The following is a 72,089-nucleotide window of genomic DNA, read 5'->3' as shown; positions in this document are numbered from 1 at the left end:
CAGGTATGTAATAGCACGTTTAAACTTTCTAATATCGAAAGAACATGTCATAACATGCTAGTTAACAAATACGTCAAGGTATTCTCCCATTTGGTAAAGTTATGTGTTATTTTTGTGTTAAACCGAGTGAGTGAAAGAACGTGATAAAAACTATTTTACAAGTCACATAGCTAGAGATTTGCGATTTGTCTGAGTGAATGTACATAATTTCGTCAATGTAATTTAATAAAGAATCAATTTGAGATTTCTGTGTTCGTTTTACATGTTATTGGTTTTGTGTAAAAATGTATAATCTTAGGAGCTGTTAAAATGGCGTCGTCCATTCTGATGTTCGTTTAACCCCGCTCCTCCGCACACTCCACTGGCTTCCAGTTGAAGTTCGCATCTGCTACAAGACCATGGTGCTCGCCTACGGAGCTGTGAGGGGAACCGCACCTCCTTACCTTCAGGCTCTGATCAGTCCCTACACCCAAACGAGGGCATTGCGTTCTTCCACCTCTGGCCTGCTGGTCCCCCTACCTCTGCGGAAGCACAGTTCCCGCTCAGCCCAGTCAAAACTGTTCGCTGTTCTGGCACCCCAATGGTGGAGCAAGCTCCCTCACGATGCCAGGACAGCGGAGTCACTGACCACTTTCTGGAGACACTTGAAACCCTACCTCTTTAAGGAATACCTAGGATAGTATAAAAGTAATCCTTCTCCCCCCTCCCCCACATTAAAAATAACAATAACAATAAAATAATAATAATTTAAAAAAATATATATATATAGAAGATACGGCCAGATCTGTCATAACAGCCCGGAAGTAAAGCTGCACTGGGAGACACATTTGATATGGAACATTGAATACATGCAGCAGGGTGGGAAAAATCACAGGAAAACACTATTTAAATGTATTGTTGGAAGGGCTGTGGTCACCATTCATGTAATACATTAAATATATACATCAGACGGTATTGGGGAGCTATTTCATAGGGTTTTCACAGGTACATTATTTTCCCATTTCAATCTTATACCAACCAGATTGAATTTACAATATAGGGGGGTTGGCAACTATGTTTACTTTTGAAACTTAAGTATATTTAAAACCAAACTACTTGAAGACTTTTGCTCAAGTAGAATTTGACTGGGTGACTTTCACTTTTACTTGAGTCATTTTCTATTAAGGTATCTTTACTTTTACTCAAGTATGACAATTGGGTAGTTTTTCCACCACTGCTACCTGTTCTATTAAAATATATTCATCCTATTTCTCCAATGCCAAACCAGTGTGTCTTGTTTGTATCGAAACTGTGGCTGTGTATGAATCTAAGCATGGTACTTTCAGAAGTAGATTTTCCACCCAAGACCTGAGGCAGAAGTCTGACACAGAAAGGAAGGTAGGCCTAAGGAGTGAACACCCTGTGTGTTTTACAGTGGCCATTTTATTATGTACATATTTTATTATTATTGAACCTTTATTTAACTAGGCGGTTCTTATCGAATTACACAAATCCACAAGGAGTCATTAGAAACCATATTTGTTTAAGCAAGTCAGCCATATCAGCTAAGTTTTTTTAAGGCAGTAAATGAGGCTGAATAAACGTTTTCGCTGCCAGACTAAGCTCCGGTGGCTGATAGCCAGGTGTAGCAGTGGTAAGGATTCACTCCATGGTGTTGAAAGGAAAGCTCAAACTTTATGCTGGGCTAACAATAATTATGTTACAAATGGTTTAAGCGTTCTGATATTGTCACTAATCTGTATTTAGACTGTCTGCTACTTCAGGTCTAAATAGGGGTATAATCTATACCTTGTGACAGTGTAGGACTACTGAAACCATTGTAAGACAGACTTTTTGTTAGCCTTTAAGGCGTCAGCATGTTTCCCAGCCGAAACAGTTCGGAAGAGTTTGTGCATATATTATGACAACATTTTGTGAGGTTTTCGTTTTGGACTTTCGGTAAGGGTTTTTTAAAGCTTTTCGGGCAAACAACATTTTTTCCTCGAGGCAAGCCGGTAGCCGAAGTCTACGCCCGTTCGTTGGTGATTGGTCAACAGTAGGGATTCTTCATTAAAGTATTTGTTGTCATTAAACTTGAAGACTCGTTTTCATGCAGGTTTTTTCATTGAGAAATACTGAACCAAACATCTTAGTTAGATGTAAAATTGCACGACTAAGCTTTCCTCTGCAAAAATATCAACATTTAAAGACGGATTTCTTGAGTTTTCTGACTATTTTGAGCAAGTGGCTATAGACCCTTTTCCAGTACATGACACACTGACGTCACAAACAGATACGTGGGGCTCTTTACATTTACATGTTAGTCATTTAGACTCTTAACCAGAGCGACTTACAGTTAGTGAGTGCATACATTTTCATACTGTCCCCCCGTGGGAATCGAACCCACAACCCTGGCGTTGCAAGCGCCATGCTCTACCAACTGAGCTACACTGGGCTAGTAACTAGCAACTCTTGGCGGCAGTAGTCTAGATTTTTCATTTTTATTACTTCTAAACAAAATAACTTTTTTGGGGCTCTCATAGGCTTAGAATTATGTTTTGATTCTTGGTTGAACAATCGCTAAGATTATATTTGGTTGTGATCTTTGCAAAATAATTTTGGGGGATGCAGTAGTTGTTAGCTACAATGCTAATGCTCATTGATATAGCCTATAGCAAAAGCTAGCCAAAGAGCCATTTTACTGGTTGAAGTTGAAGTGTTTTTTAGTATAATGCAGTTGATTTGTGATGATGACACAAACATTATATTAAGCAGGGCATTCATATGAACCTTAAAATCCAATTATAATCCAAAGTAGTGTGAAATGCACTCATAAGCAACATGTAAATAGAGGCTTTTTTTGCTGGCGTTCTATAAGAACTCCCCCTTGTTCTGCCACCAACTCGCGCCCATCCCCCTCTTGCAGCAATGTTTGTAAACACAGAAAGGGGTCTATGGCGTCTCAAAATGGACAAACCGTACTACTGCCACTTTTTTCTCGTTTTTCAAGCAAAGGTCTTTAAGGGAGTATGTGAGCACACTCGTTCAGTTGGCCTATCCTTCTTAAGAGATGACAAAATACGTTTTCTTTATAAAACAAGTGAATGTTTATTTATAGCACATGCTTAGAGCAAATGCACCTCTGACCAAATGTAACTCCAAAGGAACTCTAATTAAACGGATAGTTAAATTACAAATTTACATTTGTCATTTAGCAGACGCTCTTATCCAGAGCGACTTACAGTTAGTGAGTGCATACATTTTTTATACAAATGTACACATTGGTTTCCTCACCCTGTATACAATCCCAAAAATGTGCGCATCAGCAGTGAAGTTCTCAAGATGGAGGACTTTCAGTACAGCAGTGTTCCCCAATCCTGGTCCCAAAGGGGTGGACATGTTTGTTTTTGCCCTAGCCCTCACATACCTTATTCCATTCAAAGGCTGGAGTTGCTTAGTTGAGTCCACTGTGTGAGTGTTAGGGCAAAAACTAAAAAGCGCACCCCTTTGTGTCCCCTGGACCAGGATTGGGAAACACTGTAGTACATTGCAACAAGTGTGATGATGCAAATTGTATGCAATTATCATTTTCCTCATTTGCATCATCACACTTGTTTCTCTGTACTGAAAGTGCTCTATCTTGAAAACTTGACTGCTAACATGCAACATTTTTGGCGTTGTATTAACAGTGGACCAATGAACAAAATACAACATTAACGTTTTTTTTTTTTAAACATCCCTTTCATAGCACCTACCACTCCATTAAAGGAGTAGTTGACTATTTTACAACTTGAAGTCCTATATGTAAGGTTTATATACAGGGGACGTCGGTGTGTACTCAAGATTTGAAGGTATGTACTCAGGAGAAGAATCTCTGATTTTAGCAGCGCCATTTTTACACCTTCGCGGCATTGAACTGTGGTTCTTCAATGTTTTCCTGCCCCTGTTGAAAAGATAAAACATTTGTGGATCTTTAGAAAATGTCTCCTGTATCTGCCGTTTCCCATCATGTTGCAATGATTTCTTTGCTAAATGTTTTTTTGTCAAATAAACCTAGGCCAATGGAAACCTGTCTACTGATGCCATCTCTAGATCCTGCAATGCAAACTAGGCTCCACTGTCACAATCAGGACTAGGTGACTGTAGGTTTAGAATCAGTGTGGAAGGAGAGAGGCAGGCTGGGTTTGTAATCTGTCAACTCTGGATAGGATCCCAGTCCTAAATAGAAGTCTGAGATCAACTTCCTGGTCCCCTGTGAATGCCACACCCCCTCCCATTGTACTGTATGTATGAACACATTTAGAACAATGGCTGCCTAATATGTTGTGGTCCTTACTAACACAATAGGAAGGTTGTGGTTGATGTGGGCCATCACATGTGAGTACTCAGGTCTTTCACTCTGAGCATTCATATCAATGACTCACTCTCAAATGGACCATCAATACCAGAGTTCTACAATACTATTTACATAATCAACTGGACATTACAACAGCCTGAACCTCAATATAGTCCTGGGCATATATTGAACTCTAACAATGGGAGATGGAAAGGGTCTGTTGAAATGAATACTGTAGTGGTGTGGTCCTCTGTAGCTCAGCTGGTAGAGCATGGCGCTTGTAACGCCAAGGTAGTGGGTTCGATCCCCGGGACCACCCATACACAAAAATGTATGCACGCTTGACTGTAAGTCGCTTTGGATAAAAGCGTCTGCTAAATGGCATATTATTATAATTAGAAAGGTAACACAAGCTTCCTCTCTGGTTCCATTCCCCAATAGTAAGTGGGTCATTATTGAATTGTGGTGGTAATGCTGTCCCTGGACTTTGGCACCATAAAAAAAATGACAAATACATTTATTTAACAAGAAACCTATGTAAATCCTTTATACTGCATACATATATTTGTACGCATTGTAGAAAATACTGGTGCCTAGCTAATTGGCTTGTCCCAATGGTGATGTGTAGAGGTATAGTGACATGTTTTGACTAGATAAATAGAAACATGATTTTGAGTTAAAGAAAAACATTGTATTTTCTGTATAGATAACCGAAAAAATGAAGGTTTCTTTTTTATTAGCAGATCAATTAAGTTCATTGCAGTTATCCAAATACATTAATCAATGGCTAAAATAATGAATCTAGTTTTAAAATACAATTTAATAAACACATGTAGTCATTTCATAGCCTGTGTATCATTAAACAAAAGTCATTTAGTAGTAAAAAATAATCACCCAGGACCGAGTTTGGGAAACCCTGATTTAGCAGACGCTCCCATCCAGAGCCACCCACAGCTTGGCCATCAGCCGCTCCCATCCAGAGCGACCCACAGCTTGGGCATCAGACGCTCCCATCCAGAGCGACCCACAGCTTGGGCATTCATCTTAAGATAGCCAGGAGAGCCAACCACACATCAGTCGTATCCAAACCACGTATCACAATACAATACATAATACAATATAAAATACCATATACAGGCACTTGGAAAGAATTCAGACTCCTTGACTTTTTCCACATTTTGTTACGTCACAGCCCTATCCTAAAAATGGATTAAATTGTTCCCCCCTCACCAATATACACACAATACCCCATAATAACAACTCAAAAACAGTTCAGAAATTGTAGCAAATGTATTCAAAATAAAAAAATTTAATATGACATTTACATGAGCATTAAGACCCTTTATCAGTACTTTGTTGAAGCACCTTTGGCAGCGATTACAGCCTCGCGTCTTCTTGGGTATGACCCTACAAGCTTGGCACACCTGTATTTGGGGAGTTTCTCCCATTCTTCTCTGCAGATCCTCTCAACCTCTGTCAGGTTGGATGGGGAGCGTCGCTGCACAGCTATTTTCAGGTCCCTCCAGAGATGTTCAATCGGGTTCAAGTCCGGGCTCTGGCTGGGCCACTCAAGGACATTCAGAGATTTGTCCCGAAGCCACTCCTGCGTTGTCTTGGCTGTGTGCTTAGGGTTGTTGTCTTGTTGGAAGGTGAACCTTCGCCCCAGTCTGAGGTCCTGTGTGCTTTGGAGCAGGTTCTCATCAAGGATCTCCCTGTACTTTGCTCCGTTCACGGTGAAGCATGGTGGTGGCAGGGACTGGGAAACCTGACTAGTTTCCCAGTCCCTGCAACTGAAAAACATCCCCACAGCATGATGCTGCCACCACCATGCTTCATTACATTTACATTACATTTTAGTCATTTAGCAGACGCTCTTATCCAGAGCGACTTACAGGAGCAATTGGGGTTAAGTGCCTTGCTCAAGGGCACATTAACGTCATTTAGCAGACGCTCTTAGCCAGAGCGACTCACAAATTGGTGCGTTTACCCTATAGCCAGTGGGATAACCACTTTACAATTTGGGGGGGGGGGTAGAAGGATTACTTTATCCTATCCCAGGTATTCCTTAAAGAGGTGGGGTTTCAAATGTCTCCGGAAGGTGGTGAGTGACTCCGCTGTGGGGTGGGGGGGTAGAAGGATTACTTTATCCTATCCCAGGTATTCCTTAAAGAGGTGGGGTTTCAAATGTCTCCGGAAGGTGGTGAGCGACTCCGCTGTGTGGGGGGGGGGGGGGGGGGTAGAAGGATTACTTTATCCTATCCCAGGTATTCCTTAAAGAGGTGGGGTTTCAAATGTCTCCGGAAGGGGGTGAGTGACTCCGCTGTGTGTGGGGTGGGGGGTAGAAGGATTACTTTATCCTATCCCAGGTATTCCTTAAAGAGGTGGGGTTTCAGATGTCTCCGGAAGGTGGTGAGCGACTCCCGCTGTGTGTGTGTGTGGGGGGGTAGAAGGATTGCTTTATCCTATCCCAGGTATTCCTTAAAGAGGTGGGGTTTCAAATGTCTCCGGAAGGTGGTGAGTGACTCCGCTGTCCTGGCGTCGTGAGGGAGCTTGTTCCACCATTGGGGTGCCAGAGCAGCGAACAGTTTTGCCTGGGCTGAGCGGGAACTATGCTTCCGCAGAGGAAGGGAGCCAGCAGGCCAGAGGTGGATGAACGCAATGCCCTCGTTTGGGTGTAGGGACTGATCAGAGCCTGAAGGTACAGAGGTGTCGTTCCCCTCACTGCTCCATAGGCAAGCACCATGGTCTTGTAGCGGATGCGAGCTTCAACTGGAAGCCAGTGGAGTGTGCGGAGGAGGGGGTGACGTGAGAGGTCACTTCATCGTAGGGATGATGCCAGATTTCCTCCAGACGTGACACTTAGCATTCAGGCCAAAGAGTTCAACTTTGGTTTTATCAGACCACAGAATCTTGTTTCTCATGGTCAGAGTCCTTTAGGTGCCTTTTGGCAAACTCCAAGCGGGCTGTCATGTGCCTTTTACTGAGGACTCGCTTCCATCTGGCCACTCTACCATAAAGGCCTGATTGGTGGAGTGCTGCAGAAATGATTGTTCTTCTGGAAGGTTCTCCCATCTTCACAGAGAAACTCTGGAGCTCTGTCAGAGTGACCATCGAGTTCTTGGTCACCTCCCTGACCAAGGCCCTTTTCCCCCGATTGCTCAGTTTGTCCGGGCGGAAAGAGTCTTGGTGCTTCCAAACTTCTTCCATTTAAGAATAATGGAGGCCATTGTGTTCTTGGGGACCTGCAATGCTGCAGACATTTTTTGGTACCCTTCCCTAGATCTGTGCCTCGACACAATCCTGTCTCAGAGCTCTATGGAAAATACCTTTGACCTCATGGCTTGGTTTTTGCTCTGACATGCACTGTCAACTGTGGGACCTTATATAGACAGGTGTGTGTCTTTCCAAATAATTTCCAATCAATTGAATTTATCACAGGTGGACTCCAATCAAGTTGTAGAAACATCAAGGGTGATCAATGGAAAAAGGATGCACCAGAGCTTAAATTTCGAGTTTCATAGCAAAGGGTCTGAATACTTATGTACATAAGGATAAAATATAAATATATGAAAATAATTCTAAAAAATTGTTTTTGCTTTGACATTCTGGGGTATTGTGTGTAGATTGATGAGGGAAAAAAGCAATTTAATCAATTTTAGAATAAGGCTGTAACGTAACAAAATGTGGAAAAAAGGAAGGGGTCTGAATACTTTCCCAATGCACAGTATGTTTATTTATCAACGTTCCTATTATTTAAACAGAGTTTTCACAGGCCACTATTTAAAAGAAGATCCCAGCTTTCTCTTGCTGCTATATTTATTGCTAAATTCTTTAAATGAAGCACATGAATCCGCTTTAAAACTGGTGTAGCCTACCTGGAATATAGGTGGTGCGTGAGTTTTAAGTTTGGGGAAGCTAATTTTCACCATAAAAATGCACCTTTATATTAAAGCATTCCATGCATCATCACATTTGCAGACTTATGTAAAATAGCCTATTATTCGTAATGTTAGGAGTAGATTGGATAGTCATAATTTAGGCTAATAATATAACTCAATCACAGTTGGCAAAATGACCATTCAATGCATGGCTGAGCGCATAGTGGGTAGAGTAGGCCAAGGTTATATCAGGAACATTTCTTTCTTTCTTTGCATGGGCAAAATGAGGCCTTTTATAAACACATTTCATGCAATTCAGCTACACTTTATATGACTGGAGACATTAGCAGAATATTTTTTAATACGACAAATTACAGGGTAGCCTACTCTGCTGACAGATTAATAAAAACAACTTTGTCCATATAATAGGCCTATGAGAAGGGGAGACACAAATAGAATAAGACTTCCAGCTAAACTGGAGGAGGAAATTATTGTCCAACAATATTTTAAAGCAGCACTGACCCAACAATGATAAATAGTGAATATGTGCAGTGCGCGCTCACAGGGGTTATTGCCGATGCTCTCCTCTGGTGCCAATAAGATCGGCTATGCAGTTGTTTGCTCAAGTTGAGCATGTTGATAACTACAATAAAAGCCAGATGAGTCTCTTCATAGTCTTCTCTTCACAGCAATAACCACTTGCTTTCCGAACTACACTATATAGACACACAAAAATATGTGGACACCCCTTCAAATGAGTGATTTGGCTCTTTCAGAACCACCTGATGCTGACAGGTGTATAAAATCAAGCACACTGCCATGCAATCTCCATAGACAAACATTGGCAGTAGAATGGCCTTACTGAAGAGCTCAGTGACTTTCAACGTGGCACCGTTATAGGATGCAATCTTTCCAAATAGTAAGTTCATCAAATTTATGCCCTGCTAGAGCTGCCCCCGGTCAACTAAGTGCTGTTATTGTGAAGTGGAAATGTCTAGGAGCAGCAACGGCCCAGCTGCGAAGTGGTAGGCCACACAAGCTCACAGAACAGGACCGCCGAGTGCTGAAGCGCGTAAAAATTGACTGTCCTGCACAGAGCCCTGACCTCAACCCCATCGAACACCTTTGGGATGAATTGGAACACCGACTGCGAGCCAGGCCTAATCACCCAACATCAGTGCCCAACCTCACTAATGCTTGTGGCTGAATGGAAGCAAGTCCCCGCAGCAATGTTCCAACATCTAGTGGAAAGCCTTCCCAGAAGATTGGAGGCGGTTATAGCAGCAAAGGGGGACCAACTCCATATTAATGCCCATGATTTTGGAATGAGATGTTCGACGAGCACTTTGGTCATGTAGTGTATGTTTTCCCACGATTGTATTTAGAAATATTGTGATATACCTGGCTTGGCCTCTACTTGTCACAGACAGGCTCAACTCAACAATAATCTGCCCAAACACACGCTGCCTTTCCTTCCGACTGTAGACAATCCACAACTTATTAATTTTTCAAGAAGCTAATGACCCTGTGGCCAAATCATGCTTTAGTAGCCTATTTTGAATGTTTATATTTATTTATTTATAGACAGGAGTAGGCTAATTAGGCTATATAATTTTGGCAATTTAATTCAATTTACTCACGTAACCTCCATTCACTATTCGACTGCATGCTACGGATGACATGCTTTTTTGTTGGGCCGTTCTAAATACAAAAAAATTGTTAGTAGGCTGTATGTAAAGACCAGATTAAATTGAGAATAGTCTGATGGTTGAGAATATTATCAAGGGCTTGTCAAATTGTGAATGAGAGACTGATGAAGTGTGTGCAGCCTGTGAAAGAAACAGAGCAGAGCTCATGCCTTTAGTCCCATCATGCATCGCATCAGAGTTCATGCCTTTCATGATACTTTTTTCAAATCATCTTTAGAGTCGCATCATGCAGCCTTAGAAAGTATAAAAAATCTAAACATATAGCCCAACGTTTGTATCACAACTAAAGTCGCACAAATAACTCTAAATGATGCATATAGGGAGGACCTGTTTCTTAACGCTGAACACAGAATAGTGCACACTTCCTCTGAAATTATTTTATTTCAGTTATGTTCAATTGTCTTCTTACTATAAAAAAAAATAATGCCACAGAATTCTAAGCAAATCTTGTCTGCTAAATGAACTAGTGTAGCCCACAGCCAAATGGCATAGCCAGATCAGGAACTAACATAAGGACACTCAGAATATGCTATTCTGTTCTTCTGAAATAGGTAACGTGGAAGCCAGGAGATGCTAAGCATGTTTAGGTTAATTACCGGCCAATTACCATGAGACCGGTAGTTATTTGTATGACAATCACTGGCTGACACAGCCCAGAGTAGTAGTAAGGCTTCTCTGTTGTTTGTATACGTTCATGTGTTTTTAAGTGTCCCAGTCGAGAGAAACTCGCCCCCAGAGTGAAGAGCAGGTTTAAGGCTTCTCTCTTGTATGTATTCGTTCATGTTGTTTTAAGTTGCATGATTGAGAGAAACTCGCCCCACAGTCAGAGCAGGAGTAAGGTTTCTCTCCTGTATGTATACGTTCATGTGTTTTTAAGTGGCCCAGTTGCGAGAAACTTGCCCTGCAGTCAGAGCAGAAGTAAGGCTTCTCTCCTGTGTGTATCCGTTGGTGTGATTTTAAGCTTTCCTGATGAGAGAAATTCTTCCCACAGTCAGAGCAGGAGTAAGGCTTCTCTCCTGTGTGTGTTCTCTGATGACTTTTTAGCTCAGCTGATGTTGAGAAGCATTTTACACAGTCAAAGCAGGAGTAAGGCTTCTCTCCTGTATGTATACGTTCATGTGTTTTTAAGGGGCCCAGTCGCGAAACTTCGCCCACAGTCAGAGCAAGAGTAAGGCTTCTCTCCTGTATGTATACGTTCATGTTGTTTTAAGTCGCCCAGTCGAGAGAAACTCTTCCCACAGTCAGAGCAGTAGTAAGGCTTCTCCCCTGTGTGTGTTCTCTGATGACTTTTTAGCTCAGCTGACGTTGAGAAGCATTTTACACAGTCAGAGCAGGAGTAAGGCTTCTCTCCTGTGTGTGTTCTCTGATGACTTTTTAGCTCAGCTGATGTTTTAAAACATTTTACACAGTCAGAGCAGGAGAAAGGCTTCTCTCCTGTATGTATACGTTCATGTGTTTTTAAGTGGTCCAGTCGAGAGAAACTCGCCCCACAGTCAGAGCAAGAGTAAGGCTTCTCTCCTGTATGTATACGTTCATGTTGTTTTAAGTGGCACAGTCGAGAGAATCTCTTCCCACAGTCAGAGCAGTAGTAAGGCTTCTCCCCTGTGTGTGTTCTCTGATGAACTTTTAGCTCAGCTGATGTTTTAAAACTCTTCCCACAGTCAGAGCAGTAGTAAGGCTTCTCCCCTGTGTGTGTTCTCTGATGAACTTTTAGCTCAGCTGATGTTTTAAAACTCTTCCCACAGTCAGAGCAGTAGTAAGGCTTCTCTCCTGTGTGTTTACGTTGGTGTGTTTTTAAGTTGCACAGTAGAGAGAAACTTGCCCCGCAGTCAGAGCATGAGTATGGCTTCTCTCCTGTGTGTTTACGTTGGTGTGTTTTTAAGTGGCCCAGTTGAGAGAAACTTGCCCTACAGTCAGAGCAGGAGTAAGGCTTCTCTCCTGTGTGTGTTCTCTGATGAACCTTTAGCTGAGATGATGTTGTGAAGCATTTTACACAATTAGAGCAGGAGTAAGGCTTCTCTCCTGTATGTATACGTTCATGCTTTTTTAAGTTGCCCAGTAGAGAAAAACTTGCCCCGCATTCAGAGCAAGAGTAAGGCTTCTCTCCTGTGTGTTTACGTTGGTGTGTTTTTAAGTTGCTTGGTTGAGAGAAACTCTCCCCACAGTCAGAGCAGAAGTAAGGCTTCTCTCCTGTATGTATACGTTCATGTGTTTTTAAGTGTCCCAGTCGAGAGAAACTTGCCCCGCAGTCAGAGCAGAAGTAAGGCTTCTCTCCTGTGTGTGTTCTCTGATGAACTTTTAGATCAGCTGAGGTTTTGAAGCTCTTCCCACAATCAGTGCAGGAATACAGATCCTCTCCTGTGTGTAATTTTAGGTGTATTTTTAGCTTTGATAGAATTGGGAAAATCTCCACACAATGTGGGCAGTGGTGAGACCTCTTAGCTCTGTGATCTTCCTGCTGTTGCTCTCTGGATGTAGAGAATGTCTCAACATGGTCTCCTGTGTGAACAACATCAGAAGAACCAGTCAATTGGTGTGATATTCATGTCGGATATACATGTATTTTTACATCAGCAGTTTCCAGAAACCCAGCCAAAAACCCCAAAGAGCAGCAATGCAAATGGAGAAGCACAGTAGCTAGGAAAAACTCCCTAAAAGGGAAACTAGGAAGGAACCTAGAGAGGAACTAGACTCAGAGGGGCAGGAAACTAGGAAGGAACCTAGAGAGGAACTAGACTCAGAGGGGCAGGAAACTAGGAAGGAACCTAGAGAGGAACTAGACTCAGAGGGGCAGGAAACTAGGAAGGAACCTAGAGAGGAACTAGACTCAGAGGGGCAGGAAACTAGGAAGGAACCTAGAGAGGAACTAGACTCAGAGGGGCAGGAAACTAGGAAGGAACCTAGAGAGGAACTAGACTCAGAGGGGCAGGAAACTAGGAAGGAACCTAGAGAGGAACTAGACTCAGAGGGGCAGGAAACTAGGAAGGAACCTAGAGAGGAACTAGACTCAGAGGGGCAGGAAACTAGGAAGGAACCTAGAGAGGAACTAGACTCAGAGGGGCAGGAAACTAGGAAGGAACCTAGAGAGGAACTAGACTCAGAGGGGCAGGAAACTAGGAAGGAACCTAGAGAGGAACTAGACTCAGAGGGGCAGGAAACTAGGAAGGAACCTAGAGAGGAACTAGACTCAGAGGGGCAGGAAACTAGGAAGGAACCTAGAGAGGAACTAGACTCAGAGGGGCAGGAAACTAGGAAGGAACCTAGAGAGGAACTAGACTCAGAGGGGCAGGAAACTAGGAAGGAACCTAGAGAGGAACTAGACTCAGAGGGGCAGGAAACTAGGAAGGAACCTAGAGAGGAACTAGACTCAGAGGGGCAGGAAACTAGGAAGGAACCTAGAGAGGAACTAGACTCAGAGGGGCAGGAAACTAGGAAGAAACCTAGAGAGGAACTAGACTCAGAGGGGCAGGAAACTAGGAAGGAACCTAGAGAGGAACTAGACTCAGAGGGGCAGGAAACTAGGAAGAAACCTAGAGAGGAACTAGACTCAGAGGGGCAGGAAACTAGGAAGGAACCTAGAGAGGAACTAGACTCAGAGGGGCAGGAAACTAGGAAGGAACCTAGAGAGGAACTAGACTCAGAGGGGCAGGAAACTAGGAAGGAACCTAGAGAGGAACTAGACTCAGAGGGGCAGGAAACTAGGAAGGAACCTAGAGAGGAACTAGACTCAGAGGGGCAGGAAACTAGGAAGGAACCTAGAGAGGAACTAGACTCAGAGGGGCAGGAAACTAGGAAGGAACCTAGAGAGGAACTAGACTCAGAGGGGCAGGAAACTAGGAAGGAACCTAGAGAGGAACTAGACTCAGAGGGGCAGGAAACTAGGAAGGAACCTAGAGAGGAACTAGACTCAGAGGGGCAGGAAACTAGGAAGGAACCTAGAGAGGAACTAGACTCAGAGGGGCAGGAAACTAGGAAGGAACCTAGAGAGGAACTAGACTCAGAGGGGCAGGAAACTAGGAAGGAACCTAGAGAGGAACTAGACTCAGAGGGGCAGGAAACTAGGAAGGAACCTAGAGAGGAACTAGACTCAGAGGGGCAGGAAACTAGGAAGGAACCTAGAGAGGAACTAGACTCAGAGGGGCAGGAAACTAGGAAGGAACCTAGAGAGGAACTAGACTCAGAGGGGCAGGAAACTAGGAAGGAACCTAGAGAGGAACTAGACTCAGAGGGGCAGGAAACTAGGAAGGAACCTAGAGAGGAACTAGACTCAGAGGGGCAGGAAACTAGGAAGGAACCTAGAGAGGAACTAGACTCAGAGGGGCAGGAAACTAGGAAGGAACCTAGAGAGGAACTAGACTCAGAGGGGCAGGAAACTAGGAAGGAACCTAGAGAGGAACTAGACTCAGAGGGGCAGGAAACTAGGAAGGAACCTAGAGAGGAACTAGACTCAGAGGGGCAGGAAACTAGGAAGAAACCTAGAGAGGAACTAGACTCAGAGGGGCAGGAAACTAGGAAGGAACCTAGAGAGGAACTAGACTCAGAGGGGCAGGAAACTAGGAAGGAACCTAGAGAGGAACTAGACTCAGAGGGGCAGGAAACTAGGAAGGAACCTAGAGAGGAACTAGACTCAGAGGGGCAGGAAACTAGGAAGGAACCTAGAGAGGAACTAGACTCAGAGGGGCAGGAAACTAGGAAGGAACCTAGAGAGGAACTAGACTCAGAGGGGCAGGAAACTAGGAAGGAACCTAGAGAGGAACTAGACTCAGAGGGGCAGGAAACTAGGAAGGAACCTAGAGAGGAACTAGACTCAGAGGGGCAGGAAACTAGGAAGGAACCTAGAGAGGAACTAGACTCAGAGGGGCAGGAAACTAGGAAGGAACCTAGAGAGGAACTAGACTCAGAGGGGCAGGAAACTAGGAAGGAACCTAGAGAGGAACTAGACTCAGAGGGGCAGGAAACTAGGAAGAAACCTAGAGAGGAACTAGACTCAGAGGGGCAGGAAACTAGGAAGAAACCTAGAGAGGAACTAGACTCAGAGGGGCAGGAAACTAGGAAGGAACCTAGAGAGGAACTAGACTCAGAGGGGCAGGAAACTAGGAAGAAACCTAGAGAGGAACTAGACTCAGAGGGGCAGGAAACTAGGAAGGAACCTAGAGAGGAACTAGACTCAGAGGGGCAGGAAACTAGGAAGGAACCTAGAGAGGAACTAGACTCAGAGGGGCAGGAAACTAGGAAGGAACCTAGAGAGGAACTAGACTCAGAGGGGCAGGAAACTAGGAAGGAACCTAGAGAGGAACTAGACTCAGAGGGGCAGGAAACTAGGAAGGAACCTAGAGAGGAACTAGACTCAGAGGGGCAGGAAACTAGGAAGGAACCTAGAGAGGAACTAGACTCAGAGGGGCAGGAAACTAGGAAGAAACCTAGAGAGGAACTAGACTCAGAGGGGCAGGAAACTAGGAAGGAACCTAGAGAGGAACTAGACTCAGAGGGGCAGGAAACTAGGAAGAAACCTAGAGAGGAACTAGACTCAGAGGGGCAGGAAACTAGGAAGGAACCTAGAGAGGAACTAGACTCAGAGGGGCAGGAAACTAGGAAGGAACCTAGAGAGGAACTAGACTCAGAGGGGTGGCCAGTCCTCTTCTGGCTGGACCAGGTGACATATGGATTCATATCAGTAGGCTGTACAATATAAAAGGGGGAATAAAACCATTATAAAAGTGGGTAAGTGTCAAAAGTTAAAAAGGGGCAAAAGGGGTGAAAATTATGAGCCATATCATCCTTCACTCACTATCACAAGGGTTAGTAACTACACAGACTCAGTTCATAGAACTTTAAAACACTGGCAGTTTGTCTACATCACTTGTTTAGTCTACTCTGAGCATGCCAGATAGCCCAGTGAATAAAACAAATGCTGACAGTACTGGTGTCAAACCATGCAGATCTCAGTAGCATTAAATAACATTACCTTCTCATACAAACAGTTAATCATGAAACAGTTCTACTGCAACTTTTCACGTACAGTGAGATGTTGGACGAACAACACAAACTTTGTCAGCTAGAACCTGTGCTTACCATGAGAAACAGATTTCCCAATCTTCTTCATCGTTAATGTTGACGTTCAGCTCCAGTGTTTGACTGCAGTCTCCCAGCTTCACTGATGCGATCTCTGGATCCTGCAGTAAACTGGGCTCCACTGTCACAATCAGGACCCAGTGACTGTAGGTTTTGGACTCAGTGTGGAAGGAGAGAGGCAGGCTGGGTTTGTCCTCACTGTTGATGTTTCCGGCCTCAGACTTAATCTGAGTCGTCCTGTAGTAATAAAGAGAAACGGACACAAACTCTAGCGTTTTCTATATTCTCAACATATATATAAAAAAAGTATTGTTCAATTATCTCATTCAGTGCTTGACTTGGACTGAAATAGGTGCCGTACTGTTTATATTTAACCTAGTAGCAGGAGCTACACAATACTGTTGAGCTAATATTCTATAAGAGGAACAGGAGCTCAAGCAATAGAACAGTTGAGGTGCCTGTCCTCAGCTCCTGTCCAAGTCAAGCACTGATCTAATTTCAATAGTATCAGGTAGCTAAGCACTGACAACAAAACATTCATTTATTCACATTAGACAAAGTACACACTTTAACCACACTTGTACTTAACCTATAGTAGATTTCCTAAATTTACATAAATGCATAAATGACTCAAAACATTTAGTACAAGGCTGCAGTTTGTTTTAGGCAGTCCTATGTACTATTTTATTGAATAACCTTGTCTTCACTGTATTATTTTACGCTAAAAACCAATTGTATTTCCCATTGACGCCATTTTTATACACATATACAGTTGAAGTCGGAAGTTTAAATACACCTTAGCCAAATACATTTAAACTCAGTTTTTCACAATTCCTGACATTTAATCCTAGTAATAAAATTCCCTGTCTTAGGTCAGCTAGGATCACCACTTTATTTTAAGAATGTGAAATGCCAGAATAATAGTAGAGAGAATGATTTATTTCAGTTTTATTTATTTCATCACATTCCCAGTGGGTCAGAAGTTTACATACACTCAATGAGTATTTGGTAGCTTTTCCGATAGCCTTCCACAAGCTTCCCACAATAAGTTGGGTGAATTTTGGCCCATTCCTCCTGACAGAGCTGGTGTAACTGAGTCAGGTTTGTAGGCCTCCTTGCACGCACACACTTTTTCAGTTCTGCCCACAAATGTTCTATAGGATTGAGATCAGGGCTTTGTGATGGCCACTCCAATACCTTGACTTTGTTGTCCTTAATCCATTTTGCCACAACTTTGGAAGTACGCTTGGGGTTTTGTCCATTTGGAAGATCCATTTGTGACCAAGCTATTTTCAGGTCTCACCAGAGATGTTTGAACGGGTTCAAGTCCGGGCTCTGGCTGAGCCACTCAAGGACACTCAGAGACTTGTCCCGAAACCACTCCTGCATTGTCTTGGCTGTGTGCTTAGGGTTGTTGTCCTGTTGGAAGGTGAAGCTTCGCCCCAGTCTGAGGTCCTGAGCGCTCTGGAGCTGGTTTTCATCAAGGATCTTTCTGTACTTTGCTCCATTCATCTTTCCCTCAATCCTGACTAGTCTCCCAGTCCCTGCCGCTGAAAAACATCCCCACAGCATGATGCTGCCACCACCATGCTTCACCGTAGGGATGGTGCCAGGTTTCCCTCCAGATGTGACGCTTGGCATTCAGGCCAAAGAGTTCAATCTTGGTTTCATCAGACCAGAGAATCTTGTTTCTCATGGTCTGAGAGTCCGTTAGGTGCCTTTTAATGAGGAGTGGCTTCTGTCTGGCCACTCTACCATAAAGCCTGATTGGTGGAGTTCTAAACTTCTTCCATTTGAGAATGATGGAGGCCACCATGTTCTTGGGAACCTGGTAAAATGTAACATTTTTTGGTACCCTTTCCCAGATCTGTGCCTCGACAAAATCTTGTTTTGTAGCTCGAAGGATAATTCCTTCAACCTCATGGCTTGGTTTTGACATGCAATGTCAACTGTGGGACCTTATATAGACCGGTGTGTGCCTTTCCAAATCATGTCCAATCAATTGAATTTACCACAGGTGGACTCCAATCAAGTTGTAGAAACATCTCAAGGATGATCAATGGAAACCTGAGCACAATTTCGAGTCTCTCAGCAAAGGGTCTGAATACTTATGTAAATAAGATGTTTTTAAAAAAATAAATTAGCAAAAATGTGTCATTATGGGATATTGTGTAGATTGACGATTTGTATTTATTTAATCAATTTAAGAATAAGGCTGTAACGTAGCAGAAAAGGGGTCAATACTTTGAATGCACTGTATACACACACACACTTATAGATAAATATGGAAACAATCGAATGTGTCTGAACATTACTATACATGTAGAAAACTGATAATTACGTTCAGCTTCAAAACAGTAGTGCGACCGTAAAATTGTCTCTATCTGATGCACCCGCACTGTCCTCACTGAAGTCCGTTGACGCTGACCGAGAGTAGCCGCCATTTTACCAGCTTGGGAATTTTACACAAAACCAATAATATGCTAAACGAACACAGAAATCTCAAATAAATTGATTATTTATGAAATTACCTTGAGGAAATTATGTACATTCACTCAGACAAACCCCAAGTCTCTAGCTATGTGACTTGTAAAATAGTTTTATCACGTTCTTCACTTGGTTTGACACAACAAGAACACATAAACCCTTTACCAAACGTGATAATACCTTGACGGACTTGTAGCCTAGCATGTTATGACATGTTCTTATGATATTAGACAGTTTAAGCGTGCTATTACATACCTGTAGTAATACATTTGAAACGGACAAAACATTGATTGTCTTGACAGCACAGTTGTGGCGTTTTCTTTCAGGAACTTCCGCGTCTACCCGGAACTTCCTGTTCCCCCTCTTCCACAGTGCAATGGTCCGTGCTATCCTGGATCCTTAGGACAGCGCTACCCCCACTGGAGATTAAATGAAAAATGTTTAGGGTAGGGATAGCACTGATCCCGGATAGCACTGGCCACTGTACAATATGGATTTTTCTTCTTCTTCTTCTTTGGTATTGTAATGACCTGGCTAGATCATAAATTAACAATTGTTCAGACAGAGGTTTGAGTTTACGATTCCCTGTTTGGGCGGCCGTAGCCCACGCCAAATAAATGAAGGAAACCCGTATAAAACAACCGTGAATCTTGTTAAGACCAGACATAAGAGAGAGAACAATGCCTAAGCATGGTCTTAAACTTGAGGTGCTCCATCTACTACACGGTTTAGTGCTCCAACCACTCCAGAAATCTTCCGCTTAAGATGATGAACCTCAATGTCCGAGGAAACTCCAGATATAACACCTTTTATACCACATTGGTATAAATGACTTTGGTGTTTTTATTTAACCTTTATTTAACCAGGTAAGCCAGTTGAGAACAAGTTCTCATTTCCAACTGCGACCTGGCCAAGATAAAGCAAAGCAGGTGTTGATGACTTTCGCTCTTTGCTCCATTTTCCGTTGTCACTGTGTTCCATTAATTCTTACCAACTTCACTCCACCGCGCGCCATCAGAATCGAACAGCACTTCCGCCATATTTTCCTACCCACAACCCCACACCTGCTACAAAACTAACTCCTGAATGTAAAATACTGCATGTAGAAGAAAAAAAGCGAGATTAATTAGCTAGAAAAAATTAACCTTGTTTAAAAAAAAGTGTCTAAGTGTTTCAATATATGACATATGCATTGGTGGTGTAGAGGTGTAGTGACATGTTTAGAGTAGATACATAGACATATACATTTTGAATGCCATAAATTAATGGCAGATTAACAAAGTTGGCTTGAGTGCAAATATCCAAACATTCATTATCAATGACTAAAATAACAATTATTGTTTTAAAATAAAATTGTATAAACACATGTAGTTGTTTCAAAGCCTGTTTATCATTAAACAAAGTTGTTTAATAGCAAAAATAATACACCCAAACTAATGGTGAAAATTGATCATAACACCATCTCTATCTGATACAAGTTGTGTCTAATAGTTCATTACCACAGAAAACTGCAGATGGACGCAGTACCACACAGTCAACCACTACACAGGGAATTCAACACTAAGGACAAATCCAAGGTATATTTTTAATGCCATGAATTAAACAAAAGCATATTTACTGTATAGATATCCCAAAAACAAAGTTTGTCCAGCACAAATTCATGTGGAACATTTATTTTTAATTAGCAGATCAATTAAGTTAATTGCAGTTATCCAAATACATTAATTATCAATGCCGAAAATAAACACAACATGTAAAGTGTTGGTCCCATGTTTCATGAGCTGAAATAAAAGATCCCAGAAATTCTACAAGTTCAAATGAGCCTCACAAGGCTGCATTATCATGCAGAAACATGAGGTGATGCAGCTGATGAATGGCACGACAATTGTGTTCGTTGACTGTAGCTTATGCCTTGCCAATCCCATAACCCAACTGACACCATGGGGCACTCTGTTCAAAACAACGACATCAGAAAACCAGCTCGCCCACACAACACCATACACGTGGTCTGCCTGCGGTTGTGAGGCTGGTTGGATGTTCTGCCAAATTCTCTAAAACAATGTTGGAGGCGGCTTATGGTAAAGAAATTAACAAATTCTCTGGCAACAGCTCTGGTGGACATTCCTGCATTCAGCATGCCAATTGCACGCTCCCTCAAAACTTGAGACATCTGTGGCATTGTGTTGTGTGACAAAACAAGGTGCACCTGTGTAATGATCATGCTGTTTAATCAGCTTCTTGATATGCCACACCTGTCAGGTGGATGGATTATCTTGGCAAAGGAAAAATGCTCACTAACAGGGATGTAAACAAATGTGTGCACCAAATTTGAGAGAAATAAGCTTTTTGTTCGTATGAAGAATTTCTGGGATCTTTTACTTCAGCTCATGAAACATGGGAACAACACTTTACATGTTGCGTTTATATTTTTTGTTCAGTGTACATATATAGCATATTGTATGACCACTATTCATTTTTTAGCCTAATGTAACATAAGGTAAGGTTATTATGATACTAAATGGAGTGGCACGGATGCACGTATAGAATAATAGGTTTAGTGCAGATGGAAGCAGCACCACCCAGTCAACCATCACGCAGGGTATTCAACCCTAAGGACAAATACAACGTCATCTCAATATCATTACAGTAGAAGCTATCTAAACACACCAAAACTGACAAGGTGCAACACTGATCAGTAAAGTAAAGAGAGGTTAACATTCTATAACGCTCCCTTTCCTCTGCACAGTTCTCTCACAGTGAGAAACAATAGGATCCAAGTCAATGTTGTCAATAATTTTTTCATGAGATAAGAATTAAGAGATGGAGTGACTAATATTAGCTGGTCTGAGAGAACTGATGAGGCTTTTCTCCTTTATGTATACATTGGTGTCATATTAAATGGCCCAATCGGGAGAACCTCTTGCAACAGTCAGAGCAGGAGTAAGGCTTCTCTCGTGTGCATCCGTTGGTGTGATTTTAAGTTGTCCTGTCAGAGAAATTCTTCCCACAGTCAGAACAGAAATAAGGCTTCTCTCCTGTGTGTATCCGTTGGTGTAATTTTAAGCTGTCCTGTCGAGAGAAATTCTTCCCACAGTCAGAGCAGAAATAAGGCTTCTCTCCTGTGTGTATCCGTTGGTGTGATTTTAAGCTGTCCTGTAGAGAGAAACTCTTGCCACAGTCAGAGCAGAAGTAATGCTTCTCTCCTGTGTGTATACGCTGGTGACATTTTAACTTATCCAATTGGGAAAAACTCTTTCCACAGTCAGAGCAGGAGTAAGGCTTCTCTCCTGTGTGTATACGTTCATGTGTTTTTAAGTGGCCCAGTCGAGAGAAACTCGTCCCACAGTCAGAGCAGAAGTAAGGCTTCTCTCCTGTGTGTATCCGTTCTGTGATTTTAAGCTGCCCTGTCGAGTGAAATTCTTCCCACAGTCAGAGCAGGAGTAAGGCTTCTCTCCTGTATGTATACGTTCATGTGTTTTTAAGTGGCCCAGTTGGGAGAAACTAGCCCCACAGTCAGAGCAGTAGTAAGGCTTCTTTCGTATACGTTCATGTGTTTTTAAGTGGCCCACTAGAGAGAAACTCTTCCCACAGTCAGAGCAGGAGTAAGGCATCTCTCCTGTGTTTGTTCTCTGATTAACTTTGAGCTCAGTTGTTGTGAAGCATTTTCCACAGTCAGTGCAGGAATACAGATTCTCTCCTGTATGTATTTTTAGGTGTACTTTTAGCATTGATAGAATAGGGAAAATCTCCTCACAATGTGGGCAGTGGTGAGACCTCTTAGCTCTGTGATCTTCCTGATGTTGCTCTCTGGATGTAGAGAATGTCTCCAATGTCACCTGTGTGAACAGCATAAAAATCAAATCAAATACAAAAGTAGAAGAATATACATCACGCAAATCCAGGTAATGATATCCACCATATGCACTGAGCTTGTTTGACAGGTTTAAGCACACTAAATACTAAATAAATGATACACGTACCAGAGAGTCTGTTGTAAGCCTTTATTACAGCTAAGACTAAAAACAGTTGCATTGATTCGTGAATGAAATTTCCGAAATGGAACTGTTTATTTATTATTTACTCTAATGAATCAAGAGTTCGTTTAGTTAATTATTAAAAGGTAGCTTTGTTATTTTAAAACCAAAAATGCTTGATTGCATTTCAATGGCTTGCATGCTGTGTGATGACATGAACAAATGAATGATTGATACAGTAGCCTATATACAGTGTGTAAGAGTATTCCAAGATAAATATACAACACAGTGAATTAACGACTCAATGGAAACAGTTGTTTTTCAGTTCAACATCTGTTTAGTATCTATGTAGGGGTTCCAGTCCGGGACTCATAGCTACATGTGGCAAGTTCACATTGGTCCAAATGGTCTATACATTGAGCCTGAAATGGGATACTTGGTATTTGGCCATTGGACCAATGTTATTGCAAGGAATTCTAATTGGTCAACCACAGGCAAGGCTTGGGTATAAACTACATCCTGTCTCTTTGTTCAGTGGAGAAAACACTGAGGACAGGAAGAATAAACATCTACCATCTACTTTCCAGCATAACAATGATTGGTTCTCTTTTAATAAATATATTTTTCTCCCCCTGATTTGCTTTGGGGTCTGTGTTACTGTAGAATAACATCAAATGCTAACAAGTGCATTCAGAAAGTATTCAGACCCCCTTTGACTTTTTCCACATTTTTGTTACGTTGCAGCCTTTTTTTCTTTTTTTTTCTTCTTTTTTATAATCCTCAGCAATCTACACACAATACCCCATAATGACGAGGTGAAAACAGGTTATTAGAAAATGTTACTATTATGTTACAAATAAAACAGAACTACCCTATTTACAGTATTCAGACCCTTTGCTATGAGACTCGAAATTGAGCTCAGGTGCAACCTGTTCCCATTCATCAACCTTGAGATGTTTCTACAACTTGATTGGAGTCAATCTGTGGTAAATTCAATTGATTGGACATGATTTGGAAAGGCACACACCTGTTATATAAGGTCCCACAGTTGACAGTGCACGTCAGAGTAAAAACCAAGCCATGAGGTCGAAGGAGTTGTCCATAGAGCTCCCGAGACAGGATTGTGTCACGGCACAGATCTGGGAAAGAATACTTATGTAAATAAGGTATCTGTTTTTATTTCTAATACATTTGCAAAAATGTCTAAACCTGTTTCCGCTTTGTCATTATGGGGTATTGTGTGTAGATTGATGAAGGAATTTTTTGTTGTTGTTGTTTGTTTAAAAAAAAAATCAATTTTACAATAAGGCTGTAACTTATTTTTTTGTTGAAAAGTCAAGGGGTCTCGAAAACTTTCAGAATGCACTGTATAGACTAACTATTTCACTTTAAATACTTTGTTATATTTATGCACAAGAGAAGAAGGGTTGCCCAGCACAAATTCATGTACAAACGTCGATTTTTCATTACATATTTGTAATTTAGCAGATGCTCTTATCTAGAGCGACTTATAGGACCAATTGGGGTTAATTGCCTTGCTCAAGGCCACAATGACAGATTATTGACCTAGTTGGCTCGGGATTCAAACCAGAAACCTTTCAGTTACTGGCCCAACACTCATAAGTAGAATACAGAACACTTGAAACATTACAGGACATTTTTCATAATGGAAATTGAAATATTAAAAATGTTATTGGAGAAAAAAAAAAAAGAGTTTTTGGGAAAACCATTTAAGAGCTGGAGTTATTATGCAGTCTGATAGCAGTGGGTGGATGGCGTTTGCAGGCGGTTTGTACGGGCAGTTATACAGGACAGTTTGTGGCTGTTTCTCTGGAGCCTGGTGGTGCAGTTACAGTGGGGGAAAAAAGTATTTAGTCAGCCACCAATTGTGCATGTTCTCCACTTAAAAGATGAGAGAGGCCTGTAATTTTTCATCATAGGTACACGTCAACTATGGCAGACAAAATGAGAATTTTTTCTCTCAGAAAATCACATTGTAGGATTTTTTATGAATTTATTAGCAAATTATGGTGGAAAATAAGTATTTGGTCAATAACAAAAGTTTCTCAATACTTTGTTATATACCCTTTGTTAAATGACACAGGTCAAACGTTTTATGTAAGTCTTCACAAGTTTTTTCACACACTGTTGCTGGTATTTTTGGCCCATTCCTCCATGCAGATCTCCTCTAGATCAGTGATGTTTTGGGGGCTGTCGCTGGGCAACATGGACTTTCAACTCCCTCCAAAGATTTTCTATGGGGTTGAGATCTGGAGACTGGCTAGGCCACTCCAGGACCTTGAAATGCTTCTTACTGAGCCACTCCTTCGTTGCCGGGTAGTGTGTTTGGGATCATTGTCATGCTGAAAGACCCAGCCACGTTTCATCTTCAATGCCCTTCTGATGGAAGGAGGTTTTCACTCAAAATCTCCACGATACATGGCCCCATTCATTCTTTCCCTTTACCGGATCAGTCGTCCTGGTCCCTTTGCAGAAAAACAGCCCCAAAGCATGATGTTTCCACCCCATGCTTCACAGTGGTATGGTGTTTTTTGGATGCAACTCAGCATTCTTTGTCCTCCAAACCACGCATTGAGTTGAGTTTTTACCAAAAAGTTCTATTTTGGTTTCATCTGACCATATGACATTCTCCCAATCCTCTTCTGGATCATCCAAATGCACTCTAGCAAACTTCAGACCGGGCCTGGACATGTACTGGCTTCAGCAGGGGAACACGTCTGGCACTGCAGGATTTGGAAGTCCCTGGCGGCGTAGTGTGTTACTGATGGTAGGCTTTGTTACTTTGGTCCCAGCTCTCAGCAGGTCATTCACTAGGTCCCCCCGTGTGGTTCTGGGATTTTTGCTCATCATTCTTGTGATTATTTTGACCACGGGGTGAGATCTTGCGTTGACGGCCCCAGATCGAGGGAGATTATCAGTGGTCTTGTATGTCTTCTATTTCCTAATAATTGCTCCCACAGTTGATTTATTTAAACCAAGCTGCTTACCTATTGCATATTCAGTCTTCCCAGCCTGGTGCAGGTCTACAATTTTGTTTCTGGTGTCCTTTGACAGCTCTTTGGTCTTGGCCATAGTGGAGTTTGGAGTGTGACTGTTTGAGGTTGTGGATAGGTGTCTTTTATACTGATAACAAGTTCAAACAGGTGCCATTAATACAGGTAACGAGTGGAGGACAGAGGAACCTCTTAAAGAAGTTGTTACAGGTCTGTGAGAGCCAGAAATCTTGCTTGTTTGTAGGTGACCAAATACTTATTTTCCACCTAATTTGCTAATAAATTCATTAAAAATCCTACAATGTGATTTTCTGCATTTTTCTCTCTCAATTTGTCTGTCATAGTTGACGTGTACCTATGATGAAAATTACAGGCCTCTCTCATCTTTTTAAGTGGGAGAACTTGCACAATTGGTGGCTGACTAAATACTTTTTCCCCACTGTCTGCTATCTCTCATGGCTCCAAAGTGGAGGTGTTGACATGTTGGGTGCACCGAGCTGTCTGTTTGAGCTACTGGCGCATTAGCTCGGTCACCCATGCATACCGCCTACAAGACATGCCACCAGAGGTCTCTTCACAGTCTCCAAGTCCAGAACAGACTGATCTCTCATAGTCTGTTCTGGACTTGGGGACTGTGAAGAGACCTCTGGTGCATTCTTCGTGGGGTACTACATAGAGCCATGACTACATGGAACTGTATTCCACATCAAGTAACTGATGCAAGTAGTAAAATAAGATTTTAAAAAACACCTTATAGAACAGCGGGGACTGTGAAGCAACACAAACCTAGGCGCAGACACATGCATACACACACACGATAACATTTTTGTACTGTAGATATGTGGTAGTGGTGGAGTAGGGGCCTGAGGGCACACAGTGTGTTGTGAAATCTGTGAATGTATTGTAATGTTTTTAAAATTGTATGAACTGCCTTAATTTTGCTGGACCCCAGGAAGGGGATCCATAATAAATACAAGTCCCAGATGAAGAATAAGACCCTATTTCAAAGCATAGTACATGTAATGTTAGCCAAGTACAATGTAATTACTAGTTGTTACACAGGATTTAGCTAGTTAAAATGAAGTGTATCTTTAGGAGTACTTGTACTTAATATGTACAGTACATTACCCATCCTGACAACCTGGCCCTCAATTTAAAGCTTGTGGAAGTGACATCCAAGTGGGAGAATAAATACACTAGTACACCACTGATAGAAGAATTTGGTAATGAATAATTATTACACTCCGATTCTTTGTGAAATGTGTTAGAATCATAAAACTACAATCTGATAATGTGTTTAGCTTAGTTAGAAGTAAAACAAGGGCTTTGGCTTTTTTTATATCTATGCAAGCAGAATGCAACTGTGAAACCAATAACAGAAAACAGGATGTGAAACTAGACACTGAGAAGGCACGGAGGAGCGGCTTCTATGGAGGAACTTTGAATGTCTGAACTTCAGAGTTGGTTTAACGTTGGACCAGAGCAGATGTTAGCTAGCTAACAACCTTGTTTGTGCAGTGCAGTGTAGCACTAGAATTAAAAACAGGTCCTACCTTTATGTCGTTAATGAATCCAATGTGAGACGTGGTGACTATAGTATCCTTAACTAGCATTGAAAAAGTTCATCCATTCTTCTCAAAATTAAACATATCTCCCTAATTTCTGAATCATGCTTGTAACGTTGTCAGTAGGATACAGTAACCTGCTTCAGAGGGGAGGAGCAGGTAGTTTCCACACGCACACCCACTGGCAAAGATTTCCATTCCAGCTGGCAGGCAGAAACTGGAATACGTTTCTAGAGTGAGCTTTGTTGCGATTTTTGTGGGACTGGAAAAAAATACCCGGAAAGTAAAATAAGGTTATTACCTGGATCGCATGCTTTTAAAATAACTGCTGTTCCTTAAAAGTGTATTTACACTTTAGTTTCCGGTTCTTTTTCAGTTCTGTTCCCTGAACTGGTTCCAATCCCTAGAGAAATTATTTGGATGAAGGTCATGCTTAGGCTAATAAACAATTGAGGGAAATAAATTGCTACAGTTTACACTTTTTAGTAATTTTATGAAATGTTGTAATCTGATCTCGGAATGCACGGACCGTTAGTAGTGGGGAACAGGAAGTTCCGGGCAGGCGGGCACCATTCTTCACAATAAAGAAAGCGCCAGAACTGTGCAGTCAAGAAGATAACCTTTGTGTCCGTTTCTATATATTACTACAGGTATGTAATAGCATGTTTAAACTTTGTAATGTCGAAAGAACATGTCATATCATGCTAGGTAAAAAATCCGTTAAGGTATTATCAAATTTGTTTGTATGATGTGTTATTTTTGTGTCAAACCAAGTGAAGAACGTGAAAACTATTTTACAAGTCACATAGCTTGATACTTTTGGTTTGTCTGAGTGGATGTACATAATTTTCTCATGGTAATTTCATAAATAATCCATTTATTTTAGATTTCTGAGTTGGTTTAGCATATTTTGGTTTTGTGTAAAATTCACAAGCTGGGAAAATGGCGGCTACTCTCGGTCAGTGTCAACGGACTTCAGTGAGGACAGTGCGGGTGCATCAGATAGAGACAATTTCACGGTCGGACTACTGTTTGAAGCAGAATGTAATGATTAGCAGTTTTCTACATGTGTACTAATATTCAGACACATTCTGTTGTTTCTGTCTTTATCAATAAATGTTGCTATGGTGTGAACAGGAAATACAATTGGTTTTTGATTGAAGTAATACAGTGAAGACAAGGTTTTAAGGAAATTAGCACATAGTGCTGTCTATGACAAACTGTAACCTTGTACTAAATGTTTTTTTGAGTCATTTATGCGTTTATCTACTATAGGTTAGGTATTAGCTCAAAAGTATTGTGGAGCTCCTGCACCTTAATATAAACAGTACCCGGGCACCCAAAATGAGTATTAGCACCTATTTCAGTCCAAGTCAAGCACTGAATTAGGTAATTGAACCAGAAAAAAAGTGAAAATATTTTTTAGAAAATAAAGAAAATGCCAGAACTGTCAAGACAATAACTTTTGTGTCCGTTTCTCTTTATTACTACGGGCCGATTCAGATAAGTCTGAGGCCGGTAACATCAACAGTGAGAACACAACCCAGCCTGCCTCTCTCCTTCCACACTGAGTCCAAACCTACAGTCACTGGGTCCTGATTGTGACAGTGGAGCCCAGTTTACTGCAGGATCCAGAGATGGCATCAGTGAAGCTGGAAGACTGCAGTCAAACACTGGAGCTGAATGTCAACATTAAAAATGAAGAAGAGGAGGAGAAGATTGGGAAATCTGTTTCTCACGGTAAGAGCAGGTTCTATCTAACTAAGTTTGTTGGACATGATTTGGAAAGGCAAACACCTGTCTATATACAGTGCATTCGGAAAGTATTTAGACCCCTGGACCTTTTTGACATTTTGTTATGTTACAGCCTTGATTAAATTTTTTTCCCCTCATTAATCTACACACAATACCCCAAAATGACAAAGCAAAAACTGTTTTTTATCAATTGTTGCAAAAACAACAACAACTGAACTATCACATTTACATAAGTATTCAGACCCTTTACTCAGTACTTTGTTTAAGCACCTTTGGCAGTGATTACAGCCAAAGTCTTAATGGGTATGGCACTTCTAAGCTTGGCACACCTGTATTTGGGGAGTTTCTCCCATTCCTCTCTGCAGATCCTCTCAAGTTCTGTCAGGTTGGATGGGGCGGGTCACTGCACAGCTATTTTCAGGTCTCCAGAGATGTTCAATTGGGTTTAAGTTCCGGCTCTGGCTGGGCCACTCAAGGACATTCAGAGACTTGTCCCGAAGCCACTCCTGCGTTGTCTTGGGTGTGTGCTTAGGGTTCGTTGTCCTGTTGGAAGGTGAACCTTCGCCCCGGTCTTGAGGTCCTGAGTGCACTGGAGCAGGTTTTCATCAAGGATCTCTCTGTACTTTGCTCCAATCATTTTCCCTCTATCCTGACTAGGCTCCCAGTCCCTGCCTCTGAACAACATCCCGCAGCATGATGCTTCTACCACCATGCTTCACCGTAAGGATGGTGCCAGGTTTCCTCCAGACGTGATGCTTGGCATTCAGGCCAAGAAGTTCAATCTTGGTTTCATCAGACCAGAGAATCTTGTTTCTCATCTGGCTTTCATGTGCCTTTTGCTGAGGGCTTCCGTCTGGCCACTCTTCCGTAAAGGCCTGATTGGTGGAGTGCTGCAGAGATGGTTGTCCTTCTGGAAGGTTGGCCCATCTCCATAGAGGAACTCTGGAGCTCTGTCAGAGTGACCATCATGTTCTTGGTCACCTCCCTGACCAAGGCCCTTCTCCCCCGATTGCTCAGTTTGGCCGGGCGGCCAGCTCTAGGAAGAGTCTTGTTGTTTCCAAACTTCTTCCATTTAAGAATGATTGAGGCCACTGTGTTCTTGGGGACCTTCAATGCTTGATACTGTTCCCCAGATACGGACAATTCCTTTGACCTCATGGCTTCGTTTTTAGCTCTGACTTGCACTGTCAACTCTGGGACCTTATATAGACAGTTGTGTGACTTTCCAAATAATCTCCAATCAATTGAATTTACCACAGTTGGACTCCAATTAAGTTTTAGAATCATCTCAAGGATGATCAATGGAAACAGGATCCACCTGAGCTCAATTTCGAGTCTCATAGCAAAGGGTGTGAATACTTATGTAAACAGGTATTGCTGTTTCATTTTTAATACATTTGAAAACATTTCTAAGAACCTCTTTTCACTTTGTAATTATGGGGTATTGTGTATAGATTGATGAGGATTTTTGATTTAATCCATTTTAGAATAAGACTGTAATGTAACAAATTGTGGAAAATGTCAAGGGGTCTGAATACTTTCCTAATGCACTGTACATATCCAAAAGTGGACCTTGAAGTTTGTCCTTAAATATCTATTGGGAGCCCATCTGGACCTTCCACTTTACCTCCCTTCAGATTGAAAATAGCATCAGATATTTCAACACCATCCAATTCCTTTTCCAGATCCAATTTAGTGTCTTCTGAAGTAGAGGGAAAATCAAGACCTGACTAGTTCAGTTCTCAGGAGTTTCAGAGTTGTAAAGTGTGTTGTAGTAGGAAGCAAATGTTTGGTTCATTTCTACAGGATCCATTGATAATTGTCCTTGTAAATTATGAATTGCATTAAAGGCTGCATTTTACTTCTTAATGTGCCAGGCCAGCAATTTACCAGGTTTTTCACCTTGATCATAGAAGGACTGTTTCAGCCTAGTTAAGCTGTTTGCAGCCTTTGAGGTGGGAAGTTCATCATACTGAGCTTTAAGACCAAATCATTCCTTGTTTACTTCTACTGAGTTATCCAAAAAAGCTTCCCTCTTTACGTGATTAGAGACAGGAATTGTGACTTGAATTGCTCTCCGGAACAGTGTGGCATTGAAAGGAGTGATAACGGGGTTAGGTTTAAGTGTTGAGGATGAGCAGTTGAAATGGAAGATTCCAGGTGTCTGTGACGCCCTCTGTTTGGTGAGACGTATATCCGGTGTAGAGCGTGGGGAACAGAGAATACATTATCTGTCAAGCTGGATTTTTGATGCATAGTCTCTGCCAGATAAGATCAAGGTAGGAAGTGTCAGTTATCCTGTGAGCGATTTTGTTCTGAAAATACTAGTGTTTTAGGGGTGAAGTTTATGGGCCTGTTGCAGCAGTGTATAGGCGTGAGATGCCTAGATGTGACAAGTCTGCAGGAGGGCATGAGATGAAGAAATGTGTGGTATCGGTGGAGAAAGTTCTGTGTGTTAGTTGTGGGGGTGCTAACGGGCTGGAGATCTGAGGTGTCTGGTGAGAGAAAGGCAGATTGAGGTTGCCAGGGTTACAGTAGTACAGAAAGTGTTGTATGCCGAAGCAGTGAAGAGAGTGGTAGAGGAAGATGGGTACAGAGGTGAGGGATCTTGAGAGGATTCCTGTGAGTAGGCAGAGACCAAGAGAGATGATGGGAAGAATATGTGCTTCAGTAAGGTGGGATTTTTTTGCATTTATTACCATAGTTGTCAATTGTACTGCAGAAATGGATCGAAAGTCCCAGAAAATAGAGGCTGTGGTGGCAGCGGCAGAGAAGTACTTGGGATTGCGAGGGATTTTCTGCACAACAGCTGCAGGGGTGTTGAGTGGTAGTGGTCTGGCATAGGACTAGATAGGGTTAAATAGTGGAATGGGGTGGTGGATTTTTGTCGTGGAAAATCGGCACAAAGGGACTCAAGTCAAACTTAAATGAATAATTATTTTTCATCAGCAAGCTGGAGAGGTTCCAACAAACTTAAAAGCACCATAGTACACGTCGGTCGGGAGCTCTGCCGGGGAAGTCCCGTTAGTTGTCCTATATACTGCTTACACAGACAAGTTATATTTGCATGATTTAGCTTGTTAATAATTAATAATTAATTCATCATTAACATTTGGTTCCTGCATGTGACCGAAATACCTCACAAGGCTTCTTCTCTCCAAGCTGAGACCTTCAAACTGAGATATTCCTTTTGGTTCCTAGAACAATGTTCTGGGCGTACTGCCAATTGGTCTGAGGAGGTCAGTGACCTGCACGAACCAAGAACATTTTCCCTCACATTTTTTAGAGCTGGCTAATACTTGGCGGGGGCAATTTTGTATTAATTACCGTATCAATGAATTTAATGTATATAGGCTGTGAATGACCTCACACACCAGTACAGTAGGTGGCGGTGTATGCACCTAAAAGTTGAATGCGCTCTGCCAACCAAATCCCAAAGAAGAAGAAGGATGCAAATGCACGTCATTTTGACCCGTATGGAGAATGTGAAAAAGGAGCAAAGTTCATCTTTATTATTGATGTTTGATGAATAGTATCTACTACCCTATGTAAATCCGGGATATATAATATACCCAATAAGAGAGTTTGTGTAAAACCTGATGCAATGCAAGAAATGTAAAAGTTTGGCCACATGTCAAGTGTTTGCAGACGGAAGGAATATGTTATTGAAGAGCATGTGAATGTAAAATGTTGTAACTGTGGTTGGGGTCATATTCCTGAATTCCCAGAGTGCCCTGTTAGGGTGAAAGAGGTTGAGGTGTCAAGGATCAGGGCTGTACAGCAAATCTCCTATGTGGAGGCGGTGAAGAGAGTTATAGTAGCAAGAGGCCACAGTTCTGAAGAAGATATGGCGGTGGATGCACTGCAACCAGTTGCAAATGTTATACGTCAATCAGTGATCTGGATACACTTATTTTGAAGGTGGATTTATTAGTATTTATAGTCACAGTTATTAATTGTACTGCACAATAAGTCCAAGATGCTGGACATCATTATATCTGCAGCTGAGAAGTTTTTGGGCCTCCAAGACTTCACGGCAGAAGCCCTGCAAGGTCTACTGTTGCCAGAAAATGTTCCGCCCTCACAAGATCCTTCTGAGCCTGTGAATGGACCTGATTAGAACAGAAAAGCAGGCTGATTTAATTTAAATGTTTTATTGATACTTTGTATGATTAAAAAAAATACTGTATACACTGAACAAACATATAAATGCAACATATAATGTTTCGGTCCCATCTTTCATGAGGTGAAATAAAATATCCCAGAAATGTTCCAGACAAAAATGTATTTCTAAAATGTTTTGCACAAATTTGTTTACATCCCTGTTAGTGAGCATTTCTCCTTTGCCAAGATGATCCATCCACCTGACAGGTGTGGCATATCATGAAGCTGATTAAATAGCATGATCATCATTACACAGGTGCACCTTGTGCTGGGGACAAGAGTAGCTGAGGAGGTGCTTGGCAGCATCTAATGGGGATCCCTAACAAATACAAAAATGCCACTCTAAAATGTGCAGTTTTTTCACACAACACAATGCCACGATGTCTCAAAGTTTTGAGGGGAGCATGCAATTGGCATGCTGACTGCAGGAATGTCCACCAGAGCTGTTGCCAGAGAATGTTAGGTTAATTTCTCTACCATTAGCTGCCTCCAATGTTGTTTTAGAGAATTTTGCAGTATGCCCATCCAGCCTCACAGCTGCTGACCACCGTGTATGGTGTTGTGTGGGCGTGCGGTTTGCTGATGTCAATGTTGTGAACAGAGTGCCCCATGGTGGTTTTGGGGTTATGGAATGGGATGGCATAAGCTACAGACAACTAACACAATTGCATTTATCGATGGCAGTTTGAATGCACAGAGATGCAATGACAAGATCCTGAGGCCCATTGTCCTGCCATTAATCCACCTGCATCACCCCGTGTTTCAGCATGTCGCAAGGATCTGTACACAATTGAACATGCTGAAAATGTCCCAATTCTTCCATGGCCTGCATACTCACAAGACATGTCACCCTTTGAGCATGTTTGGGATGGTCTGGATCGACGTGTACCACAGCTATTTATAGCTTGTTCCAGTTCCGCAAATATCCAGGAATTTTGCACAGCCATTGAAGAGGAGTGGGACAACATTCCACAGGCCACAATCAACAGCCTGATTAACTTTATGCAAAGGAGAAGTGTCCCGGAGGAGGCAGCGGCAGCTACCTAGTTCTCCAGTGCTTCATTTGTAAATTGGGGCGGTGCCGGAACCAAAAGTGAGCCCGAGAGGGGTTGACCTGGGGGCTCTGAGGTACCAGAACGGATAAAAACAAACAACCTTTATAACAAGCATTGCATGCATTATCATGGCTTTCGCGTACGGGCATAGAGCAGTGGTGTGGAGCCGCTTGCAGAAGTTACACACATGGAGTACATTTTTTGTAGCCTAGAGTCCGTGAAAAATGTGTTCTTTTTATAAATGGATTTCATGCAATTCTACATCATTTTAGATGACGAGACTTTTGAAAAATACTTTTTAATACCTCACAAATGACCAAAATGACAGGCTACTTTGACACTGAGAATCTGAGATCAATAAAAACTACCTTGTCTTGAATCCATCAATAGCTGAGGCCCCTAAGTGTGCAGAGAAACACATTGTACAATATGAGGAGGAAGATATGGTCCTAAAAACGCTTTCCAGTTTCACTGCCTCACCCAATGATGTGCAGCTCACTCACCGGCCAAAAGCTTATCTCTCTCTTGCTTTACTTTTTTAAACAATGCTTTCGCTCAATAGGCCTATTTGGAAGTTGTTAACTTGGTAACATACAGACATTTGTATTTTATTTTCAGCAAGATCCATTTGCTTTACAACCTGTGTTTTCCAGCGATTGTATTAGAAATAATTGCCAAAGGCCTGTTTTGGCTGCATGCTGTTAACTGACAGATTTGCCACACGTTAGGCATGCCTTGTGATTTTGCAATTCTAATTCAGACTTTTGCAGAATATTTTTGAATACCTCACAAATGACCAAAATGACAGGCTACTTTGACACTGAGAATCTGAGATCAATAAAACGACCTTGTCTTGAATCCATCAACAGCCTAGGCCCCTAAGTATGCAGAGAAACACATTGTAAAATATGAGGAGGAAGATATAGTTAAAGATAAATATCCTCTGTGGGAAATTCTAGTCTTACTCCTGGTGTAGTATTGGGAATGATTTAATTTCTTTCTGAACAGACTGCAGAGTGCTGCAGCACCTCCAGCACACTTCCCACAGCTATTATTATATTAGGAGATAAATGATGAAGTGCAATGCTGGAGAGAAGAGAGTTGCCGGCTTATGTCTATAACAGCACAGAGAGGGAGAGAGATCATAGAAAGTGAATGTCATTGTATTTCTGTGAGAGATACAGGCGTGCTTCTCTCTCTCTCACCACAGCAATGGCCACGCCTTGGTCTAGGCTACAATGTTGCGCAAACCATAAACCCGGGACGGCCCAACATTAACCAATTCTTAGAATATCATGCACGTTTTCACATTACGTTTTTTTAGGGGGACATGACAATTACAGAGGAATCTAAATGTAATTACTCTGATTGCTTTTATTAGTATTTTTACATTGCAAACAGTGGAAATTATTTTTCTTGCCACAAGAGGTAGGCTACCTGATCCTGGCAAATGGGTTCCGGAACGAAAGACTACAAAACTGAGAGGTACCGGAGGATCCAGCTCAAATTAAGCACCGCCCTTCTCATATAATGGGGTAGGGCCATCCCAAGGATCCCTGAATGCACCAAATATTTTTTTGAACTAAACCAAGACAGACCAAAGCTGGTCATTTCCAGTGGGAACAGATGAGTCGTAGTGGGCAGAGCCAAGCACGAGCTAGCGAGATCCTATTGGCGTATTCTAGCATACATCTGCATATTTCTGTTAGGGGATTGCCTCCTCTGTGAAGCGCTCGTGTGCAATAACTCAATCGCCTTTGCGTTCCTTCTAAATAACATGATTTAAAAAAAACATTTGCAACAGGTAAGTCCACAAAACTTAGTCCACTCTGTGCATAACAGATTTTAGTTTTGGGAACAGAACTGTATTAAGATCAGATGTTTCATCGATTAGAACATTTGCAGAATGTCGGCCAAAATCCATCTCGTTCCATCTTCTCCCACTGCCGGCCAGTGGGCTTCCTCTCACTGCCATATTTGGTAGTGAGTGGAAACGCCAACCGGATGCTTCACAATTATACATCCAGTGAAATATCTGTCTCATTGTTCTATCTGTGGCTGCACTGTGGTAGTGGGGGAACAGGAAGTTCCGGGAAGGCACGCACCATTCCTCAGTATAAAGAAAGCTCCAGAACTGTGATGGCAAGAAGATAATCTTTGTGTCAGTTTCTATTTATTACTATAGGTATGTGTTATGACGAGTTTCTCTGGCATCAAGTAATTCAGTATGCAAGAGAATAGTTAAACACTTAGATGGAGAGTTGGTTCAAAGTATTTAATATTACAGTACCAGATTCACATGACAAGCGTTACCGGCGTAGCCTATTGTCATCTGAATGACTTACATAGAAAGCTTCTTAGTTTATATAAGGATTTTCCGAGCTAATTCCATCCAACAGTTGCCAACAATTATTGAGTGTCACTCCTCGCCACATATAGGATCACCCTATATGGTATCGTGTTGCACCCTAGTCAGGATTTCCATCACGTACTCCTTCTAAGATTAGCACCAGTGGCCCCCCAGCTATCTTGGCCCGCATACCTTCTGGCACCCACCAGTGACAGAAATAAATACATGGAATGTATGTCATCCTCCAAATCCTTATGCAGCTCTCAATATTCCAAACATTAACTAATACTTTATAAAATATGTAATATCAGTATGTAATAACACGTTTAAACTTTCTAATATCGAAAGAACATGTCATACCATGCTAGGTAAAAATCCGTTAAGGTATTATCACGTTTGGTAAAGGTTTGATGTGTTATTTTTATGTCCAACTGAGTAAACCTGGTAACTATTTTTCAAGTCACATGGCTAGATACTTTGGGTTTCTCTGAATGGATGTACATAATTTCCTCAAGGTGATTTCATAAAGAATCCATTTATTTTTGATTTCAGAGTTTGTTTTGCATTTTTGGTTTTGTGTAAAATTAACGAGCTGGTAAAAATGCCGCCGCCCACACGGTCAGCGTCAATGGACTTCAGTGCATCAGAGAGACAATTTCAGGGTTGCACTACTGTTTTGAAGCTGAATGTAATGATTATAAGTTTTCTAATAATAATATAATATGCCATTTAGCAGACGCTTTTATCCAAAGCGACTTACAGTCATGTGCGCATACATTTTACGTATGGGTGGTCCCGGGGATCGAATCCACTACCCTGGCGTTACAAGCGCCATGCTCTACCAATTGAGCTACAGAGGACCACGTGTACTAATATTCAGTCACATTCAGTTGTTTCTGTATTTATCGATAAATGTTACTATGGTGTGAATGGAAAATACAATTGGTTTTTGATTGAAATAATACAGTGACTACAAGGTTATTCAGGAAAATAGTACATAGTGCTGCCTAAAACAAACAGTGACCTTGTACTAAATGGCTTTTTCATTTATGCATTTACTGTACCAGTCAAAAGTTTGGACACACCTACTCATTCAAGGGTTTTTCTTAAATTTTACTATTTTTCTACATTGTAGAATAATAGTGAAGACATTTAAACTATGAAATAACACATATGGAATCATGTAGTAACCAAAAAGTGTTAAATAAATCAAATATATTTTAGATTTTAGTTTCCTCAACGTAGCCACCCTTTGCCTTGATGACAGCTTTGTAGAATATTTAATCTACAATGTAGAAAATAATACGAATAAAGATAAATAGGTGTTCTAAAACTTTTGACTGGTACTGTATGTGAATTTTGAAAAATCTGCTATAGGTTAAGTACCGGCACCTCAAATATCTAGTGCTTGAGCTCCTGTTCCTCTTATAGAATGTTAGCTCAACAGTATTGTGGAGCTCCTGCACCTAAATATAAACAGTACCGGCACCTATTTCAGTCCAGGTCAAGCACTGAATTAGATGATTTAACAAGATGAGTATATTTTTAGAGAATAAAGAAAGTGTCAGAACTGTCAAGACACTAACTTTTTGTGACTGTTTCTCATTGTTACTACAGGACGACTAGAATTAAGTCTGAGGCCGGTAACATCAATAGTGAGGACAAACCCAGCCTGCCTCTCTCCTTCTGAGAGGACAAACCTACAGTCACTGGGTCCTGATTGTGACAGTGGTGCCCAGTTTGCACTGCAGGGTCCACAGATGGCATCAGTGAAGCTGGAAGACTGCAGTCAAACACTGGAGCTGAATGTCAACATTAAAGATGAAGAAGAGGAGGAGAAGATTGGGAAATCTGTTTCTCATGGTAAGAGCAGGTTCTATCTAACTAAGTTTGTGTTATTCATTCCAACTTCCCACTGTGCATGAAAAGTTGGAGTATAACTGTTTCATGATGAACTGTTTCAATGAGAAGGTAGATATTATTTCATGCTACTGACCCTTGCATGGTTTTACACCAGTATTGCCAGCATGTGTTTTATTCACTGGGCTATCTGGAGTGCTCAGAGAGTAGACTAAAGAAGTGAAGTAGACAAACTGCCAATGTTTTAAAGTTCTATTAAATGAGTCTGTGTAGTTACTAACCCTTGTGATAGTGAGTGGAGAATGACACTAACCCTTGTGATAGTGAGTGGAGGATGATATGGCTTCTACATCTGCATTGCTTGCTCTTTGGGGTTTTAGGCTGGGTTTCTATAAAGCACTTTGTGACAACTTCTGATGTAAAAGGGGCTTCAATAAATACACTTGATTGACATGTATATCACACCAACTGACTGGTTCTTCTGATGTTGTTCACACAGGACACCATGTTGAGACATTCTCTACATCCAGAGAACAACAGCAGGAAGATCACAGAGCTAAGAGGTCTCACCACTGCCCACATTGTGAGGAGAGTTTCTCAATTCTATCAAAGTTAAAAGTACACCTACAAATACACACAGGAGAGAATCTGAATTCCTGTACTCACTGTGGGAAGAATTTCACAACATCAAAGGCTCTGACCGTTCATCAGAGAGTGCACACAGGAGAGAAGCCTTATTCCTGCTCAGACTGTGTAAAATGCTTCATAACATCAACTGAGCTAAAACGTCATCAGAGAACACACACAGGAGAGAAGCCTTACTCCTGCTCTGACTGTGGGAAGAATTTCTCTCGACTGGAAAGCTTAAAAAAACATAAACGTATACATACAGGGGAGAAGCCTTACTCCTGCTCTGACTGTGGGAAGAATTTCTCTCGACTGGGCCATTTAAAAGCACATGAACGTATACATACAGGAGAGAAGCCTTACTCCTGCTCTGACTGTGGGAAGAGTTTCTCTCATCTGGGCACCTTAAAAAATCATGAACGTATACATACAGGAGAGAAGCCTTACTCCTGCTCTGACTGTGGGAAGAGTTTCTTTCGACTGGGCACCTTAAAAAATCATGAACGTATACATACAGGAGAGAAGCCTTACTCCTGCTCTGACTGTGGGTCGAGTTTCTCTCATCTGGGCACCTTAAACAATCATGAACGTATACATACAGGAGAGAAGCCTTACTCCTGCTCTGACTGTGTAAAATGCTTCATAACATCAACTGAGCTAAAACGTCATCAGAGAACACACACAGGAGAGAAGCCTTACTCCTGCTCTGACTGTGTAAAATGCTTCATAACATCAACTGAGCTAAAAGTTCATCAGAGAACACACACAGGAGAGAAGCCTTACTCCTGCTCTGACTGTGGGAAGAGTTTCTTTCAACTGGGCCACTTAAAAACACATGAACGTATACATACAGGAGAGAAGCCTTACTCCTGCTCTGACTGTGGGAAGAATTTCTCTCGACAGAAAAGCTTAAAATCGCACCAAAGGATACACACAGGAGAGAAGCCTTAATCCTGGTCTGAATGTGGGTCGAGTTTCTCTCAACTTGGCAACTTAAAACAACATGAATGTATACATACAGGAGAGAAGCCTTACTCATGCTCTGACTGTGGAAATATTTTCTCTCAAATAGGCCATTTAAAAAGACACCAAGGTAAACATAAAACGAGAGAAGGCTTACCACTGATCTAAAAACAACAGCTAATCTGCAAGGTCATCAGAGAACACACACAGGAGAGAATCCTTACTTTTGCTCTTAATATGGCAAGAGTTTCTCCCGATTGGCAAAGTAAAAACACCAAAATTACACACTGGAGAGAAGACTTATTACTGCACTGACTGTGAGACGAGATTCTACAGATTGGGCAATTTAAAAGACACCAACGTATGCATAAGAAGTGGTAGTGGTCAAAGACAAGACCACAGAGGGGACTCCATCCTAGATCTGATCAACACAACCCACTGTACTTGCTCCTCTCAGATCCAGTGATCACAAATGTCTGCTGTTCTCTCCAAACACAACATCAGGAGGGAGAAGTGAGGTGCAGCAGAAAAAATGACATCTGGTAACCCAGAACAGAAAGGAGACCTTTGCACGATGTAAGGCCAGTCAGTACTGACTGGTCTGCCATTTTTGAGGTGGAGAGCATTGATGCAAAGGTGGAGATGTTCAACTCCTGCATTCAAACTGCACTTGATGTATGCATGCCAATAAGAAATAAGAAAACAACAACACTGGATCAGCCCTGGATGACTGAAATAATAAAGGCTGCCATCAGGAAAATACAGAATATTTTCAACAGATGGGGAGAAACAATGACATGGAGAAAATACAGAAACACAGTGCAAATGCTTATCAAGGAAGCAAAGACAAACTACTACAAAACTGAAATCCAGGACCTAAAGAAGAAAAACCCTAAGGAATGGTGGGACTTCATTAACAATGGACTGGGACCAAAGAAAACATCAGGAGGGAGAATACAGGTCGAGGGAATTGAAGACGATGTGGCTGATGTTTTGATTGGCTTCTTTGCTGAGGCATGGACAAGCACCACACCTATTGCCATCTTCCCCCTGCCCATGTCTACAAGACAGGTTGAGCTGTGCAGCATTGGCCAGTTAAAGCAATCTCTGACCAGACTCAGCCCACGTAAAGCATGTGGGCCTGATGGCATTCCAGCCTGGCTACTAAAAGAGCATGCAGAAGATCTAGCCCCTGTCATCAAACACATTGTTAAAACTGTCCCCTGCCAGTAGGAGGTGTTATCTGAGTGCACGATTCAGTATGACTACCTCCCAAAGTCCAGCACTACTACCGCCCTTGTGAAAGCCACATACTCCTGGCTGACAGCTACAGACTCCATAAACCCAACAATGGTGAGGGTGTTACTTGCTGATGTGTCCAAAGCCTTTGATCGAGTAGATCACACAAAGTTCCTGCAACATCTGTCTGACATTGAACTGTGTCCAAGGTTACTAGCCTGGCTCCACAGCTACACCACCGAAAGAGGGCAGATGGTGATGGCAACTGGCACATTTAGCCCTTTGTCAGAGGTTACCTCTGGTGTGCCACAAGGTGGCGTGGTTTCACCATATCTGTTTCTCCTTCACATGTCCATCTGAAAAGTTGTCTTCAGTGACACTCTGGACACTGGCTATGCAGACGATGTAGGGCTGTCCCGAGCCATACCATTAACCAGCATCCAAGAGGACACTTCCATGGGCTTGGAGATACAGCAGCTGGAAGAGTGGGCCACATCCAACAACATGGTCCTGAATGGGAAAAAGTCTGTGGAAATTCAGATATGTTTTTCTAGAGACCATCCACAACCTGCACCACTAATCCTAGGAGGACAGAAAGTACCAGTTGTAACAACAACCAAGTATCTTGGTTTTCATCTAGACTCTAACCTCAGTGGTGACACGTGGAGCAGTCAGTGAGAAAGGCCTCAAAACGCCTTTTTGACATTTCTTGCCAGTAATGTCCTACTGAAGATCTGGTCACAGTCTATACTACACTGGCCAGGCCTTGTCTGGAATACGGTAGAGTGCTGTTAGTTGGAGGGCCTTGAGGATCATCTCCAGAGGTGGAGCAGTCCAACCACAGCTCCCGTCACTGCAGAGCAGGCGAGAACAGGCTGCAGTGCACCTGGTGAAGGACATGCACACTCTTGACCATCCACTGAATGACCTGCTCCCTCCAAGAAGAGGTAACTGCACCACCAGGCTCCTGAGAAACAGCCACAAACTGTCCTGTCTAACTGCCCGTACAAACCGCCTGCGAAACGCCACTCTACCCACTGATATCAGACTGCATAATAACTCCCAAAATCTTTTTTTTAAATCACATTTTAATATTTCAATTTCCATCAAGCGTTCTGTATTCTACTTATGTCACGTATTGTGTTATGTATTTTAAAACCAGTGTTTTGTAGTTATTAGTCATGTAAATTCTGCATTTATTCCGTTTTATCGGTGAGCAAGAATAAATCAACTCAAACTCAAAGGGGGTTGCAACTAAATATTAGGAAGGTGTTCCTAATGTTTTGTGGACTCAGTGTACATCAGATAAAGATGGTGTGATGATCAGTTTTTAGCATTAGTTTGGGTGGATTGTTTTTTATTACTAAACATCTTTTGTTTAATGATAAACAGGCTATGAATCGACTACTTGTGTTTATGAAATTGTCTTTTAATACCAGATTAATTATTTTAGTAATTGATGATGAATGTATTTGAATAACTGTATTGAAGTTAATTGATCTGGCGGCAGGTAGCCTAGCGGTTAAGAGTGTTGGGCCAGTAACTAAAAGGTCGCTGGTTTGAATCCCGTGCCAATTAGGTCCAAAATCTGTCATTGTGGCCTTGTGCAAGGCAATTAACCCCAATTGGTCCTATAAGTCGCTCTGGATAAGAGCATCTGCTAAATTACAAATATGTAATGAAAATTCATGTTTGTACATGAGTTTGTGCTGGGCAACCTCTTCTTCTCTTGTGCATAAATATAACAAACTGTTTAAAGTGAAATAGTTAGTGTCTATACAGTGCATTCTGAAAGTATTCAGACCCCTTGACTTTTTCAACAAGAAAATACGTTACAGCCTTATTGTAAAATTGATTAAAAAAATAAAAATTCCCTCATTAATCTACACACAATACCCCATAATGACAAAGCGAAAACAGGTTTAGACATTTTTGCAAATTTATTAGAAATAAAATAAATCTCAAAATTTAGCTCAGGTGCATCCTGTTTCCATTCATCTTCCTTTAGATGTTTCTACAACTTGATTGGAGTCCACCTGAGATAAATTCAATTGATTGGACATGGTTTGAAAAGGCACACACCTGTCTATATAACATCCCACAGTTGACAGTGCATGTCAGAGCAAAAACCAAGCCATGAGGTCGAAGGAATTGACCGTAAATCTCCGAGACAGGATTGTATCGAGGCACAGATCTGGGGAAGGGTACCAAAACATTTCTGCAGCATTGAAGGTCCCCAAGAGCACCGTGGCCTCCATCATTCTTAAATGGAAGAAGTTTGGAACCACCAAGACTCTTCCTAGAGCTGTCCGCCCGGCCAACCTGAGCAATCGGGGGAGAAGGGCCTTGGTCAGGAAGGTGACCAAGAACCCGATGATCACTTTGACAGAGCTCCAGAGTTCAGCCCGCTTGGAGTTTGCCAAGAGGCACCTAAAGGACTCTGACCATGACAAACAAGATTCTCTGGTCTGATGTTACCAAGATTGAACTCTTTGGCCTGAATGTCAAGCGTCACGTCTGGAGGAAACCAGGCACCATGCCTACGGTGAAGCATGATCGTGGCAGTATCATGCTGTGCATATGTTTTTCAGAGGCAGGGAGACTAGTCAGGATCGAGGGAATAATGAACGGAGCAAAGTACAGAGAGATCCTTGATGAAAACCTACTCGAGAGCGCTCAGGACTTCAGACTGGGACGAAGGTTCACCTGGCCCAGCCAGAGCCCAGACTTGAACACAATTTAATATCTCTGGAGAGACCAGAAAGAGCTGTGCAGCAACGCTCCCCATCCAACCTGACAGAGCTTGAGAGGATCTGCAGAGAAGAATTGAAGAAACTCCCCAAATACAGGTGTGCCAAGCTTGTAGCGTCATACCCAAGACGACTCGATGCTATAATCACTGCCAAAGGGTGCTTCAAGAAAGTACTGAGTAAAGGGTCTGAATACTTATGTAAATTTGATATTTCAGTTTTTTATTAATAATAATTAATAATTGGTCATTTAGCAGACGCTCTTATCCAGAGCGACTTACAGGAGCAATTAGGGTTAAGTGCCTTGCTCAAGGGCACATCGACAGATTTTTTCACCTAGTGGGCTCGGGGATTAGAACCAGCGACCTTTCGGTTACTGGCACAACGCTCTTACCCACTAAGCTACCTTACCCACTATCCTAATAAATTAGGAAAAACAACTAAAAACCTGTCTTTTGCTTTGACATTATGGGGTATTGTGTGTAGATTGATGAGGGGAAAAAAATGATTCAACCAACTTTAGAATATGGCTGTAACGTAATAAAATTTGGAAAAAGTCAAGGGGGTCTGAATACTTTCAGAAGGCATAGCCAAGCTATCATTGACTAGGTATTGGCACCCCATGTATATAGCCAAGCTACCATTGACTAGGTATTGGCACCCCATGCATATAGCCAAGCTACCATTGACTAGGTATTGGCACCCCATGTATATAGCCAAGCTCCCATTGACTAGGTATTGGCACCCCATGTATATAGCCAAGCTACCATTGACTAGGTATTGGCACCCCATGTATATAGCCAAGCTACCATTGACTAGGTATTGGCACCCCATGTATATAGCCAAGCTACCATTGACTAGGTATTGGCACCCCATGTATATAGCCAAGCTACCATTGACTAGGTATTGGCACCCCATGTATATAGCCAAGCTACCATTGACTAGGTATTGGCACCCCATGTATATAGCCAAGCTACCATTGCTCATCGTGTATTAATTCCTTGTGCTACAATCTTTTTCCTATTATTATAATTGTTGTATTGTGTTCTCCATTGTTGGTCAACATTTCACTGTTAGTCTACACCTGTTGTTTACCAAGCATGTGACAATTAAAATGAAATGACTACGTGTTTAGTAAATTGTCTTCTAAACAAAAATATAACCTTGACATGTGAAGTGTTGGTCCCATGTTTCATGAGCTGAAATAAAAGATCCCAGAAAATTTCCAAATGCATAAAAAGCTTAATAATCTCAAATGTTGTGCACACATTTTTTTCCATCTCTGTTAGTGAGCATTTCTCCTTTGCCAAGATAATCCATCCACCTGACAGGTGTGGCATATCAAGAAGCTGATTAAACAGCATGATCATTACACAGGTGCACCTTGTACAATAAAAGGCCACTCTGAAATGAGACGTTTTGTCACACAACACAATGCCACAGATGTCTACATTTTGAGGGAGTGCGTAATTGGCATGCTGACTGCAGGAATGTTCACCAGAGCTGTTGCCAGAGAATGTAATGTAAATTTCTCTACCGAGAATTTGGCAGAACGTCCAACTGGCTTCACAGCCACAGACCACGTGTTACCGTGCAAGCCCAGGACCTCCACATCTGGCTTCTTCACCTGCAGGATCATCTGAGATCAGCCACCCGGACAGCTGATGAAACTGAGGAGTATTTCTATCTGTAATAAAGCCCTTTAGTGGGGGAAATCATTCTTATTGGCTGATGGGTGGGCCTTGCTCCCAAATGGTTGGGCCTATGCCTTCCCAGGCCCACCCATGGCTGCTCCCCTGCCCATTCATGTGAAATCCATAGATTAGGGCCTAATGAATGTATTTCAATTGACTGATTTCCTTATATGAACTGTACCCTAGTAAAATTGTTGAATGTTGTGTTTATATTTTTGTTCAGTTAGTTAAAATCTTACAAAAAAACTGATGATGAATATGTTTGGAAAACTGCATTGATCTGCCAATGAAAAATAACGTTTGTACATGAATATGTACTGGTCAACCTCTCCTTCTCTTTTGTATTCAGTTCTTCCATATTAGATCTGACAGTATGAATGGTTCTTATGGTTGTATTCAGTTCTTCCATATTAGATCTGACAGTAAGAATGGTTCTTATGGTTGTATTCAGTTCTTCCATATTAGATCTGACAGTATGAATGGTTCTTATGGTTGTATTCAGTTCTTCCATATTAGATCTGACAGTAAGAATGGTTCTTATGGTTGTATTCAGTTCTTCCATATTAGATCTGACAGTATGAATGGTTCTTATGGTTGTATTCAGTTCTTCCATATTAGATCTGACCGTATTAATGGTTCTTATGGGCTGAGTGCCTGGAGTGACTACAGTCATACCAAGTTTTCTTTGACCCTGTGATCTCACCAGGACAGAACCACATGTCTCTATCACACTCCAGCCCAGAAGGTGGCAGTGATGCACCTTTAACGTTGGTCTGAACACCACCAATAAACACCATAGAAGAAGAATGCATGCTTAGCAACAACCAAGGGGCCATGCAGCTTTCCACTGTCCCAAAGACTGTCTATTATATGGAACAGATTGGCATGTGACCACTCTAACAATGTAGACACGTCCTCAAAGATTGGACATGAATCTGTGTTGGTCAAACTCTTCTCTTCTCTATCATTAAATACAACAAAACTATGTTTTAAGTGAAATATTTAGTGTTTGAAGCTGGAAAAAAGACTTGAAATTAGCATCACAAAGATACATTTGACCTATGCACTAACAAGCTTTTTCAATATACGCAGCTTTATCACTGGAGAAAACCAACCTTAAGAAAAAAAGGGTCGAGAAGGAAGTCAATGACAATGAAAGTGGATCTAGTCTCATCAGCCAGTCTGACACCAAGAGTGAAGATACCAGTTCTACTGAATCTGACAGCAAAATTGAGTCAGACAGTGAAGTTGAGCCAGTGGAAGGTACTCCTCCAAGACTGCCAACACACGCTGAGGAAGAGTCAGATGGTGAACTCCAGACAGTAGGTGGTACTCCTCCAAGACTGCCAACACACGCTGAGGAAGAGTCAGATGGTGAACTCCAGGCAGTAGGTGGTACTAAGCCAAGACTGCCAACACACAGTGACATAGATTCAGAGACTGAAGCCAATGCTGGTTGTGCAATTCAGGAGACAACTGACTCTGACAATGATGATGTTGAAAACGATTCTACCTTCAGAGAGGACCTGGCAACCTGGATAAGTGATTTCCAAGTGAAACACAATGCTGTTGATGCACTTCTGAAGATGCTGCAGTCTAATGGTCACCCAGATTTGCCTTCCACTGCTAGAACTCTCCTAGAAACCACCAATGTTTTTGTTGAAGTCAAGTCTAATGTGGAGTTTGTCAGATTTAAAGTGAAGGTGGAGTTAGTGAAACATCTAAGCATCTATCCTAAATCTGGGGTTGGAGATTTGAATCTTTTAGAAATATCCCTTAATCTGGATGGTCTCCCTTTGTTCAAAAGTACCAATATGTCGTTATGGCCACTTTTGTGCTCTATCAATCTATCACCACCCACAGTGTTTCCTCTGTCACTTGCAATGGCATCATGGAAACCAAGCTCCCTGGAATTCCTCAATGACACTTTGCTGGAGCTTAAAGAGTTGATGCAGACCGGCTTGAAGTGGGGAGACACAACACTGCAAGTGAAAGTTTGTTCTGTAACGTGATGCCCCTGCAAAAGCCATGGTAAAATGCATAAAGATGTATTCTGGCTACTATAGCTGTGACGGGTGCACTCGTGTTGTGCTTACCATCTTGCACAGCCTGTAGCAAGCCCCATTTAGCTACAGCCAAGTTCACAAGCTGTATTAGTTATGCAAACTATCTTGGCTGGTAAATCAAGAGACTGAACAGTGTGGAATTGGTGTTTTGTTTTTCTGCACAGGGCATACAGCATTATTATGTTGTACATTTTGTCAAAGAGAACAATGTTGAAGTTGTACCAGAGCAGTGGGTGGAGAAGAGAGATGGGGTGAGTTGATCAGTTAAATGGTTTACCCTTTTTAGGCAAAGAGATGGATAAATAGTTCACTTTAAACAGTGTCTCATATCCTGCAGGTCCTGTGTTGCTACTGGCCAAGAAATGCCATTAAGAGAGGAGACCGGCCTGACAAAATATTACGGGAGTAGTACAGAATTTCCATCTTTTCATCAACTGGTAAAATAATATTTGACTGTCCATCCACTCCCGTTTATATTGCCATGTATGCTTGGTTGTGTGGCTCTGGAGCAGGTTGCATCAGTTGAACATACTCCCTACACGTAAGGCTAGTTACAACGTAGAATATGTTCCTAAGCCAGGCGTTAACCTGTGTCACCACCTGGATGTAAGTAATAGCTTTTGCTACGCCAGGGAGTAAAAACTAAGTGTAATGTGGGGTAGACGTATAGTATATATCTATAACTAGTTTCCAAGGTAAGTGTTTCATGACTAGTCATGTCGCATCTTGTTAAATTTTCTAAATCATTACGTCGGGCGTAGGTAGGTCCAACTTATCTCTTACACCTTATCGTCTAACTGGTGCAACCCACTCCTGGTCAGTAGAGTCAGGAACTTCCCCCTCTTAAGTACTATATGTATTGGCTGAAAGTATTACTATGTGAATTACAAATACTCAATAGCCGGTTTGCCAGTGTTAATAGGAAACTATTTATGACAATGTTTATTGCACGTACAGACAATTACTCTGTGGCAGAGCAACGAGCCAAACGGGGGTTGACACCTCCGATGTTGAATCTGACGAGGAACCAGCCGAAGAGGGCGGTGACTAAACCAATCAGATTCCGTGTAGAGCCACCTGGTGAGGATTTCTTAACTGCTCTTATTCCATTGTGTGTATTACATGCATCAGGAAGTAGATTAAATAAATGAGTATTTTTTTGTATTGTCCTTCGTAAGATGATGATGGAAGTGAAGCACTCCAGAAAAAGACAAATGAACCCAGACAAGCCCAGCGTACAGTGCCACAGCTTCCACCAGCCCCTAGTGGTAAGATCCTGCATTAGGCTACTAGGTCATTGAACGTATAATCAGAAAGTTGATGGTAAGTTTTACACACATTCAAGTATGTGGGTGAAGAAAAGCTTACAGTTAATGCAAGTACTAGTCTTAAATTGAGACGGAATGAAATCATGACCTAATGACAGTTGATATGACAAGAAATTACCACACCCATCTGATCTTGACATACTTGATTATTTAGTGACCAAAAGTGTAACAGTTCTTAATTTTTTTTATTTTTAGTAACTTCAAGAGCCAGTGTCTTTGAAAATGACCCTACAACAAGGTACATAATGTTTCAAGTCTGATAAACAAGCCTACTTTCTCAAAGTTCTGTTCCTACCAACTGTATGGGATGAACAGGAAAATCTGATAAGTGTGTACTATAAATGTGGTAACGGTTTGACATCTGTGATATTCTCTGAAGTTGCAGATGCAGAGGACTTGAGGCCATGTGCCACCTCAAGCCAGAGCGACAGTAAGTGTCTGGTTGTAGTTGTAGGGTATACAATTCGTTTTAGGGTAAACAATTGAATTGTATGAAGTATTATAACTTTACAAACCTTTCAAAGCCACTCAATAGAATACAATTACCATCATATTTTTGCATATTAGGTTATTTAAAGTCTTATTACTACTTTGTGCATACTGTTAGAACTTTCCAAATACTTCTGGTGCTGTGTATGGGTGAAACTTGTTGTCACGCCCTGGCTCTGGGGACTATGTTATGTTGAGCCAGGGTGTGTAAGTCTATGTTTTATATATCTAGGTTGGCCTGAGTGACTCCCAATCAGAGACAACGAGTGTCAGCTGGTTGTCTCTGATTGGGAGCCATATTTAACTATCGGTCTTTTCACTTTGTGTTGTGGTTTCTTGTTCCGTGTTGGTTTGTTTTTGTAACCAAGGACGTCACGTTTCGTTGTTTTGATCGTGTGATCTTGATAAAATAACTATGTTTGCTTTCAACGCTGCGCCTTGGTCCTCTCCCTCCTTAGACGATCGTGACAGAAGAAACCACCATAACAGGACCAAGCAGCGTGAAGAAGAGAGAGGATGGACTTGGGAGCAGTTGAGTAGGAGTCTCGACTGGGCCAAGCCAAGAGAAGAGGAGAGAGGTTGGACTTTGGAGCAGTGGGGTGAGAGTCTGGCGAGAACGATGGAGGCCTGGTCCACGAAGAGGAGAGAACCCCAGAAAATTTTTAGGGGGGGGCTCACGACGTCGGACCAGCAGGAGGCCGCGATAGAGCGGTCCAGTGGGTTGCCGGAGGAGGCCGCCGGGTTAAGGGGGCCACTGGTCGAAGAGGGGATGGAGGAAGTAGAGGCACGGCGAGAGGTACTGGCGTGTGTTGCCAGTCCGGTCCGGCCCGTTCCAGATCCCGGTGTAGGGCCAGTGGTGTGTGTCCCCAGTACAGTCCGGCCCATCCAAGCTCCCCGCACCAAGCCAGTGGTGTGCGTCGTCAGCCCTGTCCGGCCCGTTCCTGCTCTCCGCGCCAAGTCTGTGGTGCGCGTCGCCAGCCCTGTCAGGCCCGTGCCTGCTCTCCGCACTCAAGTCTATGGTGCGTTTCGCCAGCCCTGTCCGGCCCGTTCCTGCTCTCCGCACCAGGTCTGTGGTGCGCGTCGCCAGCCCAGTCTGGCCCATCCAAGCTCCCCGCACCAGAACAGTGGTGCGCGTCGCCAGCCCTGTCCGGCCTGTGCCTGCTCTCCGCACCAAGTCTGTAGTGCGCGTCGCCAGCCCAGTCCGGCCCATCCAAGCTCCCCCGCACCAGGTCAGTGGTGCGCGTCGTCAGCCCGGTCCGGCTCAGTCCTGCTCCCCGCACTCAAGTCAGGGGTGCGCTCGTCAGCCCGGTCCGGCCCGTTCCTCCTCCACGCATCAAGCCAGGGGTGTGCGTCGTCAGTCCAGCACAACCCGTGCCTGGGTCATGTCCGAGCCGGATCCGCCGCCGAGGCGGAGTGCCCACCCGGTCCCTCCCCTGTTGTGGTTGTTTGGCGCGGCCGGAGTCCACGCCTTTGGGGGGTACTGTCACGCCTGGCTCTGGGGACTATGTTATGTTGAGCCAGGGTGTGTAAGTCTATGTTTTATATATCTAGGTTGGCCTGAGTGACTCCCAATCAGAGACAACGAGTGTCAGCTGGTTGTCTCTGATTGGGAGCCATATTTAACTATCGGTCTTTTCACTTTGTGTTGTGGTTTCTTGTTCCGTGTTGGTTTGTTTTTGTAACCAAGGACGTCACGTTTCGTTGTTTTGATCGTGTGATCTTGATAAAATAACTATGTTTGCTTTCAACGCTGCGCCTTGGTCCTCTCCCTCCTTAGACGATCGTGACACTTGTATTTACAGTGGGGAAAAAAGGTATTTAGTCAGCCACCAATTGTGCAAGTTCTCCCACTTAAAAAGATGAGAGAGGCCTGTAATTTTCATCATAGGTACACGTCAACTATGACAGACAAAATGAGAAAAAGAATTCCAGAAAATCACATTGTAGGATTTTTAATGAATTTATTTGCAAATTATGGTGGAAAATAAGTATTTGGTCACCTACAAACAAGCAAGATTTCTGGCTCTCAAAGACCTGTAACTTCTTCTTTAAGAGGCTCCTCTGTCCTCCACTCGTTACCTGTATTAATGGCACCTGTTTGAACTTGTTATCAGTATAAAAGACACCTGTCCACAACCTCAAACAGTCACACTCCAAACTTCACTATGGCCAAGACCAAAGAGCTGTCAAAGGACACCAGAAACAAAATTGTAGACCTGCACCAGGCTGGGAAGACTGAATCTGCAATAGGTAAGCAGCTTGGTTTGAAGAAATCAACTGTGGGAGCAATTATTAGGAAATGGAAGACATACAAGACCACTGATAATCTCCTCGATCTGGGGCTCCATGCAAGATCTCACCCCGTGGGGGTCAAAATGATCACAAGAACGGTGAGCAAAAATCCCAGAACCATACGGGGGGACCTAGTGAATGACCTGCAGAGAGCTGGGACCAAAGTAACAAAGCCTACCATCAGTAACACACTACGCCGCCAGGGACTCAAATCCTGCAGTGCAAGACGTGTCCCTTTGCTTAAGCCAGTACATGTACAGGCCCGTCTGAAGTTTGCTAGAGTGCATTTGGATGATCCAGAAGAGGATTGGGAGAATGTCATATGGTCAGATGAAACCAAAATAGAACTTTTTGGTAAAAACTAAACTCGTCGTGTTTGGAGGACAAAGACTGCTGAATTGCATCCAAAGAACACCATACCTACTCTGAAGCAAGGGGGTGGAAACATCATGCTTTGGGGCTGTTTTTCTGCAAAGGGACCAGGACGACTGATCCGTGTAAAGGAAAGAATGAATGGGGCCATGTATCGTGAGATTTTGAGTGAAAACCTCCTTCCATCAGCAAGGGCATTGAAGATGAAACGTGGCTGGGTCTTTCAGCATGACAATGATCCCAAACACACTGCCCGGGCAACGAAGGAGTGGCTTCGTAAGAAGCATTTCAAGGTCCTGGAGTGGCCTAGCCAGTCTCCAGATCTCAACCCCATAGAACATCTTTGGTGTCACGCTCTGGCTCCGGGACTGTGTATTTTTGAGCCAGGGTGTGTTTATTTGGTTGTGTTTTGGTTTTGGGTTGTGTTATGTTCTAGGTTGTCTATGTCTATGTTTGTTCAATGACTCCCAATCGGAGGTAACGAGTGTCAGCTGTCGGCTCGTTATCTCTGATTGGGAGCCATATTTATACTGTGTGTTTTCACCTTGTGTTTGTGGGTTTTTGTTCCGTGTTCCTTGTTCCGTGTTTCTGTCAGTGCTTCTGTTTGGACTTCACGATCGTGTTTAGTTTTGTGTTTCGTGCTTTACTTATTAAAGTCATTATGTTCGCTCAACGCGCTGCGTATTGGTCTGCTCATTTTCAAGACGATCGTGACATTTGGAGGGAGTTGAAAGTCTGTGTTGCCCAGCGACAGCCCCAAAACATCACTGCTCTAGAGGAGATCTGCATGGAGGAATGGGCCAAAATACCAGCAACAGTGTGTGAAAACCTTGTGAAGACTTACAGAAAACGTTTGACCTGTGTCATTGCCAACAAAGGGTATATAACAAAGTATTGAGAACCTTTTGTTATTGACCAAATACTTATTTTCCACCATAATTTGCAAATACATTCATTAAAAATCCTACAATGTGATTTTCTGGAGAGAAAAAAATCTAATTTTGTCTGTCATAGTTGACGTGTACCTATGATGAAAATTACAGGCCTCTCTCATCTTTTTAAGTGGGAGAACTTGCACAATTGGTGGCTGACTAAATACTTTTTTCCCCACTGTACATGCATCCATGCCGTGTGTCAGCATTGCAGGATGGTGGTGGTGGTGTGGGGTGTGATTTCATGGCACACATTGGGCCCCTTGATGAAGGTGGAGCAACATTTTGAATGCCACAGGATATCTAAACATCATTGCCAATCAGGTGCATCCCTTCATGGCAGCAGTTATCCATCTGCAAATATATTTTTTTCAGCAGGATTATACCCCATGCAACAAGGCTTGTCCAGGAATGGTTCGAAGAACATGACACTGTAGTGACCAAAAGAACATGATAGTACCATGGTATTTATTTCATGGTACTACCATGTCACGAACACACCATGGTAGTTGCACCAGTACCATGGTATTCTTTAGAAACATAGAGAGAAGATACGGCCAGATCTGTCATAACAGCCTGGAAGTAAAGCCAGATTGAATTTACAATATACGGGGGTTGGCAACTAGGTTTGGCCTCCAGTCAATGTGTTGCTGAGCTTGTAGCTAGTCTGCGGGCCAGAACATAATTAGCCTATTAACAAATAGCCTATAGCTGCCCAATTCATAGTCCTACACAGTGAAGCTACACTACACATTTAACACGTGGTTAGTGGGCTAATCAATTCAATGACCATAACATAATAATGTCCATCTGATTACAGTGGTAAAATCACCAATGTCTATATTAATAGTCCAACTGATCTATTCAAATATATGTATCATATTTCTCCAGTATCAAAACAGTGTGTCTTGTTTGCAACGAAACTGTCGCTGTTTGGGAAGAGTTCAATCTGAGATGTTATTATGAATCTAAGCATTGTACTTTCAGAAGTAGATTCAGAAGTCTGACGCAGAAAGGAAGGTAGGCCTAAGGAGTGAACACCCTATGTGTTTTACAGTGGCCATTTTATTATGGACATATTGTATTATTATTGAACCTTTATTTAACTAGGCGGTTCTTATCGAATTACACAAGGAGTCAGTAGAAACCATATTTGTTTAAGCAAGTCAGCCATATCAGCTATGTTTTTTTAAGGCAGTAAATGAGGCTGAATAAACTTTTTCGCTGCCAGACTGAGCTCCGGTGGCTGATAGCCAGGTGTAGCAGTGGTAAGGATTCACTCCATGGTGTTGAAAGGAAAGCTCAAACTTTATGCTGGGCTAACAATAATTATGTTACAAATGGTTTTAAAGCGTCCGATATTGTCACTAATCTGTATTTAGACTGTGTGCTACTTCAGGTCTAAATAGGGGTATAATCTATACCTTGTGACAATGTAGGACTACTGAAACCATTGTAAGACAGACTTTTTGTTAGCCTTTAAGCGCCAGCATGCTTTCCAGCCGAAACAGTTCGGAAGAGTTTGTGCATATATTATGACTTTTTGTTTTCGTTTTGGACTTTTGGTAAGGTTTTTTTCAGCTGTTCTGGCACACAACATTTTTTCCTCGAGTCAAGCCGAAGTCTGTAGCCGAAGGGGAAGGGGGTTATTGGTCAACAGTAGGTATTCTTCATTAAAGTCTTTGTTAAAGTATTTCTCAGTTAAAAAATCTGCATGAAAACGACTCTCATTTAATGACAAACATCTTTGTTTAATGTAAAATTGCACGACTAAGATCTCCTCGGCAAAAACATCAACATTAAAGATGGAATTCTTGAGTTTTCTGACTAGTTTGAGGAAGTGGCTATAGACCAGGGGTGTCAAACTCATTTTAGCTCAGGGGCCACATGGAGGAAAATCTATTCCCAAGTGGGCCGGACCGGAAAAATCATGGTATATATAACTTAAAAACAACAACTTCAGATTGTTTTCTTTGTTTTAATACGATCAACATACAACATAAAGCTGGAGCCTGAGGACAGTGTGTCCAAAATAGTACAAGCACAACATCACTATTAATCATAAAACACGTCAAGTTTATTTGAAAATTCTAAAGAAAAAGAACACACAAACACACAATGCCTCAGTGATTAACAGAACTGTTTCACAGATCACAGAACTATATCAGGGTGTCATTTCTCAGGCAGAAATGTAGATACAAATAATGAAATCCTGTTCCCCAAACAAGTGCAAGAACCACAGAGTCAAGAATAGGTTAAATATAGAAATAAAATAAAAACAATTAAAAACAATAGCACATCAACATAAAAACATATAAACATAAAGCTGGAGCCTGACGACAGTGTCCAAAAGCACAACATCACTATTAATCATAAAACACCTCAAGTTATTTGAAAGTTCTGAGGACAAAGAACACACAAACACACAATGCCTCAGTGATTCACAGAAGTATATCACAGATCACAGAACTATATCAGGGTGTCATTTCTCAGGCAGAAATGTAGATAAAAATAATGAAATCCTGTTCCCCAAACAAGTGCAAGAACCACAGAGTCAAGAATAGGTTAAATATACAAATAAATACAATCAATTAAAAAAACAATAGCACATCAACATAAAAACATATAAACATAAATCTGAAAGCGTTGCTCAAACTCCCGTAACAGTCCAGTTATTTTATCTTTGAACCGCTTCATGTCTGCCACATGTTGGGTCGCGCACACATTTTTTCAGACAGGGGAAGTGAGCTGCATCACCACCGGCAAGTTGCGTCTCCCACAATGACAGCTTCAACTTGAAAGAACGTATGCTGTCATAATAATGCGTGACAACTTTGTTGCGCCCTTGCAGCTGTTTGTTCAAGTTATTCAGGTGCTCTGTAACATCCACCATAAATTCAAGGTCCGGCATCCATTCTGCTAAATGAAATTCTAACACTGGTTTGCCCTTTTCTTCCATGAACTGTTCAATTTCTTCTCGTAAATCAAAGAAACGCCTCAGGACAGCACCTCGGCTTAACCATCTTACCTCAGTGTGGTATGGCAGGCCATAGATGTGGTCTTTCTGTCTGAGAAGGCTGTCAAACTGACGGTGATTCAGGCTTCTGGATCGGATGAAATTAACAGTTTGGATGACCACCTTCATGACGTTATCCATCTTTAATGACTTGCAACACAAAGCCTCCTGGTGCAAAATACAGTGAAAAGTCAAAAAATCACGTCCTCCATTTGCAGATTGCACTTTCTCTCGAACTTTGTCACAACGCCTGCTTTTTTCCCGATCATTGAGGGCGCACCATCTGTAGCCAGGCTGACAGCGCGGGACCAGTCCACTCCGACCCTGTCCAGCGCGCCCGACGAGTCGCGGTAAAAATATCAGCTGCTGTCGTTGTATCTGTCACCGGCACCAACTCCACAAACTCCCCGGTGACGGTCAATGTGTCATCAACTCCGCGGATGAAAAAATGGCCAGTTGTGCAACATCTGTAATGTCCGTGCATGGTTTCTCAAATGACTGCCTCGCCTGGTTCACCAACTACTTCTCAGATAGAGTTCAATGTGTCAAATCGGAGGGCTTGTTGTCTGGACCCATGACAGTCTCTATGGGGGTGCCACAGGGTTCAATTCTTGGGCCGACTCTTTTCTTTGTGTATATCAATGACGTCGCTCTTGCTGCTGGTGACTCTCAGATCCACCTCTACGCAGACGCACACCATTTTGTATACATCTGGCCCTTCATTGGACACTGTGTTAACAAACCTCCAAACGAGCTTCAATTCCATACAACACTCCTTCAGTAGCCTCCAACTGCTTTTAAACACTAGTAAAACTAAATGCATGCTCTTCAACCGAACGCTGCTTGCACCCGCCCACCCGACTAGAATCACTACTCTCGAAGGGTCTGACCTAGAGTATGTGGACAACTACAAATATCTAGGTGTCTGGTTAGACTGTAAACTCTCCTTCCAGACTCACATTAAGAATCTCCAATCCAAAGTTAAGTCTAGAATCGGTTTCCTATTTCGCAACAAAGCCTCCTTCACTCATGCTGCCAAACATGCCCTCGTAAAACTGACTATCCTACCGATCCTTGACTTCGGCGATGTCATTTACAAAATTGCCTCCAACACTCTACTCAGCAAATTGGATGTAGTCTATCACAGAGCCATCCATTTTGTCTCCAAAGCCCCATATACTACCCACCACTGTGACCTGTACGCACTTGTTGGCTGGTCCTCACTACATATTCGTCGCCAAACCCACTGGCTCCAGGCCATCTATAAATCACTGCTAGGCAAATCCCCGCCTTATCTTAGCTCATTGGTCACCATAGCAACACCCACCCGTAGTCTGCGCTCCAGCCGGTATATCTCACTGGTCATCCCCAAAGCCAACACCTCCTTTGGCCGCAATTCCTTCCAGTTCTCTGCTGCAAATGACTGGAACAAATTGCAAAAATCTCTGAAGCTGGAGACACTTATCTCCCTCACTAACTTTAAGCATCAGTTGTCAGAGCACCTTACCGATCACTGCACCTGTACACACCCCATCTGAAATTAGCCCGCCCAACTACCTCATTCCTATATTGTTATTTATTTTGCTCATTTGTACCCCAGTATCTCTATTTGCACATCATCTCTTGCACATCTATCAGTCCAGTGTTAATACTAATTGTAATTTTTTTGCACTATAGCCTATTTTATTGCCTTACCTCCATAACTTGCTAAATTTGCACACACTGTATATTATATGTATTTCTGTTGTATTTTTTGACTTTGTTTGTTTTGCCCCATATGTAACTCTGTATTGTTGTTTTTATCGCACTGCTTTGCTTTATCTTGGCCAGGTCGCAGTTGTAAATGAGAACTTGTTCTCAACTGGTTTACCTGGTTAAATAAAGGTGAAATAAAAAAATAAAAAAATAAATCAATTGCAACCGAAAACGCAATAAATGACTTTACTTTTTGCTTCAACTGGCTGTCCAAATCCACTGAAAGATCGGAAATCCTGTCTGCAACTGTGTTTCTTGTCAGGCTGATATTTGCAAAAGCCTGCCGCTTTTCAGGGCACACAATCTCCGCTGCCTTCATCATGCATGTTTTTACAAATTCACCCTCACTAAATGGTTTTGAAGCCACTGCGATTTCATTAGCAATGAGGTAGCTAGCTTTCACTGCAGCGTCACTGATGTCTCGGCTGTGAGTAAACACAGACTGCTGTTTCTTCAGACCCGCCAACAGCTCATTCACCTTCTCTCATCTCCGCTGTCCTTGAAAGTTGTCATATTTGTCGGCATGAAGACTCACATAGTGGCGACGGAAGGTTATATTCTTTCAGCAATGCAACATGCTCTGAACACACCAAACATACAGCTTTCCCATTCAATTCCGTGATTAAATAGGATGACCATTTTTCTTGGAACACTCTGCACTCTGCGTCCACTTTTCTCTTTTTTGACAGAGACATATTGGGGCAATGAGGGTGCCAAAGCACATAATGTTAAATGTAGAAGCCGTAATAAATATCGCGGGCAAAACAAAGTAGCTCATTGGCTGCACGTGCTTGACTTACTTGCTCTGCCCCGGTATAAACAGTTTGCTTGCTTAACACAATTGCTATTGCGCCATCCAGTGGACGCAATTGGAACAGCAGTTTATTTTATTGAAAAATTGCAGCGCATTTTTATACTTAAAATGTTTTCTTCAAAATCATCTCGTGGGCCGGATTAAAGCCGTTTGCGGGCCTGATCCGGCCCGCGGGCCGTACGTTTGACACCCCTGCTATAGACCCTTTTCCAGTACATGACACACTGACGTCACAAACAGATGCGTGCGACTCTTGACGGCAGTAGTCTAGATTTACATTTGTATTACTTCTAAACAAAATAACTTTATTGGGTTCTCATACACTTACAATTATGTTTTGATTCTTGCTTGAACAGTCGCTATGATTATATTTGGTTGTGTGTGATCTTTGCAAAATACCTTCGATGCAGCAGTTGTTAGCTAGAATGCGTATGCTGATTGATATCGGCTGTAGCAAAAGCTAGCCAAAGAGCCATGCAGTTGATTTGTGATGATGCCACAAACATTATATTAAGCAGGACATTCATACGAGCTTTAAAATCCAATTATAATCCAATGTAGTGTGAAATGCACTCTTAAGCAACATGTAAATAGAGGCTTTTTTTGCTGCCGTTCTATAAGAACTCCCCCTTGTTCTGCCACCAACTCGCGCCCATCCCCCTCTTGCAGCTATGTTTGTTAACACAGAAAGGGGTCTATGGCGTCTCAAAATGAACAAACCGTACTACTGCCGTTTTTTCTCGTTTTCAAGCAAAGGTCTTTAAGGGAATATGCGAGCACAGTGTCTGCAACACCACTAAGCAAGGGGCACCACCAAGCAAGCGGCACCATGAAGACCAAGGAGCTCTCCAAACAGGTCAGCGACAAAGTTGTGGAAAAGTACAGATCAGTGTTGGGTTCAAAAAAATATCAGAAACTTTGAAAATTCCACGGAGCACCGTTAAATCCATTATTAAAAATGCAAAGAATATGGCACCACACCAAACTGTCAAGAGAGGGCCACCCACCAAAACTCACGGACCAGGCAAGGAGGGCATTAATCAGAGAGGCTGAATAGTTATGCACGCTCAAGTTCTGTTTTTTTTTCTTATTTCTTGTTTGTTTCACAAAAACATTTTTTTTTCATCTTCAAAGTGGTAGGCATGTCGTGCAAATCAAATGATACAACCCCCCAAAATCCATTTTAATTCCAGGTTGTAAGGCAATAAAATAGGAAAAATGCCAAGGGGGGTGAATACTTTCCAAGCCACTGAATGTAAGATTACTTGGTTTGTATTCAGGGGACTAGGTATGTTTTAGTAGTGGTTTGTTTGCAGCAATTCAACCATGAAGTTCTGATTCACGCAGTCTCCTCTGAACAGTTGATGTTGAGATGTGTCTGTTACTTGAACTCTGTGAAGCATTTATTGGGGCTGCAATTTCTGAGGCTGGTAACTCTAATGAACTTATCCTCTGCAGCAGAGGTAACTCTGGGTCTTACTTTCCTGTGGCGGTCCTCATGAGGGCCAGTTTCATCATAGCACTTGATGGTTTTTGCGACTGCACTTGAAGAAACTTTAATAGAACTTCACATTTTCCGGATTGACTGACCTTCATGTCTTAAAGTAATGGACTGTCGTTTCTCTTTGATTATTTGAGCTGTTCTTGCCATAATATGGACTTGGTCTTTTACCAAAGAGGACTATCTGTATACCACTCCTACCTTGTCACAACACAACTGATTGGCTCAAACACATAAAAAAGGAAAGAAATTCCACAAATTAACTTTTAACAAGGCACACCTGTTAATTGAAATGCAATATTGTGCAAAGCTGTCATCAAGGCAAAGGGTGGCTACTTTGTAGAATCTCAAATATTAAATATATTTTGATTTGTTTAACACTTTTTTGATTACTACATGATTCCATGTGTTATTTCATAGTTTTGATGTCTTCACTATTATTCTACAATGTAGAAAATTGTAAAAAAATAAAAAAAATAAAAAAACTTGAATGAGTAGGTGTCCAAACATTTGACTGGTACTGTATATGTATATAAAAAGCATTATCAATATTTCAAATAAATTATCAACACAGTAATAAATGGCTAGAAAAACTCATTCATAGTCAAATATAAATCTAGAGGTATAAATACATTGTTCCTTTTGATAGTGGTAAATTGTAATTATTAGTATTATTAACATAACATAATATTAAATAATTCCACCTTTCCAAATGATTGCCTACAACAGAGTTTACATCCACTTGAGAAATAATAAAACAGTAGATAAACTGACTGAATATCTGAAGGATATTTTTGTACTTTTAAGTAAGGTGAGTATTGGCAAAGTGTGACACTTTCTGAAAATTGTCTTTCCTTGAACACCTTCCAGAATCATCCCATTGTCTTAACCCCTAACATGATACCATTCTAAACACTATGAACTAAAAAAATAAATAAATATTAAAACACAGGATCAAAGACTCTTCTTAAAACACTAATTGTTCTGAGATCATTGAAATAGTCCAGGTAATCCATTTTCTCTCATTATCAAGGTCAACCTGGGGGCCAACATCCATTAATCTGAAGTTAAACCTGCCTCTGGCCAGGTTTAATTTAAGCCTTCACTTAGATCCAGTGGCGAACCGTGACTATAGGACCTAGGCCTTCAGAGGGACCAAAAATCTACCAATACGTTGAATAAAAAATATATATAATGAAAATAACAGAAAACATAGCTTCACTTAATACGCCAGACATTATATATTCTGTAGTCGGAATGTTCTAGTGAAGGAGGAGCAATGCTTTTTGATGACATTATGAATGAATCAAACAGATCGCGCTTCGGGCTGCCGCGCACACAGACAGAACCCGCATTGACACAACATGACACATATAATTTTGAAGATGGCGCCGACAGATATGGCAGCTCTGTTTCTAGCTCCTAAGCAACTTTGCAGTATTTCTTACATTATTTGGCCAGTATTTTTTTTGTGTTATGACATTACAGCTGGAAATAACTTTTGGATATCAGAGCGGCAGTAACTCACCTGCCATCACTAGCCGGCTTCCACCCGGTTACGCAACCCTGCAGCTTAGAGGCTACTGCCCTACATATATAGACTTGGAATCAATGGCCACTTTAATAATGGAACACTAGTCACTTTAATAATGTTTACATATTTTTGCTTTACTCATCTCATATGTATATACTGTATTCTATTCTACTGTATTTTAGTTTATGCCACACCGACGTTGCTCATCCTAATATTTATATATTTCTTCAATCCATTCTTTTACTTTTAGATTTGAGTGTATTGTGTGTATTGTTGTGAATTGTTAGATACTACTTCACTGTTGGTGCTAGAAACACAAGCATTTCGCTACACCCGCAATAGCATCTTCTAAATATGTATATGTGACCAATACAATTTGATTTGATTACATAATGCACTGTTTGCACAGCTAATGGTAGCCAGCACCACTATCACACTATCACCAATAGAGACAACAACAGTGTCACATCAGATGTGAAAGGCTTGTTGTGCTGAAAGGACAGCAACCGTAATACCTGTGCACTCCATGGCGCTGAAGGAGAGCCAGTTTTGGTCAAACACAGAGACAGGGCTGATAGCCAGGAGACAGCAGTCTCACACAGCAGGAGAAAAGTGATTTATTCTCGGGATGGAACATTTGTAAAACACCGGGGAAATATTAAACCCTATTGCGCATACCAGTTGATTTACAAGACACCAACTAACTAACTTCCATATACGGTATCTTCATTAGGCCTAATGGCATTTCATGTCCATGATAGGAAGTTTGTTGTAGTGGCTCAGTAAGGCTAATTGTAAAAGTAACCCTCTAAAGTGCCATGTTTGTACAGTTTATTATGCGGAGGAAACATTTAGGCAGCCAGGACCATACACCAGGACCGCTCCGTAGGCCGCACTGTAGGCATAGCTCTTACTGCAGTCCAGTGCCATGGACATCTTTGAAGTTTGGCCTCTAGTAATTTAGGAGGGCAACTTTATGAAGGCCTCTTCACCGTGGTCTTATCATACAAGGCTCTACCGACATATAAAATAAAGACAGGCTATTTTTATTGTTCATATTATTTGCGTTGATGATGTATTGAAGTCAAGTGGTTCAACATTCAAATGTAGTTGGATGGACCACACAGGACTGCTTGGAAAACGCGACGGTCGGTGGAACACTTGCGCCACCAAGTGGACAATTGCTTCAGTTCCCTTGTGGCATCAACGCTACCAGAGATATGTGATATAAGATCAAATGTTATGTCTATATTATTATCTCTAAATTGATTCCCCCACCCGTATTTCATATATTATTATTCCGATTTAGCTGTTAATCTGGATTTAATTTATAAACACTTTCTGTCGTTTCCGATTGGAGGTCAGATGACCACGTGACTTCCGATCCTACCAATTTGTTACTTTGTAACAGTCAAAAGTGGTTATTCCCAACGTTGATCAACTCCCAATCTATGACACGATTTTCTTTAAATCATTATCTTTGATATTTGGCGGACAGTTTACAGAGCTACGTTTTGTGTAAACGCTCATCGAATATGACGTGCCCGAGAACGGCACCTTCCTCCCGAAAGCATTGCGGTATCGCTTCCGGCCTTTTTGGCTAAGATCAAGATCAAGTTGCAGTACCAAGGAGATCCTGAAGGTGGAGCGATGTCGTCATCGTCCACGTCACAGTCGGCAGCCACCGGACTGAAGAACACGCCTGCGTTTTCAATGGACTGGAAAAGAAAAGTTGATGGAAAGAGTTAATTTTGGAAAGGACGTTTCTTTTGGACCTCTACGCCTGACAGCAGACGATGTGCACTGTCTGCAACAAAACACACCGGAGAAGTTTTATGTTGTGTCGTTCTACACCATCACCAGGCTGGAGGAGGTGAGAGGGCTCTTCCGAGCGAACCTCGACAGCACCCGCCCTCAGTAGCTTTCAAGTTGAGTCCCTGTGCAGGCACAATCTGAGGGTGCTAACGGTGCACATGTTCAACCCCTGGGTCACTGAAGAAACGCTAGTGTGCTACCTCAGCCGGTATGTGACCATCTTGCCAGGAGTGAGAGACATTAAGGACGCCCTAGGCATCTGGACAGGGAAGAGGCAGTTTCGCGTGCTGCTAAAGGAAGAGGAGAGCGGCCATGATGGCTACCTCCATCCTCCCGCGTCTTTTTCTATCGGTGCAGACAGGGGTTACCTCATGTATGCTGGGCAGCCTCGTTTTTGCAGGAAGTGCAGCACGTACGGGCACCTCGCTGATGCCTGCACCCAGACAAGGTGCAGAAACTGTGGGGCCCTCGGCCATGTAATGAGGGATTGCACCGTGCCTAAGCGCTGCAGTCTGTGCAGCTCAGAGGAGCACCTGTTCCGTCACTGCCCAAAGGCAGCCCCCTCCTACGCCAGAGCGGTGAGCGGGAAAAGAGCAGATGAGGGAAAAGTTATAGAGCTACGCGCTATTGAGGGGGTCGTGGAGGAGCTAGTGATGGAGAGAGAACGGCGAGAGTCTGAGGAGAGCGGGAGTGAGGCGCCATCATCACCTCATGAGGAGAGCGGAGCGGGAGACAGGAGCTGGAGCAAGCAAATGGAGGAGGCTACAGGAGAGCCCACCGCGCCCTCTGCTCCGGAGAGCTGGACCACGGTGGGAGAGAGGAGGAAGTGCTCTGTCAAGAGGAAGCAGATGAGCCCTGTTTCCCCACTCATCCGCATGGAGGCGACGGAGGAGTCCGCCCTGGGGGGAATCGCTTTCAGTTGTTTTGCAAGCGGGGGAGTCTGAGGAGAAAAGCGGGGAAACCCGGGCAGCGCAGAGGAGACTCTGCTTTCCCTGTCAGGCGCGAGCTCTACCGACAGCAGCGGTCTCGCACCCAGCGGTGTTCCAGCACCCACACTGACTGAGGAGGAAAGGGTTTTCCCGACCCCATCTTTGTGGACAGTCCTCCCCCTGGGGACCACCGTTTCCCAGACAGGCCTCCTAACGAGGAACTGTACTTAAAGTGAGTCTGGAAATTAATGTCATATTTAGATAGTTGTCTGCTTCCCTCCTTTCCCCATGTCGTCCCTTTTTAACATAGCTAGCATAAACGCTAGAGGGCTTAGGAACCCCGTTAAAAGGGCGACTGTTTTTTCCCATTTGTCCTCCATTTGCTTCTCTGTGTGTTTTTTACAAGAAGTACATTTAAAAGATCAAAATGATGTGGAAAGATTTACGAGGGAATGGGTTCAGGGAGAGTCAAGGTGGAGTGTCGGCGGGTGCATTCTACAGGGGTTGGTGTTCTATGTGGAAATAGGGATTTAAAAAATAGTGGGAAGTTTTCGGCAGTACACGGGAGGGTTTTAATAGTAGATATTGATTGGAGGGGCAAATGTCTTCGGTTAATTAATGTATATGCACCATCGACACCCAAGGAAAGGAGGGAAATGCTGAACAACCTAGACGCTATTTTTATGACAAACAGACAGGTTATTATGGGGGAGATTTTAATGTATCATATGACCGAGGTAATCTGGGAGGGCATCTTGTAAAAAATCTAATAGAGAAATATAATTTGGTGGATACTTATAGAGTGGCGCATGCAATTGATCCCGGTTTCACCTGGGGAAACAGCAGGGGGCGCGAGGGAGCCACATAGATTATGTGTTTGTTCCGCGTGGACTCGGTGTGTCCTCTGCACGCGTCACTCCGGTTTTTTATTCTGACCACAGTTGCCTGTCTGTGACAGTAGAATTAAAAACAATTACATTTGGAAAAGGATATTGGAAAATTAATAATGGTATTTTACATGACAAAACATTTGAGACTAGATTTAGGTATTTTTTCCAGGGCTGTGTAACCATGAAATCCTTTTATTCTACTGTCATAGACTGGTAGGAGAGCACAAAATTACGAATCAAGATTTTTATTCAGAATTATTGCAAAGATAAAGCACGTAATAAATACAAAGATTTTTATAAGTTGCAGAACGAACTAGAAGATCTGCACATCCAAGGTAATTTGAATGGTGGTGGTTTAGATAAAGACACATTGTGTAACCTGCAGAAAAAGCAGCAGGCCTTTTTTGAAAAGAAAGCTCGAGATTTCATGTTTAAAAGTCAACAAGATAAATGGGATAATGATGAGAAGTGCTCTGCATATTTTTTCAAACAAATTAAGTCACGGGAAAGAGGAGGACCATTTCGGCTTTATTGAATCAAGACGGGGAGACGGTTGAGGATGGAGATGGCATGCTTGGTGTCGCTACCCAGCACTTTTCTCAGCTATTCCAAAAGCAAACAATTAATTATGAGAAGGGGACTACTTTTTTAAAATGTGTGGATGTGCAGATACCTTTAGATATTAGAGACCAATTAGAAGGGGAATTGAATTTAGATGAAATATATATGGCACTGAAGAGCATGAAAGATAACAAAGTACCAGGAGTGGATGGGCTCTCTAAAGAGTTTTACATAGTTTTTTGGGATTTAATTGGATGTCGTCTTTTGGAAGTATTTAGAGTTATTTTTGGTTTGGAGCATATGGGAGGTTCAATGTGCGAGGGGGTAATCTCGCTACTTTACAAAAAGGGAGACCCCAAGACACTAGCAAATTGGGAGACCTTTAACAATGTTGTGTGTAGACTATAAAGTATTAAGTAAAGCCATAACTAATCGTCTGTCTTCTGCCATGGCATATGTTGTTGGTTTAGACCAAACATGTGGTGTGGTAGGGAGAAAGTTAACCTGGAACTTGCAATTGCACAGAGACGTTCAAGCATATTTAGAGGAAAGGCACCTGCCAGCTATTACTGTAAATTTGGACCAGGAAAAAGCCTTTGACATGGTAAACCATGAGTTTTTGTTTAGAGTTCTGAAAAAATGTGGTTTTGGAAATAATTTTATGAAATGGGTAAAAATTATTTATAGTAATGTGGGAAGCAGAGTAAATATTAATGGGAATATTGGAAATGTAATCAAGCAATTACGAGGTGTCAGACAGGGGGACCATCTCTCTGCGCTATTGTATGTTTTATATATTGAACCTTTCGCATGTGCAATTAGGAAAAATTACAACATCAAAGGCATTATATTACCTGGAGGGGATATTCTAAAAATTTCACAATACGCAGACGACACCATTTTATATTTACAAGACGACCTGAGCTTAAAGAGGTTATCAAAGTCATTGATGAGTTCTCTGTTGCCTCCGGGTCTAGGATTAACAAGAATAAAACAGAAATAAAATATATGGGACAGTGGAAATGGAGATCTGATCAGTTATGTGGTTTGACTGTGTGCACAGGACCAATGGTAGTGCTCGGGATATCTTTCGGAAATCAAATTAAAGATGACATGGTTAATTGGAAAGAAAAACTACTTTCGCTTAATAAAAGATTGGGACTGTGGAAAGTGAGGCGACTATCTTTTAGTGGCAAGGTGTTAGTGCTGAAGGCGGACATTCTGCCTTCATTACTCCACCTTGCATATGTGTTTCCCATGCCGTTGTCTCTAAGGAAAATTTTCATACGTGTACTGTTTAATTTCTTTTGGGGGGGATATGAGTACATCCGGAGAGATCGGATGTACCACCCTATAGAGGCTGGTGGAAGGGATTTCACTCATATTCCTCTCAAACTAGATGCGTTGTTCTACTCAAACGTTTGTTGTCTTTTGTCATCTTCTGTACACAAATGTAATATATTAATCAAATTCTGGCTGTCCATACCGTTAAGGTTTATGGTGGAGTGGGATAATAGTAAGCCAAAAGCTGAAATTATCACATTACATTTTAAGAAAATAGTTGAATGGGCAAGGAAAAACCCTGTCTGCAAAGTAAAAGAAAATGTAATCAACCACAGACTGCTATATGTGAAATTGATAGAAAATTGTTGTCCTAGAGACCGATTACCAATATCACCTTCCACCTGGCTACGGGCACAATTAAAAGGTTTAGACAACAGACTGGAAGATTTTAATTGGCTTGTTTTACACAGACGTCTTTTGACCCTGAATTTGACCCTGAATAAATTTTGTCCCAGGGACAACTGTTTCGCAATTGAAACAATTCCCCATGTTTTATGGGAATGCTCTTTTGCCCAAATAGTTTGGAAGAAAATTAAAATAGATTTTAATATTTTAAAAAACATTGATTATGAAGGGGTAGCCAAATTTGAACTAAAACATGTGGAAAAGGTGCAATTATTAGAATTAGTGACTCTGGTGTCCCTTATCAAGACCAAACTTTGGGAGGCCAGATGTGGTGCGGTCAATGACACCCTCAAGTGGTCACCGACGGGATTGGTTAAATTTATAAAACAAGAAATTTGGAAAAAAATACAATTCGAAATAGATAAGTGGGGCATCACATCTGTTAAACATAGATGGAAAGGGATATACCCTTCTTTGTAAATGTTTTTTTGTAGCCTATATATAGGCCTATGTATAACTGTATTCTGTCATGTAAATTGAAATGTAGGCTAAGCCTTTGTAAATATTTGATATACACTGAGGTTTATTCAGAGTTCCCTTTGGTATATGTGTATGATTTTATTTCAAATAGTTTTTATTCCTTTGAAAGATCAGCTTTGGGAGATTGTTAGAGGCAATTGTTTACATGCTTCTCTTGAATGTAGGCCCTTTAGCTGGTCAGGTTCCTCAGAACAGCACTTTTTTTAGGAGTTTTGCTATTTTTATACGGTTAAGGTACTGTTTTTGTAAATCGATGTTATATACAACGTTATGCACTGAATTTGTACTTGTATTTGAATGTGAAATGAAAATAAAAATTATTTTTCCAAAAAAAAAAAAAAAAATCTGTTCTTATCAGTTTAATATCTGATACGTCCCCTATCTGGGGACCATATATTAAATTGATTTTTGGAACAGGGAGATGGAATAGGGGCTTGCTCCGTCCACTCCACGCATCGACCTGGTATTGCAGTACCTCCAGGAACGGTGCACCCCTGTCATTGTAAAGATAAATCAGGCAAAGACAACAGAATTGCTTTGTTATATTCAATTAGGATCACGATGTATTTTATATTTTCACGTTTGACCATCTTCATCTCAATGTCAATGATGGCTAGAAAGTGATGGTGAAGTCAGTCACTGTTATATTGACTATGATAGCTGATGTGAATGGTGCGTTAATCATCTAATCAAATCAATGTTTATTCGTCACATGCACAGGATACAGGATGTAAATGGTACAGTGATAATGCTTTAAAGATAATGCTTTAAAAAAATCTTGGCATAGATTGGGAGTTTATCAACGTTGGGAATAACCACTTTTGACTGTTACAAAGTAACACATTTGTAGGTTCGTAAGTCACGTGGTCATCTGCCCTCCAATCGGAAATGACAGAAAGCGTTTATAAATTAAATCCAGATTAACAGCTAAATCGGAATAATAATATATGAAATACGGGTGGGGGAATCAATTTAGAGATAATAATATTGACATAACATTTGATCTTATATCAAATATCTCTGGTAGCGTTGATGCCACAAGGGAACTGAGCAAGTGTCCACTTGGTGGCGCAAGTGTTCCACTGACCGTCGCATTTGAATGTTGAACCACTTGACTTCGATACATCATCAACGCAAATAATATGAACAATAAAAATAGCCTGTTTTTATTTTACATGTCTGTAGAGCCTTGTACGATAAGACCACGGTGAAGAGGCCTTCATAAAGTTGCCGTCCTAAATTACTAGAGGCCAAACTTCAAAGATGTCCATGGCACTGGACTGCAGTAAGCGCTAGGCCTACAGTGCGGCCTACGGAGCGGTCCTGGTGTATGGTCCTGGCTGCCTAAATGTTTCCTCCACATAATAAACTGTACAAACATGGCACTTTAGAGGGTTACTTTTACAATTAGCCTTACTGAGTCACTACAACAAACTTCCTATCATGGACATGAAATGCCATTAGGCCTAATGAAGATACCGTAAGTTACATAGTTGGTGTCTTGTGAATCAACTGGTATACGCAATAGGATTTAATATTTCCTCGATATTATACAAATGTTCCATCCCGAGAATAAATCACTCTTCTCCCGGGTAACCCGGTATTTTCCGCCAAAACCGGAAGTGTCATTCAAAAGCATTATAACACTTATAAATGTGGATTTGATTAGAGCTTTGATCAGCATGAAAATACAAACCTGATGCTACCTGAGCCTGATCAGACATATATTAAATACATTTTATAATACATTTTACAAATCCAAATCCCAGATGAAGAATAAGACACTATTTCAAAGCATAGTACATGTAATGTTAGCCAAGTACAATGTAATTACTAGCTGTTACACAGGATTTAGCCAATTAAAATTAAGTGTATCTTTAGGAGTACTTGTAATTAATGTGTACAGTACATTACCCATCCTGACAACCTGGCCCTCAATTTAAAGCTTGTGGAAGTGACATCCAAGTGGGAGAATAAATACACTAGTACACCACAGAGTATCTGTATAAGAAAATCATTCAGAGCACACTGTGCTGCCAATCACAGTGTAAGGTGCGACATTTTGCGGGTGTGGAGAGCTCGTTAGAGGATAGAGAAAGCTTGCATTGAAGAGCTGGGCATCGTGTTATGACCTGCATTATCTGAATTAGGCCCACAGAATTATACCTACGGAGGAGCGGCTTCTATGGAGGAACTTTTAATGTCTTTGAACTTCAGAGTTGGTTTAACGTTGGACCAGAGCAGATGTTAGCTAGCTAGCTAACAACCTTGTTTGTGCAGTGTAGCACTAGAATTAAAAACAGGTCTTACCTTTTTGTCGTTAATAAATCCAATGTGAAACGTGGTGACTATAGTATCCTTAACTAGCATTGAAAAAGTTCATCCATTCTTCTCAAATTAAACATATCTCCCTAATTTCTGAATCATGCTTGTAACGTTGTCAGTAGGATACAGTAACCTATGCTTCAGAGGGGAGGAGCAGGTAGTTTCCACACGCACACCCACTGGCAAAGATTTCCATTCCAGCTGGCAGGCAGAAACTGGAATACGTTTCTAGAGTGAGCTTTCCCAGCTAACAAAATTACGTTCCAGGACGTGACCAAAGTTATTTTAGTCCCTACATAAGTCATGATAAAGTTATTGTGAAACGTTCCTTCTACGTAGCTGTGGTGTCCGCTGACAAAACTTATGTCCCAAGTCTTTTCAGGACGTAGAAATGTGGGGGATTTTAAACCGTTAAATATGTGTATTTTTAAGTCAACGTCATAACGTTGCTAAACGTCAGAAAGTACGTTGAGAGCCCCATAAAATGCAGTTTCTGGGAACTTTCGTCAGTGGGTACCTATAGTACCAATAAGGCACGTAACAGTGTGATGGGGACAAGGACATTCCGGCTGGCCAAAACCTCCCCTAACCTGGACGACGCTGGGCCAATTGTGCATCACCTCATGGGTCTCCCGGTCGTGGCTGGCTGCGACACAGACAGGTATCGAACCAGCATCTGTAGCAACGCAGCTGCGATGCAGTGTCTTAGACCACTGCGCCACTCGGGAGGACCCTTAAGACACGTCATTTAATCTACCCTGAACATATACACAGTATCCTGTCGGTAGGTGTCCACTGATGAAATATGCAAAATGCCAGAAAATAAGTTCTTTTTTTACTTAAACTGTAACACAATAGATTCGTAAACAAAATCACAGCAATAAGCTCACAAAATAACAAGTCAGTAAAAACATGAACACTGCACTCCAATCAAGAACTGTAAAACTGCTTAAAGCTAAAAGTGAATAACTATGTTATGTTTATTCATGTGCTGCTGCTCCATCCTCATCCACAGTCTCTTCCTCGACCCGCTCCTGGAAGTCAAAATAACACAAACTGGTCATTATTTTCGTAAACAAATGATCAAAATGCCGGTTTAACGTCGACTCCATACTACATTCCTTTTTTACTAGCACAATAATTTAGTTAAATTGACCGACTGGATTAAAGTGAAGTAAAAAAAATCTAAACAATCATAGAGTGTAATTTTTAATCATACCTTTCTCTTACTCTTGAGCCGAGCTGGTGCATGTTTGAGAGCGTCTGCTATTTTGTCATCTACCTCTTGGTAGGTAGCCTTGGGGTGTGCTTTCAGGGACACTCCTATGTTGTGAAAAAGAATTGTAAATGGTACATTCCATGTCATATCATTACTTTTCCACCTATGCTGGTTGAGACAGAGATTGGGTATTGTCCCTCTCGTCCCCCATAGGCAGTTTTGGCCATGAGACCTCTCTCCTTCACCTTTCCTTTGTCCTCTCTCTCCGATCTTAACAGGTGGTAGGATTTCACATTAATTGGTAACTGCCTTGTTACTGATTTTAATTCATTTGAAATGTTAATAAAAACACATTTGACTTACCACCACTTGACCAATAATACTATCTACTAAATAATAATAAATAAGGATCTAAACTTGTGCATTTACTTACTTGTGACAGCATCATAGATTGATAGCTCATTAAAGGCCCTCTTCCCCTTCCTGCCCTTCAAGGAGTAGCCTGTCCACAGCTCCTCTGTTCTAATTTTTCTCATAATTCGTCTGATTCC

At 41.9% G+C, this 72,089-nt stretch overlaps 1 long non-coding RNA gene and 1 pseudogene across 1 annotated transcript; both read left to right on the top strand.

Annotated features, from left to right (window-relative positions):
- Positions 1–48,569: 48,569 nt before the first annotated feature.
- Positions 48,570–49,300, top strand: LOC121562538. Its single transcript, XR_006659129.1, has 3 exons — positions 48,570–48,617; positions 48,716–48,805; positions 49,061–49,300. It is a non-coding gene; the product is annotated as an uncharacterized LOC121562538 (long non-coding RNA).
- Positions 49,301–68,310: 19,010 nt separating this feature from the next.
- LOC121559841 lies at positions 68,311–68,491 on the top strand (annotated as a pseudogene).
- The last annotated feature ends 3,598 nt before the right edge of the window (positions 68,492–72,089 follow it).

The sequence above is a fragment of the Coregonus clupeaformis genome, unplaced genomic scaffold, assembly GCF_020615455.1.
Source record: "Coregonus clupeaformis isolate EN_2021a unplaced genomic scaffold, ASM2061545v1 scaf0826, whole genome shotgun sequence".
Taxonomy (NCBI): domain Eukaryota; kingdom Metazoa; phylum Chordata; class Actinopteri; order Salmoniformes; family Salmonidae; genus Coregonus; species Coregonus clupeaformis.
This window is presented reverse-complemented; position numbering and strand designations above follow the sequence as displayed.